Source organism: Diplotaxodon limnothrissa, linkage group LG10, assembly GCF_057381915.1.
Source record: "Diplotaxodon limnothrissa isolate DT_005_m linkage group LG10, D_limnothrissa_male_GT1.1, whole genome shotgun sequence".
In the NCBI taxonomy this organism is placed as follows: domain Eukaryota; kingdom Metazoa; phylum Chordata; class Actinopteri; order Cichliformes; family Cichlidae; genus Diplotaxodon; species Diplotaxodon limnothrissa.
The window spans coordinates 13,435,007-13,504,872 of NC_140605.1; the positions used below are offsets into that span (position 1 = coordinate 13,435,007).

At 40.1% G+C, this 69,866-nt stretch overlaps 8 protein-coding genes across 11 annotated transcripts in view; 3 read left to right on the forward strand and 5 right to left on the reverse strand.

Moving 5' to 3' along the window:
- Positions 1-3,483: 3,483 nt before the first annotated feature.
- nectin3b (nectin cell adhesion molecule 3b) lies at positions 3,484-15,833 on the reverse strand. Its single transcript, XM_085363569.1, has 6 exons — positions 15,755-15,833; positions 9,103-9,450; positions 8,014-8,313; positions 6,876-6,993; positions 6,448-6,599; positions 3,484-4,151 (listed from the first exon to the last, which is right to left on the reverse strand). The coding sequence occupies exons 1-6, from the start codon at positions 15,831-15,833 to the stop codon at positions 3,484-3,486; spliced, it is 1,665 nt and encodes a 554-aa protein (XP_085219695.1).
- A 5,387-nt stretch (positions 15,834-21,220) lies between these two features.
- LOC146623984 (odorant receptor 131-2-like) lies at positions 21,221-22,150 on the reverse strand. The gene has a single exon (XM_085364872.1). It carries the CDS (start codon positions 22,148-22,150, stop codon positions 21,221-21,223), a length of 930 nt encoding a protein of 309 aa, XP_085220998.1.
- A 3,459-nt stretch (positions 22,151-25,609) lies between these two features.
- On the reverse strand, positions 25,610-30,042 carry ppme1 (protein phosphatase methylesterase 1). Its single transcript, XM_085363571.1, has 14 exons — positions 29,601-30,042; positions 29,021-29,116; positions 28,726-28,816; positions 28,505-28,562; positions 28,340-28,391; positions 27,862-28,016; positions 27,202-27,292; positions 26,900-26,965; positions 26,680-26,806; positions 26,454-26,583; positions 26,306-26,350; positions 26,155-26,219; positions 25,950-26,017; positions 25,610-25,701 (listed from the first exon to the last, which is right to left on the reverse strand). The coding sequence occupies exons 1-14, from the start codon at positions 29,684-29,686 to the stop codon at positions 25,698-25,700; spliced, it is 1,134 nt and encodes a 377-aa protein (XP_085219697.1). The 5' UTR covers positions 29,687-30,042; the 3' UTR covers positions 25,610-25,697.
- A 7,057-nt stretch (positions 30,043-37,099) lies between these two features.
- Positions 37,100-39,803, forward strand: LOC146623986 (dicarboxylate carrier UCP2-like). 2 transcript variants are annotated; one of them, XM_085364413.1, is made up of 8 exons: positions 37,101-37,267; positions 37,448-37,579; positions 37,857-37,995; positions 38,082-38,289; positions 38,367-38,564; positions 38,651-38,752; positions 38,845-39,025; positions 39,120-39,802. In XM_085364413.1, the coding sequence occupies exons 3-8, from the start codon at positions 37,870-37,872 to the stop codon at positions 39,232-39,234; spliced, it is 930 nt and encodes a 309-aa protein (XP_085220539.1). In that variant the 5' UTR covers positions 37,101-37,267; positions 37,448-37,579; positions 37,857-37,869; the 3' UTR covers positions 39,235-39,802. The 2 variants fall into 2 exon arrangements, with proteins under 2 accessions (XP_085220540.1, XP_085220539.1); XM_085364414.1 differs by lacking the exon at positions 37,448-37,579 and having other exon boundaries at positions 37,100-37,267; positions 39,120-39,803.
- Positions 39,804-41,321: 1,518 nt separating this feature from the next.
- LOC146623987 (dicarboxylate carrier UCP2-like) lies at positions 41,322-42,683 on the forward strand. Its single transcript, XM_085363572.1, has 6 exons — positions 41,322-41,447; positions 41,523-41,739; positions 41,834-42,031; positions 42,116-42,217; positions 42,297-42,477; positions 42,569-42,683. Exons 1-6 carry the CDS (start codon positions 41,322-41,324, stop codon positions 42,681-42,683), a joined length of 939 nt encoding a protein of 312 aa, XP_085219698.1.
- A 225-nt stretch (positions 42,684-42,908) lies between these two features.
- On the reverse strand, positions 42,909-47,584 carry dnajb13 (DnaJ heat shock protein family (Hsp40) member B13). Its single transcript, XM_085363573.1, has 8 exons — positions 47,517-47,584; positions 47,327-47,430; positions 45,017-45,178; positions 44,773-44,921; positions 44,464-44,577; positions 43,564-43,677; positions 43,409-43,485; positions 42,909-43,068 (listed from the first exon to the last, which is right to left on the reverse strand). The coding sequence occupies exons 1-8, from the start codon at positions 47,582-47,584 to the stop codon at positions 42,909-42,911; spliced, it is 948 nt and encodes a 315-aa protein (XP_085219699.1).
- A 1,000-nt stretch (positions 47,585-48,584) lies between these two features.
- On the reverse strand, positions 48,585-58,005 carry rab6a (RAB6A, member RAS oncogene family). Of its 2 annotated transcripts, none has more exons than XM_085364415.1 (8): positions 57,668-58,005; positions 55,304-55,362; positions 55,135-55,188; positions 54,455-54,560; positions 54,110-54,221; positions 52,174-52,267; positions 51,415-51,481; positions 48,585-50,032 (listed from the first exon to the last, which is right to left on the reverse strand). In XM_085364415.1, the coding sequence occupies exons 1-8, from the start codon at positions 57,735-57,737 to the stop codon at positions 49,968-49,970; spliced, it is 627 nt and encodes a 208-aa protein (XP_085220541.1). In that variant the 5' UTR covers positions 57,738-58,005; the 3' UTR covers positions 48,585-49,967. The 2 variants fall into 2 exon arrangements, with proteins under 2 accessions (XP_085220541.1, XP_085220542.1); XM_085364416.1 differs by lacking the exon at positions 52,174-52,267 and adding an exon at positions 53,792-53,885.
- A 4,723-nt stretch (positions 58,006-62,728) lies between these two features.
- Positions 62,729-69,866, forward strand: part of LOC146623990 (gap junction delta-2 protein-like) — a 14,576-nt gene continuing 7,438 nt past the window's right edge. The window contains exons 1-2 of one of the 2 annotated variants that reach the window (XM_085364417.1): positions 62,729-62,799; positions 64,455-64,511. In XM_085364417.1, coding sequence (XP_085220543.1) covers positions 62,729-62,799; positions 64,455-64,511 — 128 coding nt within the window. The remainder of the gene's footprint in view (positions 62,800-64,454; positions 64,512-69,866) is intronic. The other variant, XM_085364418.1, reaches the window with a different exon arrangement.

Below are 69,866 nucleotides of genomic sequence, written 5' to 3' on the forward strand. Positions count from 1 at the left end.
TGAGTAATAGGAAGCTCAAAAACCTCCAGAGAATAAAAGAAAGAAAAAGAATTCACAGGTGCTAAGGTGCTTTATTGAACTAAAGTATCTCAAAGAGATTGACAAAATAATGTTTGACTGCTTTTGATGACATAAATATTTTCCCTCGTTCAAGAAATGTACATTTTCTGTATATACAAAAAACAACCCACAAAAAAAAGAAAAACCCCCTGAAAAACCAAACCAAACAACATGACTGCAAGGTGCTTTTCATTGACAATTTGAGACTGAAGGTAATTATACATTTCTCTGAATAAAAAAAAACACAAAAAAAACAGTGGCTATACAGAAACCAAAACCCCTGACAGAACAGTACAGAGGATGCAAGTCATTTTACATCCAGATGTATTCAAGCTTTGTTTTTTTTTTTTGTTTCTTAATGCCTTTAGGTTCGGAAACATACTGCGTTTCACTGCCACAAAAGGGCAGAAAGAGTGAATTTGGCACTACGAATTCCTCCTAAAATACAGAATGCAATGAAAATCAAAACCCAGAGGTGACACATCAGGTCATTACATACGCAGGTAAACGATAAACACATTTCTGCTAGATATCTAAGGCACTAGGTGTGTATTTCTCAACAGAAAGTGAAGGGCATTTCTCAAGGTAAGGATATTGATGACTGATCTCTATACAAAATGTCACAGTAAAACTGTACTTCATTAATCCAAGTGCAGGGCTTCAAACTGACGAGCCAAGCAAAAAAAGTCTATCGATCAGAGGAATTTCCGTTTTAGTGCATAGGAGCAAACACAACAAGGGTTTAGGCTACCGTGCTTCCTGTTAGTTTCTGCATTTATGTGAAAGTGACCAGAAGGGCAGACTGAATAGGTGTCAGCAGCGGACCAATACATGTAATTATTCAGTCAAAATGAGGCTACAGGGCTAACAAATGACCAACTGTACATTTCCGTGACACCTCCATTAAAGAGTCATCCAATTTACAAAGACTCACATTCTCAATTACAACCTAGCTGTGCAGACCCCCCCCCTATAAATGCTTTTTCATTTCAACTACTTTCTACCAAGGAAATTAGTGCAAATTAAAACCTTTTGCGAAAAGAAAACATGCTCAGTTTTCAGAAGTGTGAACATGATTCAACCTTCAGGAAGTCATAGAAATGTGCACCTTCAGTCTATAAATTACTTCTACTGTACAGCATTCAAAAACAACATGAAACAGTCAGGGGCCAGAGTCTCAGACTGATAGTTACAGTGGCGCATTATCAAATCTCATGACGACAACTGCAGCCGATCCACTGCACAAAATTCACACCCTGACAGAATTTGTGAAGGTTCATTATAACCTAACTAGCTTCGATTTTGACAACTGTTACTCTAATGTTAAAGCATCTTCCTCCCCCCCCCCCCCTATTTCGGGCTACAAAACCCCCGTTTACAACAGTGATGCATTAGTCATTTAAGTAAGCTAATTATCAGTTGTTATCTAGTCGGTAATACGAATGTGAGACACTGTCATCGTCATATATATACACAAGTTAAACAAAGATTTGGCATCTGGCAGAAAATACTGTATAAGTAACCATACTACTAAAGTTGGCAAGTATTCACATCTAGTGTATATGAAAGAAAAGTCAGATCTCTTCCATGCAGTCTGGTGAACATGTGCCAAAATACTCTAATTTTTACGTTTCTACAAAAACCTAAGTTTACCTTTAAATCCATTATAGCTTTGTTTGATTCCTGAACTACTGGGGCTGCAGAGCCCAATGACACTAACACGTACAATGCTTTCTCCGCAGTTTAATCACAGTTCTTGGTATGGCATGTGATTTTTGAGAGTCCTGATTGGCAATAAAAGGTGACTGGTTCTAAATGAATAAAACATGTTTTTGGGGAAAAGAAAAATCATAGGGTGTGTCATTATCATTTAATAGCTACTCAAAGGATAACTGTGTTAAAGATTTAATGATGATGGCAACAAAATATTGTCTCCAACTCCTGTGCTGTGGAGTTTAGTCAAAAGTGCTGATAATCACAGGTGAAAGTGACAACACAGCCATTACAAAAACTACATAACACTTTTAAAAAAAAATTTTTTTGAGTACCAAATGTTTAAATCGTAAATGAAATGGTGAATATCTGAGCATGCGGCCGCACACTCCAAACAATACATGTCACAGATCTGTGACACAGTCATGTCTTGTTTCTATAGATTACTCACAGTAGACAAACAGTCCAACGTGGTTGAGTGTGGTAGTGTGTACTGGCTGCATGGTTTCTCTGTGCTACAAAATACTAAGAGGCCAGCTTACGGTGGCTCCCATACAGTAGCCTCTTTAAACAATGCCCCTGCTGATGGCGCTCTTGAAATTCCAAGAGTCCTGGTTTAGTGCCAGGCTTAAACTTCTCAAAGAGATCCATTATCATCCGATAGACAACATGATAATGTGGTTAACTAAAGGGAATGTTTAACCTGAAACTCTTCCCAAAAACCAGCAGCTTACATAAGTTCTAATAAAAATGATAAACTAGAGAAATATTTTTCCAGGCTTCAAGGCTTGACCGATATGACAAACCCAGTGTGCTGGCACAGCAGACTGTGCCCCATTCATGTAGCCCTCCTGCCTGCTCTCTCATCACTGGGATAAAAGACGAGCTGAGGACAAGCAGGAGAAACGCTCACAAGGTTTACACAAAATGTGCCAAAACCTTACTGGTCAACTCCTCAAGCTCAGTTCTTCCATTGCGATTTACCTAAGATTTTAGTACAAAACAAAAAAGGTCTGATGACTCAGCAATCCATTACAAAATCCTGCAAAAACAGCAGTTCAATAAATCTTATGACCAAGAGTGTGTTTAGGTAATTAGTCAAAATGGAATTCAGATTTCTCAGGAAGACAAATCCTGTTTTAAATAAACTGATGTACGGCGGCTCAGCTGTGTCTTACTGAAGAAAAATGACCATCTGAATTTTATGGATTTACCTGCAATAACTACATGACATCATCTAATTGCACTAAGAGGCCAGAGTTCATTTAAACAAATGAGTACAAGCAACATGAACACAAAAGGCAGAGTTTGTGAAAAAAAACTCTTCTCTCAGACAATCGTGCGTGATCTTAAAGCCACCGGGGCTTCTGCTCAGTAACACACTAGTTATACTCAATCAGCTGTAGCAGTCCATGTTGTAAGGCTGAGACAACACATACATCGGCTCTTTTGTTAGTCCGCACACGCACCGTCCACAGGCTGCCCACACTCAAAACAGAAATGTATACATTACATCTCAAGTGTCATCCAGGACGCTTGAAAAGAAAAAAAAAAAAAAAAAAACAAACAAAAAAAAACATGTTAACTACAAAACACACAGAGATGCTGTGTGTGCATACAGAAGAAAATAATGTGTTTTCCCCTAATTTGATAAACAAAACTTTCCAACTCATGTTGCATTTTTTCGTTCCTGCAGAACTAGGTACCTTGTCAAACATACCACTCCCTGCGTGAAATGACTGAGCCATCTTTATGAGATACATAATCACCGTCGGGCCCGCTATCGTAGCAGTCGTCTGACATGTAGGGGGAGCCGTTTCCCTGTAGTTTGGGTGAATGAGGGTATCTGACACATCTGGCCTGCTGTGGACTAGAATACTGTGTGTGTTCATGATGGTGATTCTGTTGATGACTGTGGCGCCTGCTCTCCCTCATTGCCCTAGTGTACCCATTAACAGGATACTCTTCTCCGTTATAGTCACTATGGTGGCGGCGGTCCCGCTCCTGCTTCAGCTGGCGGTCGCCCCACTCCTCTCGATCATGGTCCCGATGCTGAGATCTGCTGCCAGCTTTGGTAGGATGGAGTTCGTGCTGAGTGGGAGCTTTCTGGAGATCATTTGGGCCCAGGTACTGCTTGGTGTAGTAGTTCCCATGAAAGGTCTGCTGCTTCCGTAGGTAACACACACCAACCAGAGACAGCAGCAGCAAGAGGAATAAGGCCCCTCCCACGGCCCCACCCACTATGGAACCAAGATTACTTTCGGGAAGGGCTTCAAGTGTGGGGGAGCTCAGAAGGACGTGGCCCTTATCATCCACAAAAGTGGAGGAGAAGCCAGTTAGGACAGGAGTGGTAATGGTGGAAGGCATGGTGGGAGGATCTAATGGAAGGAAGGAGGGTGAGGGGGGGATAAAGAGTGAAAGACAGAAGCAGAATGTCAATGCCAACTACATTTTGCTAAGAAGGAAGAGGTTGACTAAAACATCTAAAACTATAGCAGAATCAGGTTTGCATATTCCCACTGTTACAGATTAGTAAGTAAATATAAAATTGTATCACAGAGAACAATGGCCTCACCTATTAGATGATGGATTAATGAGAAAAGTTGGATCTAAAAACCTGTCCTAATCACTATATCCTCACTATGTGTATTGTTAAGCATACTCTGATTTTCAGTAATGTCTTTTCAGATGCTCTTAACAATAAAAGCATACTCTCTGCCAACATGGACAGCCGAATTCTCATTCTTACTATGCTTATTTGAAAAATGAGTGCATTGTAGAGTAAATTCTGCATGATTGAGTTTGCTTTGTTTCTTTGACCGCAGAAAAACAGGAATGCACACAGATGTCCAGCAATGTCACCACCACACTGCACTGTGTTTCTATGTGGTGTAGTATGCTGTGCTTACATACTCCATTCCACTTGAAATGGAGTTTATTGGGATTGAGTTTACTGTACCTAAGAGTTAGTTTGTATGTACCCAAAAATCATAGCACTAGATCTCTGTAAAGTTCAACGAGACACCACAACATAACAGCTATTCTCTTGTGATCAAAAAAGGAAAAAAGCAGGTGACAGCGATAGCAGACCTGACATGGCTCAAACTGTTACTTAAAATCTTTAAGTTAATGTGCATTCTTTTACTTTGGGCAAATCAGGCCATGCCATGTGTTCAACACTTTGTTTTTCATAGGCTACAACTTTGGGTATTTTTGCTAAATTAAAAAACCCATTGAAAACACTTTTATGGATTTATCTCTATCATAAATCAAAGTCTTTAGAAACTGTCTAAAAGAATCAGGTCATGTTTTCAGCTACTTCTGTATTAATTTAAACTAAAAAATAAAATAAAATATGACAACAGGCTTTGTCCCTGTTGTCCCCTCAATCAATTTGTAACTTCAAAGTATTTACACATGCTGATGGCAGCTCAGCACATTTTCTACATGCAGAGAGAAACAAGTGACTTGACTACATGATAAGAAACACCAAACAGTACCAGTGATGTCCTTAAAATTCTGCAGTCTGTAGGGGTTATCAATGGTATAAGCAGATTATTTTGGGTATATGTTTTAAATGATCAAGAACATACATTTAAGACCCCACTTTTCAAGTATAAACTTTCACTATTCCACGAATAGAACACCAACCTTAAAATGTAATGGATTAGTGGTTTTTATCCACAAACAGACAAGCCAAAGGCTATAATTATAAGAAGCTAGAGTAATGGAAAAAATCTGAGTCTAAAAGCTTTAATGGTGCTGCAAAATTGCTCTGCCACTTTAACCCTGGTGCCAGGCCAGATGTGAGGCAAAGATTCACATCTGAAAGAGCAAACACATGAACCCGGAGGTCTGTGGTCTCCAAGTATGTGAAATGTACAACTCCATGAAGAGTGAACTGATGAGTACACCCACAACACGACACACACACACACACGCACGCACGCATGCACAATGGAGGGTACACCAACATGCATAAGCTTGTGAACACCCGTACAGGTCTCTCAAAGGAAAATGAAATATGAATGATAAATAATAAATAATAAATAGGAGTTGAAAAGAACTAGTTAATGTTTTATGAATCTGGGACATCATCTCACAGTGAGGCTGCAGGCTTTTGCCTCTCACTGCATGACACATGCAGGAATAAAAGAAACACAGAAAGGAGGCGAGAGAGTGATGAAAAAGGAAATCACATCATAATCAGAACTTCATTCAGAAAGAGAGCTTCCACTGGCAAGACAGATTTTGTGAAACCAAAGGAACATGCTCATCATTCACAACAGAGAGACACGACGCACTCAGATGCCAAGCCAGCAGGACAGAGCAGAGGCAGCGCACTGTGGTCTGAAGAGGCCAAAATTATTTGCAGCTGTTTGGCCCAGGAACTCTCTTTTGAACATCTGGAGGCGTAATGTTAATCAAGCCTAATAAGCATGCAATTAAGACCAAATGTATTAATATCAGTATGAACACAGTGTACCATGGGTGATTACTTGATAAACTGTCAGTATGTACAGAACGAGCGAGAGTGATAGTGTCACATTTCAGTTTGAAGGACAACGACACAGGCACCGATACCCTCTATGACGTGCAAACATGCACAATGCTTCCTAAGGGAAGAGAAGGCACTAGGAGTCAGCTTTGTTCCGGTGTGTATACTCTGCTCACCTTGTATGAGAATACGCACATCCCGACTGCGGAGGTTGATGTCATTGGCAACCTCACACCTGTAAACGCCAGAGTCATTCCGCTGGAGGGGACGCAGGAAAAGCAAAGTGCTGTTTATCATTTCCACCCCTTCAGGCATCTCTCTGTCCAACCTGTGACACACAAGAGACAGAAACCTTAAGACACGCAGAGGGACACACAATTGATTGGGACATTTCATGAGGAAAGCATAATAAATTATCATTTGAAAATTATTTCAAGGATGTGAAAACCTTCATTTTACTGTTTATTTTATATCAAATGTAAAGCTCTCTTACTAAAATATCAGAGTATAATACAACCTAGCTCGATCAGCAATTGGCCCGCTGGGTCAATTTCAATCCCAGACAAACCGTAAACGTTACACACAGACATACGGATACTCATACCTGATCCATCTGAAGTGATGAGCTGGCGGGTTAGCGTTGGCTTTGCACGTCATTTGAACATTTTCCCGGCCTACGTACCAGTCTCCATCATACCCAACGACGGAGATATCAGGAGCAACTGAAGAGAGAGAAAAGCAATTATGTGACATGACCACAAAATGGCCAGACACAGTAAATGGCCTTAGAGAACAGTGCTCCAAGTACAACCATTTTCCTGGTTTGTCTGAAGCATTATAGAGAGTCTGAGGTCAGTAATGGGCTAAAGACATAAGCTTGCAAATATGCACTAAGATGCTAGATAATCTATAAACATAATCTGCAGAGAGAAGCAAACATTCATGAGTGCTTGTATATTGCAACGTTTTTCACAATCCTAAAAGAACCATCAACACTACACAACTGCAACCATGAAACAGTGTCCCCCCCATTTTTACCGGTTTACCGTTTTCATTTGCACATTCATTATGAAAATAATGTAACTGAAATATTGTGTTGACATTGCACAAATATATTCATTAAGGTGCTCACAAGGTTTCTGAGAAGTCATCTGCACCACCCTGGCTCTTCTGCTGGTATGCATTTGTTTCACACAAATATACTATTACAAAGTAAAAGATTTTGTTACATGCAAAAATTGTTGCCACATTTTTTCCACTGTTGCATTCAGTGAATGAGCAGAAAATCCTTTATAGTTACCATATGTCACAAAGCAGTAAATCAGAGCAAAGAAAAAAAAAAAGTATCTGTCAAACAAAGACTTTGGAGGTGGTCACTTTACTCTTTTCCTAAGTTGGTAGCACATGTTACGTAGCGAAATAGCTGTACTACGCTGAGTACATTTACTGTGGCATCTATGGGATTTGACTGGAAGAGAACACTTTCTAGACAACGAATATTAAAACATAATCAGCTTTTTGGAGTTTGTGTTTTTTTTTTTTTTTAATTTAGTGAAGCTGTGACACCACAAGTGCAATGGGTAACTGGTTTAATGATTATCGCAATCTTACAGCACAAAATCTTCTCTTACTAACTTACTAACTCTGGCAGGAACAGAATTATTAAACACATTCTTCACATATTTATTATTCTTTCAGTTTTTAATTTGTTAGCCCACACCAATCACTCACAAGGCACTTACACTGCACATTGAGCTGGTAGGGGATCCTGAAGTCATTCTGCAGAGCTGGGTGGCGGACCACGCAAGTGAGTGTGTTGCCCTGAACATGACGTGTAGGCTGCCAGATGTAACGCACTTGTGTGTTGGTAGTACCATTGGGTTCATCAAATAGCTGCACCTCTGACTGGCCAAAAAGGTTGGACTCCCAGGACACTTCAGCAGGTGGTCTGGCTCGCTCAGCGATGCAAGTAGCGACCACAGTTTCATTGCCACCATCAATCAGTGCAGTTGAACCAGCAGACACGTAAACCTTCGGCTCCACTGTTATTAACAAGAGTGAAAACAGAATCAACAGAGACAACAGTAAAGACTTTGAGGTTGCTTTACTGAGTTTCAAATGTTTACAGTACACTGATATTTTTCCTGCTTAATTAATTGCATTTTATTCCTTTTTGTCCAAGTTAATGTTAGCAGCTAGACCTGTGATCTGTTCTGTGAAAACAAAGAACACTCTAGGCATTGAGAACGCAGAGTAACTAATTAAATGACTCTCAAAAGACCGCAATTCTGCAATGTGTGATATATTGGAGGACGATCTATGATGATCCTGTGGATTTCTGTTTTACGTTTGTTGGCTTCTATTCACTTCACTATAATAATGGCAACAGCAAACATACATAAAGTACTATTCTGTTAAATAATATCACAAGACATGACAATTTGTTTTATAAATGCAACACAAAACTAGAAACACAAGATTTAACCTGCACATAAAAGCTTTCTATGCAAGCATCAGGAGTAGATGCTGACTAAATTCGTTTTTTCTGTCTTTTTCTGGACCTTTTCAGTGTATTCAATGCATGATTGCACATTTTGTAGAGTACAGCATTTGTTCACGCACGAGGGAGGACACATTACCTACATTGAACATTTGAACACAAAAGAGCATAAATATTAAAGATCAAAAAACAAACTTTCCTCCCAAAAAGATTTGGACAGAAACATAAAAACTGAATAATTGATCTAATTATTTTATCTCTACCAAAAACCGCCTAAAGGAAAGCCAGTGTTTTCTCAAGAAAAGTATATCAAATGAAGACACACACTTACCAAGTACACTGACTGTGGTGGATGCTTGAGTATTTCCCAGAGGAAATGTGGCTACCTTACAGGTATAGATCCCGACATCAGCAAAGCCCACGTTTTCCAGTACGATGGTGGCATCATGGGAGGAGGGTGAGCGGAAATACAAACGATGGATGAATTCTGGAGGGATGGAGGTGCCAAACTCCGGGTTGTACACAGCCACTGTGACAGAGCCTGAAGGCAGACGGCGCTCCCAGGAACTCTGAGTAAGAGTAAGGTTTGTGCCAACCTCCACCCTGCATTCTAATGTCACATTCTTCCCCAGCACGGCACTCACTCTTTTAGGCACCACCACCTGGCTGCACCACACACCTGCCAAAGAGACACACAAAATAACACTGATATACAAATCACCTTGTTAATTTGTAAACAAGGGTTTAAGGACACCTGCTGAAGTGTCCTGGGAGTCCAACCTTTTTGGCCAGTCAGAGGTGCAGCTATTTGATGAACCCAATGGTACTAGCTATTAATAACTATTTTTGTGTTGTTTTTGAATTCTTAACTGGCGAAACTTCAAGCAACTAAAGACGGAAAAACAAATGAGTACAGAATCCAGAGCCATTGTGCTCAAACTATGTGGGAATTCAAAAATACTATCATACCTCCATTGAGAAGAGGGTATTTCTGGTGTTACTTCTGGCTTTACTAGTTAAAAAAAAAAATCAATTTAATATCTATACAGAACTATCTGACATCTGTGGGTATCAGACTAGAATCCAAACTTGATCCTACCACAGCAGACACTCGGATCTTCAACAAATAATACAGTTTACTGTGTGATTCAGTGTTCCCATTGATGAGTTTGTTTTGTCTCTACAGTGTTCCTCCTCCTGACCTGAATTCAGGACTTCAAAGCAGGCTGCCTGTATGCGTTTTGTCCAAATATAACTAACCCATGCACTCTGTCACCTGCGCTTGTCAGAAATGTGGCATGTCTTGAAAGCAGGAGCTCAGTGTTGTGCAAGGTCAAAGAAATATGAAGACAACAGACTGCGACCGGGCAGGGAGAGAAGGAGGAAATGGAAAGGAAAAAAAAAGGAAACGGTGAAGGGAAGAGATATGCTAACATGATGACATCATCGATGAGAGAAGAGAAAGCTGAGCGTGAGGAAAAGCAAGAGAGAAGTCATATAAAACACAGGGGAAGGAAATGCACCATCAGGATTCCTGTACAAAAAAGAGGAATTACTGGTTTAAAAATAAAAAATAAATAAACACAACACTGCAGGACTGCCAATGCCTTCAACTACGCTAATTGCAACAAGCTGCCAGCAGGAAGACATCATCATAAATCAAAACCTGCTTGGCAACAGACTTCAAATATTCTATTGTTGTTTTGCCAAAAAATAGCTCCGTCTCTGACCAATCTCCCTCAAAAAGGCCATGTCCGCAAATACTGGCACAGCCCAAGGAATTTTTCCTACCCCTACAATATGAGAAGCAAATATCTGTTTTCTAATGTTACCGTCACTGGAGCCCTTTGAGTTGTGTAACAACACTGTACTTATTTATCAGTTTTTCTAGTTTTCACTAAAATTTAAGATTCATTTAATTACAAGTTAATCATTAGGACTTCCAGATGACAGACGACTCTTGTAATCAAAGTTAAGTTGCTTATAATGTGACTTTGTCATTATGACATAGAATAATCTACCTTACAAACTGCAGTATAGATTGTTGTGCCCTTAGCGTTTCTTTGTTTGCACTTTTGGCTGAAAACATAGATATGTAGCTATATTCGAGAAACAGGATGACATGTAAAGTAGGGGAACTGACAGGCAATTTAAGAACTTTAATATGCTATGAACACTTTAAACTAGGAAGTGTGTCATCAATGAGAGTTTCGCTTTGGAAACAAAATGGAAAATGAATTTGCTTACACTTTTCCTTGTCATCAGAAATATCCTGATATAATTTAGGGCCTATGTCACTGACCCTCGGTTGCAATCAGGTCCACGTGTTGGTTCTTCAGGCGCTAAAATAATGGGTTCTGAAACCTTCTGGCGAGCACTGCTCTGTAGCAACATTTGTGTAACGGCTCGTTTGTCTCCCTGTGTTTATTTCCCTCAAAGTCCAAAATTTTCCAAACAGCGCTCCTTCTGTTTTATTTATCAATCAAAACCATTTGGAGAGACTCTGTTTGCCATCTGTTTAACATACTGCTAGTTGACTGGAGAGAATGGAACAAGTCACTTGAAAAGAATCGCACCAAGAGTCAGTGAGAGGGCAGCATGGTGTGTGTGTGTGTCTGTGTATGTAATAGACCAAGAAAACCTGCTGGAACTGGTGCATCAATACTCAGGATAAATATAATGGAAAAATACTGGTGACTGCCAGCGCTACCCCTCAGTCTCCTATGTTATCAGTCTCAAAGTCCTACGTTTTTCTCAAGTTATCACATCCACAAGATTTCACTGAGATTTAAAATTGTCCAAGATCTTTAATAGATGCACTTACTGTATCAATTTGAAAATCCTACATGACTTTGTTCTTGAGTTAATGTATTCACAAGAATTTCAGAAATCTTGACCGTTAACCTTGAGATCGATGTCACTGAGGTTTAAACTCATCTGAGATTTTTATTAGAAAGACCTATGGCATCAATTTGAAAATTCTACGTCGCCACATTCGAGTTATTGCATTCACAAACTTGGGTGACGACAATACCCCATCAGCCTTTTATGGCTGACGGATACAAAATGACATTATCTCATCGAAGCTCAAACATTTGTGAATTATTTATCTACTCGTATTAAGAAACTAACAACATTTTCATATTGCTTTCAAATATTACTATGATTTAATCATTACCATTAAGCTCATTACATGGAGGTTTGCTGCCATCTGAAGCCAGTTTTCTGTCAAACAATGCTACACTACTCTGGAGAGAGTAAAATGATTTATTAAAAGCGTGACTGTAAGCTATGTCTATTCCTTTCTACAAGCATACTGAGCTTATTCACAAATGGAAGGCACCACATGTTTATGCAAATAAGAAAAAATTACAAATACAAGATGGATAAGGATGACTGCAAACCAACCATCAGCAGTCGAGCTACTCTAAAACAGGCGTATGCCCTATTTCGCCTAACACACAGTTAACAACTTCCTCAAGGGAGGAAAAGCTGTTCAGAACATAAAAGAATACCCCACAGCAAATGTTTGCTATTCGTTCAGATGCTCAAATTAATTAGAAAGTTCCCCCAAACAGAGCATCTTCGAAACAAGGGAAAGCCATTTAATTTGACACGAGATGCATGTCACCACAACAAGGTTTAGAAATAAATATCAATATTGATTAATACATTGTGTGAAATGCCAGACTGTAACTACAGTACAGCACACTGTAAACAAACCTTTTCCTGGAGTTAAAAGAAAGCTCGTTGTACAAGCTTTTGAATGACTTGACTAAATTGCATGAGTGAAGGCATAATGAAGGAAGAAAGCAGCACTTTTCCTGCACTGAATGTGTAATGGAGAGGTATAGCGACTGCATTAAATTTTTATTCGTGACATGACGATAACCTTACATAAGCGTGCCCTCGTTTTCTCCAACTCGGAGTAAAAAAAGAAAAAAAAAAGTGAAGAGAAAGTCTATCAAATCTTATGTGAAGTCTATCTTCACATAATAGCGATTCCTTCCCTCTCCCTTTGATGCTCTCAGACAGCCAAAAGAAAGTGGTTTTTTTTGATCTTGCAATCCTTAAATCCTCAGAAAGAGCAGAATCTTCAGACACTTTCAGTTTGCTTTGCAAATTCAACACAGTCTCTCATTGACACAGAGCAGAAAACAGATTATAGATATCCTGGCATCAAGGACACACTGCTCCCGTGGGACATTCTGCTACTCATTCTCACTTTATTGGGCATTACATGTGTGGCAGCAATATCTTGGTACAGGACACCATGTCTTGTTAAAAGTGGAAATCACAATATAATAGGTGATGGTTATAGAACTGAAGATGGAAATCCAGTTTTGTAGAGAGGGACATGAGTGCATTAAACACCTGTTTAATAAGCTGATCTTAACCCATAGTCACATCAACTTCTTACTTCAAATGACTCCGTCTTAAAATGGCTGTCCATCAGTGGTGAATCAGCAGGAGCTATTCAAGTTCAACACTGAGCTAATCTTTGTGTGCATGTTGCAGTGTTTTTCTTTTAACTCCAGGAGAACGTTTGGAGAATGTCTTGTAAAGTTACATTTTTATGTTGCCTGTACAAATCCAACACCACAATTGAAAATAAAACAATGAATGAATATTGAATGTTTCATATTAAACTGAAACCTTGAATATTAAACTTGAAAATGCTGCCATAAACACCATATTCAAACACATACACATAATAATGGCAGTTGCCTAATAATTATGAGAAGCACTTTGCTCACCCTAAAAAAAATAAATAAAAGATAAATAAACAAAGCACAGATAAACCTATTGTGTGTGCCATTTGAAGTCAAAATTTCTGAATTTCCAGTTAGAATTTTATTTTTGATATACATTTTTTGTGCTTTGAGCCTTTATTGTGATAGGCCAGTGAAGAGAAGGCAGGAAAGAAACACCCAGCAGAAGATGGGCAGTACATAATCTCAAGGTTGACTTTGAACCCGGGTTTCTGCATTTGCCTTATGGCATCAACCCACTGGGTATGGCTAGTGATGCATGAATGGCTCTATGTTGCCGTTTTCCCTTGCTTTTTACTACAGGAACATGTTCAACTCTGGAGTGGTGTCACTCCCATCTCTGATATCCAAGTCAAATGGGACACATCATTAGTCATGGTGAAAACTGTGCAGAGCATTGCTGCAACTGATGGCTACAGCCGCAGTTCCCACACAATAAAAGTAACTGTTTCAGAATCACAACATGTTGATGACAGCACATTGTTACAAGTTTAAAATTTATGTGACCACTCTGTGATATGCCCACATGCCTCTCTCTGAGGTGCTAAGCTAAGTTTGAGGCCTCCTGTTTGTTCTGGAAGCTTTGCAGAATAGTTGGCATGATGATTTTGGCTGTTGAACCCGATTATCTGAAGCTCAAGCACAAATTATCTTGATTGTGGGGTCCTACCTCGGAATGTGCCTTCAGAGGTGTGACTAGCCCACAGTAAAGGCAAAGAGTCTGTTTTACTGAAATCAGTATATGCCCAATCCATATTCCAGTCACAAAAACATTATTTTTCTACAAAACTACAAGAGAAAGCCTGATTTCCATACATGACTCTTGGTGTATTTTTTCAAACACATAGCACCAGACCTGTTGCTGAACTTGTACTTAACACTTCTGCTCCACATGTTGTTATGACATCTATGATAGGTCTGGTTACTTTTTATTTTTATTCATCATATTTTATGTTTATTTCCCTTTAAGGCCTAAACATTATTAGCCATAAATGTATATGCATCTATTTTGCATTCAACAAAGACAAGGTCAACCTTCTCATTGAAATGTACCGCAGTCTTAGAGTGAGTCAGTAAACTCATGTCAGGTCTTTAGAGAGTTATGGAGCTTCACTGTGTTTTGGTGTAGTGTAGGAGACCAGAGCTTTCTTTGGTCTGCTTGCAAAACTACAAGAGAGTCCCTCTGCTATCAAAACAGGGATATGGTTCTGGTGTGTCCACACAGGTAGCCTACAGTGGCATGTGTACCTGCTTTTTTGTTCCCCCCTCTAAGCAGTGTATACATCTACTTTGTTGATGCGTTTAGTCAGTCTCATGGCCCTTTAGATATGGAAAGATTGCTGAGTGAAGTAAAGTGCTTGCTCTGATTCACTCTAGCTCGGGATACCTGGCTGCAGCTCATCATTATTCTTGGGCATGACAAAGATTTAATTATAGATGTTCAACTGGAAAAAAAAAGTATATTTTGTTCAGATAGTTTTAGCATCATACTTGATTAAAGCAGTTTAGAGGCAGGGTTAGAGCTACACTGTCATATTCGTGCTTTTGAGTCAACACTTAGCACAAAGTTGGCGTGCTTCAGGGTGGAGTCAGGAAACTCCCCACTCCCTGATTAAACCATAATGAGCTCAGGCTCCTCTGCAGGCACTTGGTGGCTGACCCTCATCCCGACCTGATGATGAGGGGGGCGGGGGGAGTGCTGCGCTAGCATTGTCCTCTCTGGTGACACGACTTGAAGTTCCTCAACATTTCTGCACGAGCAGCTGGCGTGACATACTTCACTGCATCATGTTACTTTAACAGAAACTGTTTCGGGAGCTAATATGGCTGCCACTGAGTCTGCAGTGACCTAAGTGTAGGCTGTGTAGCGGACGGTATATCTGACTGACTATCACCGCTCGCGCTCCTCGGCGGTTTCTCCGGACTGTTTCTATGGCAGCCCGGGTTCGCACCAGCATCCGCTGTGGTGGCGCTGGCTAGCTACTACTCCCGAGGCGTCGGAGTGAACTTGTAACCAAGTTTGGGGCTTTAAATGCCACCGGCTAAACTTGCTAGACTTGCGGCTTCAAATAAGCACGCGGCGGCAGCTAGTTTTGCCGACTGAAATTTATCCGTGATGCGCGAGACACTCACGCAGGCTCCTCACAAAACTTCTCTGTAACGTTGGTAGGACCCCCCAAAAATCACCACACACACAAAATCAGCACTCACCTGTAATACTGAACAAAAGGAGGAATAATGCAACCTTCCTCTGCTGTCTGAAGTAACTCCTTTGAGAAGACGGTAACATTTTCAAAAGCCGTGGAGCCTTCTACCACAGGACCAAAGCGTAGGATGCATGCCAATCTAACAGTATGTGCGGAACAGTGGAACCTCCTCAGCAACAACTCCGAACTGCATGCGGACTGTACCATCTATGATCGTGGAGCGGGGAGACTGGGGGCTCACCTGACAATTGATGTAAATGGTAATTTGTCGAGGTTCGACAGCAACCTCCCCCTAAAGGAATACTCCATTAGTATACACATTACGTCATCTCTGTTGATAACCCGACATATTATATTGATTCATCAAATCACTTCCCCCCCTTATGTGTCTTCTCACAGAATAAATAAATAAATAAATAAATCCACATCCTTTACGGCTGCCAAAAATATGAATTCGGTCTACTTTCTTTGTTTCTCAATAGGCACCAGGATTTACAATTAAATGATATCATATTTTAGTTAAAAAATAAATTGGTGGAAGGCTTGGCCTTTTAGTAATTAAACTTATTTTACATGCAACGTCTTCTACTCTAATTCTTTAACATCGAAATGTAGAAAAAGCATTTTTTATTTGACATATGTGGTCTAACCATTGACTCCAGACATTCACCACCATTTTGAATTTGAGCAACACATTCAACCAATCCTATCAAAATTGGATTACATTTCATACCATTCAACCCTTTAAAAATTCTTATTAGTATTATTTGATATGATTGACAATACTTTCACAAGGCAGCTTCCTCCTCCCATCTGTTTTTTCTCTGAAAAAATTCGGTTGAAAATGTGATTAAAACATCATAATTCATGTATTAGACCTCCCCCTAAATATATTTGTCGTAATAATGATGATGGAGTACTTTTTAAAAAGGGCATCATATCACAGTGCTGACATCCTGTTCATCAGGGAGTTCACAAAATGTCAGACAAATATGTGGAAACTTAAATCTCAGCATAGGATTGGAAATCAGCATGCATGGAGTTCAGACTGGCATGGTGAATATACACCTCTGATTTACAAACTGTTACTGGCTCCTTTAAACATATGTAACTCCTCCCAGGTCAAATCATATGATAAAAACATGCCAGACATACAATTCACTGTAATGCTGTTTCACTGTGTTTGGAAGTGTAGAGAGACATTAAAATATTTTAGAAAACAGTAGGTGATGTGAGAAGAGTATTTCAGATCCAGCTAATTTGTTTTTACTTGGTTTGTTTCCAAAAGGAAATAATCATAATAGAAATGAACAAAAACAAATCATTGTCAGTTTACTGAGTGCTAAAAAGATAAGAGCTTTGCTTTGTTAGAACCAAAACAACAGAATAAAATTAACCAAACAAAAATATTTAAAAAGGTTTGGGAACATTCTCGACTTTGTAAATAACTTGGACTTTATCTCAACCATGCAGTATTTGAACCGGTGTTCTTTTTTTTCCCCATGTTTTATTTTTCCATGTTTTATTTTAGAGGAGTTTGCTTTTTCATGTCTGTCATTGCTTGTGCTTACAGTCAATTTAGAATCACCAGTTAACCTAACCCCATGCATGTCTTTGAACTGTGGGAGGAACCCTGAGTGCTCAGAGAGAACCCACAGATGCACAGGGGAAACACACGAACTCCTTAGAGAAAGGTCCCAGGCTGAATTTGACCTTCTTGTGGTGCTAACCGCTGCACTAGCATGCTGCCCAGCTTTTTTTGTTGTTGTTGTTGTTAAAGAAAATTAAAGATATTATCCAAAAAACATCAACCCCGATAACTCTGAGCAGTCCTCTGTTTTCCTTTTGAACTGTTATGTAAAAGGTGCTGGTGGCAAAGGCATTCATGCTTGTAATTCACTGGTTATTGGGCGGCACAGGTGTAATTAATAGCATTAATAATGCCCCAGTTACATTTAGCGTGGGTTTTCCATGGCACATTGCATGAGCAAGTCATTATGGCCCTTCTGGGACACTTACATCTAACTGAATCATTGATAATGTTATTACTTCCACCTCTATTTTTTCTGCAATGACAAATCAAAAGGTCTGCAGTAAAAACAAAGGTCAAGGCTGTTTAACCTGCTCGTGGCCCCCACGTAAAGAAATGAAATTCATGAAACTGGCATGATTTGGCATGCCACCGGGCAATGTATCTGTGGCGTTCAGGAGTTTGTAGTGAAGCCCTTCCAAATCTGCCTTACTATCACTGCATTGCTAAAATGAAAGAAACAACTCATCTCCCAATGCGTGTTCTGTTTTTATCAGCAGATGAGAAGAAGATGGCTATTAAGCACTTGTTAACATTTTCTCTTCCCAAGGCTATCCCTGGGTGTGTCACTTCCATGATTCTGTGGCTCAGGGTGCTCCTCATGGTTCAGTCAGTCAACAAGTTAATCTTTGAAGAGTTAATGTGGGTGGGAATTGTGGGGGCAGCACCCCCACCCCTTCTTGCTGACAGAAAGCTAACCAGGTCAGTGCTTTAATTCGAGTCACAGGGGATACAATTACTCCCCCACCATGACATTCATCTGCAGCTCTATAGTGCGAACGGCTGCGCACGTCCGTGTGCACGCGAGCATTATAGCACGTCTCTTTGGCTCTCTACTGAAGTGAGTAAAAATGCATTGAATATTCCCATTGTTTCTAAATTCATTCAGAAAATATTGCCTTGAGTGCAGTGCATCAACTTGAAAGCTATATGTTGTCATGTGTTCTGAGAAACTGAGATGAGGGAGAGTGAAGAGTGTGCTAAAAGACTCTGTAATTCGATTTTGACTCTTCTTCTATAGCATCACTTGTACATTAGAAAGTCCCCCCTGACTTTTCCACAACCCTTCACAAGAAGCGGTAAACCTTTCCATCCATTATAATATTCGACAATGGTATACCTTTTTTATTTTTCTTTGTAAATTATATGCTCTGTGTGTTTCATTCATTTCATTTTCTTTCATCAGCGGTTTATTAAGACAACTGAATTTCCATTTTATCCTAATTGCTTACAAATGCTTCTACAATTTGTCAAATCAGGATACACAAATAAATATGTGGCAAGCACAGGGATTTAGGAGAAGGAATTCCGCTTTGCACTGTAATATGCAAACAAAAAATCAGTCCCCCATATGTGTGAGCAACAGCAAAGCAATGGTTTTTCTCCCACGTCTTATCTTTAATTAACAAACACAAAGATAAGCTTTCTGTCTGTCTGTGCCATCTCTTCTTTATCTTTAGCTCTCCTCTGGATGCGCTTCCTGTGAACAGCAGAAAGGGAGATCCATAACTTGTATCATCAAAAGTAATATTGGAACTCCAAAGAAAGCTGCCATTAATAATAAAAATAAAAAAGCCCACAGAATCCACTTTCTTGGGTTAGCCTGTGAATGGTTTCATGCTCATGATAAGAACCTTTCCCTCCCGCTCTCTCTCTAAACTGAAGCCGCTCTCTGTCACCAGGTACTTTCTCGCTCTGGAATGTTTTTCAGCCGTTCAAGTGCTCTTTCATGAAGGCCAGAGAGGTATTGAGAGGGCTTCAAGTTTGCAGCGGAGTAAAGATCGGTTAAATTAGTCCACCTCCTGCTCAGATGCTTCTTTTATTCTGTGGGTCAGTACTTACCTCCCTGTTTACCCACATAAATTGTTCCCTCTCCCTGCGCTCTGTCTAAGCTCTTTCTCCTACACAAGTGTCTGTGTGCATTGTGAGAAAGAGGGAAAAGGAATTTTATCAGTCAGATCAGATATTCTAAATGCCGTACTGATGGAATAAGTTAGACTAAATCATAGAAGAGTTCATGATCCGGCTGCTTACATACCACACAGACTGAAATGAAAGGGCTGCAGCTGGAGCCACAGCTTCTGCAACCACTTACAAAGCAAAGGTGACATCTGCTGGCTAAAACAATGAACTTTTTACATGCAGATTTAGACTTACTTTTACTGCAGTTTTTTCTATTGTAGATTTAATGAAATTGAACCTGATCATCATGAAATATGTTACAGATAATTATATTATTAAATAGTTACTTTATAGTGACTCTATAATGTTTTATTCAAGGTTAAATAACATGCGTTTCATCTTTCCGGTTTAACTAACACACCCCCAGCAAAAGGTAAAGACTTGATAAAAAAAGCCACTAACAATTGTAGACTTGAAATATTATTATTATCATCTTTAAATCTTAAAATCAGTTTGTCTGTTTGTGTGAAAAAAAATCAAAAGGCAGAGAGATCTATTATGAGGTTACATCATTTAAAAAAAAAAATCAAATTGAAAAAAAAGTCTATGTATCTCTTTTAGTATTTAATATTTTCTTATATAAGTAAAGCGATTCCACAGACAAACACTTTCCTTCTTTTTACACCAGCAGTTATTCTTGCCCGACCTTGAATGCAAAGTATTTCCACAAAGGATAAGATGACGTACGCAGATGAGTTTGAAATGCTTTTGTTTTTCATAATTAAGGGAAAGAAAGACTTGAATAAAAGTATGAACATCTCTTTTTCTTTTTTTTTTGTTTGTTTTTCCCTTTATGACACATGTTAATGCATAATCACACATGAGCAACACAGTCAAAAAGTAAATGATATTATTATTTCTTGTATAGATTTTATATTTCATGACATGTAATATAGAGATAGTTAATTGCACTGTTTGAATCAACATGTTTGTACCATAACTTTGCTTTAGTTTTACTCACCCCCAACCCATAAGTATAAATTAACTTACAAATAAGTCTCTTTTTTTTGCACATTTGTCATTATTACTATTAAATAATAAAAGTCATCCCTAAAATTGATAATCAAATTACCTGATAAGCAACATATAACGATAAAAAAGAGACTGAAAGGCTGCTGCACTTCATGTCTTTGAAATGACTAAGCAAAGCCGACCCTGCAGAACTTTAATAGTGCAATAAAAAGAACTGATCTTAGAAAGGATATGAGTACAGATATGTCCTCAAATTCTGTTATGGATAAATACTCAAAACTAAGTGGCACTTCAAATGTGCATAAAAATATTCAGTATCTCCAATTCTGTAACATAAATACGCAAAAATAACTCTCACTGGATAACATTTCTAAAACCTTGTGATTCTTGTGAAATCAGCCACATTTAGAGTGTGTCCATGCAGCAACTACACCAGAATCAGATGTAATTTTAACATATTTTTTTGTTCTTTATTATAACAGGAGATTAGACAATAAAGCTAGTAGAAGACAGATATTGTAATGAATAAATACAATCTACCCTGCAGAGCTTAAGTTCATATACAAGGATAAATATTCAAAACTATGTTGAACTTTCAATATCTGTAATTCTGTAACATAAACAAAAAAAAACCATCTTTGTCTCTGGCTAGATCAAATTTTTATAAAAACATATCATAGGCTGTAACCCCTAAACCACACAGTTAGAACACAGTTAGCGCTGAAATCAGGACAAAGGTGATGGTTTAACACTGGCTCTAAAGCCAAATGTAAAATAGTATTTGAAGACACGGCAGAGAGTTTGATCTCTGAGGCCGTATATGAGTGGGCTCAAGCACTTTGGGAAAATGATGAGACCCACAAAGAGGACGTACTGAGCATGAATAGCCATATCAGGAGGCACTTTCAACATCATGCTGGGGTTTATCATATTGAACAGGGTGGAGGTGAGATACAGCCACAGCTGAAGCAGATGTAGCAGCACTGTCTTGGGTGCCTTATTGGTATGACGCCCTCTAGATGAGGCTGACTTCACAGTGATCATGATTGCAGTGTATGTATAGATAATAATCATACTCACAAACACAAAATAGAGAATGGTGAAGGCCATGTTTAAAGTCACATAAACTTCTAGGCGAAAAACACTGTTTCTGATGCAGAACGACTGCATAGGGAAGATCGTCTTCTCCATCCTGACAAACAGGAAAAGTTGTATGAATGAGTCTAAGGACGCCACTATCCACATAACGGCAATGGCTTTACCCGTCGACCTCGGCGTGGCAAAGCTGGGGTGCCTCAGCGGAAAACAAACTGCAACATATCTCTCCAAAGACATCACGGCAAGGTTGAGAGGAGACATTTTAACAGTGACGGCCGCAAGCAGTGAGACAAAAACACAAACATAGTTGATCATTCTGACCATCATCACGGCAAAGATGTAAAGCAGCATAGTCAGCAGCAGCTGCACAGAGTCACACATGAGCAAATGACCAAACAGGATGTACCGGGAGGACTCTAGTAACAGAGGCTTCTTCAACAGGGCAAACATCATGATGGCATTTACATACAGGAAGAAGAAACACGGCAACATAGACAGCGCAGCTTTGACTGAAGTCTGAAACGGCAACGACTGGAACTCGGCCGTTGTGGCATTCATGACTGCAGTTTCGCACCGTGTCTGCAAAGGCATGAAAAACACAAACACGGACTGATTTTTAATATTATAAACAATTCCGAAAAGTGTAGATTGTGCAAGATGATTCTGTCAAATATCACAAAAAAAAAAAAAACAGCATCAAAGTGAGAATTATGTGCCAAACGTAGATGGATAATATGAAGTTATATGCTTTGTAGACATATTACTTACATGTCACCTGTATGGTTTGACTTCATTTGGCAAACACGTTTCGGTGAACAAATGTGAGGAAAGAAGAGCAGCCTGTCATGTCCTTTTTATAGGTGAGCCATGTCCTGACATCACCATCTGTATCAGCGTCACAACCACTCAATACTCTGCATTAGCTGTGGAGTGAAAGTTTGGCCAAGTTGTCTAACTGATGTTATCTTTCCATCTACTTTTTACTCCACTTACCATTAAAGGATATCACACAGTTTGTTCTACATTCTGTGACCTTCACTTGTTTTGTATATATTTCTCCTGTTTTGTTATTTATTCCTGCTGTCTTACCATTTACATGTTATTCATGCACAGTTGGTGTGGAACACCCATAATTTTATTGTACATGTACAATGACAATAAAGGGCTCTTCTCTTCTCGTGACATTTTCCTGTTTAGGGAACTGTGCAGGAATTAGATATCCATTTTAACATATTTTGTTTTCTTGAAATTTTATAATTATCATTCAAAAAGAGCATGGGAGAAGACATGCAGCAAATTACCTGGGGTGATTATACCCAGACCTCTGTTGTTGCGCTACAGCACACAAGCTGCCTGCTCAACCCAGTGAGCTGCACCAACACTCCAGAAGCAGATATTCTTTTAATAGGCAGTTTAATGTGAGTCATTAAAGAGATCAGTGATGCTGTTTGAGTTTGATCTGTGAATAGTTGATGACACAAATAAGCCTGAAAAGGGAATCACATGACAAACATATATTTAATATGCCGTTTGTGGCAGCAGATATGAATTTTAAAAACATTTCTTTTTTCTTTTGGGTCTAACGCTGCTGGAGGCTTGTTGTTTTTAGTTCTTTTTGCTGACAGCACTAATATCACCTTACTCTTGTTTTTCATAATAAGATGATTCACCTAGACGATAATAAAACCCAACTGGATCTTTTCAGTCAGATTGTAAGAGAAAACAGTAACTCCGGGCATTTCTTCATGGATCCTTGATTAATGTACATTATGCTTTCAAAACCAACAGAGAACAGAAGTGCAGTGTGACACAGATTGTAATTTTCTTTTCTTCTTTTCTAAAACAAAGCAAATAAAAAATGAAACATAATTTGCTGCGCCCATAAACTTTGCCCCAAGCAGCCATTATTTCAGTCAAATGAGTCACCAGAGAAGCTAAGGCAAAGAACAAACAAACAAACAAAAAAAACTACAGTTTTCTTATTTATTTTTGTGGCCCAGTCCCACTGATACCTGCTCTATTTTGTGCAGAGGAAAACTGTCTTGAAAGCTGGGCCTTAGGTACAGCTCCAGAGGACAATGTTATATCATGAGTGCCCATTACATTAAATCTAGTGAGCTTGCTGGGCTCAGTTCTGCACTGTTTGTTGAAGGCAAGCAATATAAAGGCATTTCAGATTTGTTTATAGCAGGGATCCTAAAGATTTGATCACGCAGTGCCAATTCAGTGAGCTAATGTATTATTTATTTGCTATTATTTGTAATGTCTGTTCAAAGGAGTCGTCAATTACGCCTTACGTATGTAGAATTGAACTCAAAGTAGAAATGTCATTACACTACATAGTGACCTTTTTTTTACTCACATCAGGTCTGTTTTATCCTCTGAGGATCATGAATTGTGTCATATTGCGAGATTAGGTATTAAACACCCTGGCCCATCAATACATTGGACAGATATTCACTATAAGGTAATATCATGTAATATAGTGGAGTTTTATTGATAGAAGGGACCAATTTGTTGACCCCGTTTTAGTATTTCAGCACCACTGCATCATGGACAGCTCCTGCATTTTCATGAGGCTGGAGTTGTGTAACTAACGCTGACAGCGAAGTTGTTTTTTGCTGTATTTTTTTCTTCTTTTCTAAAAAAATAAATAAATAAATCAATAATAAAAAAAACAAAAACATAATTTGCCGGGCCCATAAACTTTGCCCCTGTTGGGAGCGGTGCACGTCAGCTCTGTTTACAGACTCGGATCACAAAATAATCTCAGAGGCTTCAGCTCTTTGGAGGACAGTCATTATGGCTCATTAATAATTCAGGTGTTTATACTGCACATCTCTGCAACATATTTCTCACTCTGATAATTCACTGTGGGACAATTAAAAACCTTTTGTTATTCCACGGAGTGTATGAAGGACATGAGGAAAAAGATGTCACCTTTTTCATAAAGTTTAGAAATTGCAGCCAACCTTGGATTTCTAATCTGCAGAATCTCAGACTTGTTTGCATATCTGTGATGATTTTGTAAAAGAAATGTTTAATACAATTTCATACTGCCACTGATCCGGCTAATTACATACATGAGCTACACATGCTTCACAAAAAATAATGATGGGAATGAATGCCATGGTAATATCATGAATGATTGTACAGCATAAATCTCGTATCCACACTGGCTCAAATGTGCACATTTTCTCTGCTAATATTTGGTTGAACCCCTGTTGGCTAGTTGGACCTCAACTACATGCTTTTGGTAGCCATCAACAAACTTCTGGCGTAATTCTGGCTGAATATTTTTACCACTCTTTTTGACAGAAATCATGTAAATTTTTGGGTTTCTTGGCACAGACCAACTTTTAAATGCAGTGGACATATTTTCAGTAGTGTCGAGGATACTCACTGTTAGCGTGCTTTATACATTCCAAAACCGATTTTAACATCATTTTCCTGCTGGAACACCCAACTGTGTCCAAGATTCAATAATCTAGGTGTTGTAAACAATGTGTTGAAACATTGCTGGACAAGAGCTGAATGTGCCATTCAGGCTTTTACAAACTGGGGCACCTGGTCAACTTAATTCACCTACTGGATAAAAAAGAAAAAAAAAGGGACTAACAACCAGAACTCACTCAGAACAGCAGAACGTTCTAGTAGTTATTCTAGTGCGAACAGCATAGAAACGATAGAAAACTAGAATTAAGTACAACATGCATATTAACACGCACATATTAAAAGACTGGGTGACACTACTGGCTGTATCCATCTTTAATCACTGTTTAAATTCAAACATTAAACACACATTAATAATGATGCAATCACTCAAAATAAAACAGGAGAACATTACAAATCAGAAATTTAAAAAAAAATATATAAACAAAAAGGAAACATACAAGCAAATCTGATGATTTAAAATAAAAATAAGGCAAAGCAGAAAGGCAAAAATATCAACATGACAAAAGCATAATAATAATAATAATAATAATAATAATAATAATAATAATAATAATAGCAGCTATATTTTCCTTAATTGGACAATGATGTTGATAAATCTTGAGACACTTCTTCTACGGCTGCTGGCTATATGTAGACGCAAAACTGGAAATTAGCTGCAGAAAAAGATAAGAAAAATGGAATCAAGTAAGATTAGGTGAATTCTTCATGTGTCTCTACCATTACCATTTATTCCAGCCTCCCTGACAGGAACAAGCAAGGATAAATTCCTTATCAACCAATTTAAAAATCTAGATTTTTATTGTTAAAGCAGAACTGAAACGATTATCATATTATTCTACATATAATTAATGCATCTCTTGGAAATTTAACAACCTCATTCCTTAGTAGTGAGCTCACTTACCACAGGTATCCCTCCTTAAACTCAGTGAATTTGTGCCGAACCATAAATGTTGCTAGTGCATCTGCTACCTAGCAACAGATGTCAGAGGAGCAAGTTAAAACATTGAAAACAGACATAACAACACGCAGCACGCATACATAAATATATAACGTTATGGGCCTCTGACATGAGTACAGTGCCAGTAAATTCGGGTAAGAACGCTCACTTTCTCAGGTGCATCCTCGTGAACAGCGTGACCGCACTGAGGGAGGACCTGCATCTGAAACTTTCCTGCAAACAAATAATATTTTTTTAAATGCGTTTATTCTTACAGAAAATTGCAAAAAAAAAAGGGAGAAACAATCTGTGCACTTTACCCTGCATCTGTCCAATGGTAAGATCTTTGTCAAGCCTGTCTATTCCTGTACAACGAGATAAGTCAGGCGTGAAACTGTGCAGTCAGTGTGTGTGTCCTATTTAAACTACTAGATATTTGAGAAAAAAAAAAAAAAGAATAAATCAAACCTGCGAGAAGGAGCAGTTTTGGCACAGGGGTGGTGAGAAAGAGGGCAGACAGACCCTTGAACCAACCCTCCCAATATTTTTCTGTCTTGGAAAGCTCTACTCTCCAGGTGAAGATGCTCTCCTTTTTCGTCTGTGTGAAAGAATTCAAATACTCTTTTATAGCTTTCAATCTCTTTCCAAAACACTTACAGATGACAAGAGAAAACTAAGAAGCAAGAGACCAAACCTCCTGGTCATCCTCCTTTGCTCTTTTCTTGCTGGATTCTTCTTCTGCTTCCTCATCTTCCTCTTCTTCTATAATACCTTCACCAATGCTATTAGACACCCCTGAACTGCTGCTGGATTCCTCACATCTGTAAAAGTCACAAGAGAGGAAATTGAAATGGTCAGTTAAAGCCACAAACCCACACGGAAAAAACTGCAGAGAAGAGAGAGCCCAGACACACTTTTTCACTTGGCCTCCCATGGACACCCGGGCTGACTCGATGTTTCGGATCTGGCCGCTCTTCACACTGAAAGGAAAAAGGTGAAGAACACCTTTAGGCACTTGTATACAACAATTAAGAATTGAAGCTCTTCAAGGTAAGGAACTGCAACGAACAAATAAATAAATAAATAAGTTATTTCAGTGTGCTTTGGACAAATAACACTTGGCACAATTTGCAAACTAAAAGACAGAATATATATGTATGATGTAATCTAATCAAACAAAAAGATGCAGCAGTGTGGCTCACTGTTTAACATTTACCTCCACTCAATCGCATTTTCCAGAGATCTAAATGTTTTTGGCCGACTTCTGAGGAAATTCTGCATACTGTTCAAAGCATCCATTGCTGTCCCTGAGTGTTAACACAAACAAAATTATTTAACAAACCCACAATTAGTGCTTATGGCATTTATTAACAATATTCAGCATAATAACTTACATTTTACATCATTAAAAAAAACTAAACAACTAACAAAAAAAAAAAAGAAGAAAGAAATGGCAAATGCTCTCATAAAAATCAATGAGAGCATCCTGTACTGGAAAAGACCCAATCATGTGATCTGCTCATGTTGTTGCATAGACTCGTGCACACAGTTAAGTGTTTAAGTATACTCATTGTTTTTCTTTGTTCCCAGTATTGAGAACATTGATTAGCATAATATTTGTTCAAGTGCTCTTAGTAGAACAAGCCAGTCACTGATCAAATTTGGACTGTTAATGAAGTTGTACTGACATGTGACTTTGCCCATTCAGAATAGAAGAACAACTTGTGGATCATTTAAGCCATTTTCAGTCTCCTCAGTCATTTAGGTAAGGGCCTCAAAGTAACTGCCCAAATAAGTGACCTGAGGCGTTACCAAAGCAACTCGCAGGATTTGTCTTTAACGACTTTGGAAATATGCACTTATCTGTGGAGCTTACCCTCTACGACGTCAATGACGCACAGACCAAGCAGGGATGGTATATGATTGGCAGTGGCAGTGTGAACTGCAATGGCCCCTCCCATGCTGTGTCCAATAAGCATGATTGGAGGTGGGTTGTCTCCATAAAGTGCCTCCACCACTTTGCCAATATCCCTTTGGGGAAGAAAAAAAAAAAAAGAAGCAAGAATATAACCTGTCAGCCTGTTTTTCAGTTATGATTGAAACTCTAATCAGGAAGCTTGTAACTACTTTTTACATTTTACACCGCAATCAATAATCCAAATGTGAGCCACAGGAAGTCACCACACTCTTCCCACGTTTAATGAGCGGTGAAATCAAAACTTTCTTAATTAAACTCATGCCTGCTGGATCATCACCACCTTCTGTGGCGTCCCATATGTTCCTGTGATGTAAACCCAAGAAGCAGATGTTTAAAAACCATTCCCACAAAAAACTGTGTTCTCTTAAAGACTTACTTCGCCATCGTATCTGCAGAGAGATCTTCAGGATTTTTCACTTTAGTGTCACCTGCAGGTGATGACAGAGATTTAACTCATTTGATCCATGTACGCTGAGGCAAAGAATGCCATAATCCTCTAACCACGTGCAAAAATAAAAACTTGCTGTGTCCTGCAACCTACCATGAGCTCGGAGGTCCATAGCTACCACCCTGCAATTAATCCTGCTGTATATGATGGCCTGCAAGAACATAGATAAAAATCATTTCAATTAAATAGATCACAGACGATATGTTGACATTAAAAAAAAAAAAGCTTTATAAATATTCTGCCCAACATTGCTGTTAACTTTAATGTAGACTGCTAACAGATCATAAAGGGTCTGTAATAGTTATGAAGCTCACAGTGAACACCGCCCAGGATAGTGCAGAGTGGCCTCCTCCGTGAAGCAGGAGCAGCACAGGACCATGGGAGCCACTGCAGTAAATTCTGAAAATGTTCACAGTGGTCAAAGAAATACTAATTGAAAGAATAATGAAGTAAGCAGATGCTCGTCCAACAATAATGCACATTAATCTTCTGCATATACTCTAGTCATATAGCACAATGATATCAGGAGTTAAATCTGAAGACTTGGACCCAAAGTGTGTGTCATTCATGCTCAATTTCCTCTTACAAACTGGAACAGCAGTCAAGGATATATCTTTGCCGTTTTCATTTTCCACCACTATGTCTTCCATGGTTTCAAAATACTGACTCCAGGGCAGAGGAGAGAAATCTCTCTTACGCCCAGGTCTGTAAATAAAAAGAGCAAAAGTAAATAAGTAACCGAATCCATGTATGATGTGACTCAACACTGCAACAGGACTGTTAAACTTTGTAGAAGCAATTGAAAGACAAAAAACCCTCCAGACTAAAAATAACTCTCCCCTTCTTTTCACATCATCAAACATTGCAATAATAACAAAATAGAAAAATAAACAAAAAGACAAAATATAATAAAAAACAAAACAGAATTTTCAGACTGAAAGGATATCCTTTTAAATTTTAAATGCTAACACGCAAAAGCGCCAGGCTAAATCAATCAGTGGTGTATAACACTGATTATCTGGTAGCAGATGCAGCTAACCTAGCCGGGCTAAAGCAATCAGTTACGCAGTGCAATTCAGTGAGTCTAAATATACGATTACACTCCCTGGCTTTGGGAATAAAAAAAACACAACCGGCGTGATAGTGCACACAACTAAACAAATAAATACTAAGATCCTAGCTAACTCACCCCATTTTCATTTTGGAGCCAGACTGAAAACCACCTGCCATGGGAGGTCTGGAGGCTAACAGGTTCAAATGCAACTGTTTCTCCATGTTGTCAAAAGTGAGGCCGGTCTTTGTCAGGAACTCTTTGATGTGACCTTCTCTCGCTTTCGCAGCATATGATTTTCTTCGACACCTACACCGATGTTAGCCAGACATTGGTTAAACTGCGTTTGCCTGGCAAGCTAACGGCTAGCGTTCTTCTTCTTCGGCAGCTGAAATGACGGTCTCTTTTTCTCAGATGATTGACGCAGATTATTTCACAGCATCGTCGCCATCTACTGGCTACAAATTCAACTGCAATTCAAAAGCGGCTTACACTTCATAGCTCTCAGCAGTTCGGAGTACCGTGAATGAAAGTCAGACTCTTTACACTAAAAACTGAGACTGATTATTATGAATATCAAGTGTAAACCGAGTAACGTATAGTAGCGTGATAGCTAGCGCTGTCAGTTTAAAGCAAAAAAGGAGGTGGGTTTAAGTCCATCTGCCCCCTTTGCAGACTGCATTACCTGGCCTCAACGTACCGCGGCCTCAACTTAAAGATACGCATGTTTGAGAAACAAGTGATTTTTAACTAGCTGTAGGTTTGAGTTGTTGTCTGCCCTGGGACGGACTTGTGCGGGTTGTATCTTCCTCTCTTGCCCTGTGACAGCGCGAAAAGCCTTAATCCCCCCGTTGTGATCCCTAACTGGATAAATGGATGAAAACGGAGTAATGGGCAAAAAATGTAGATATTTTTATTCCACCCATATTTTTGGTCAGCTAAATTCAGGTAATCCTATTTATTTATTTATTTTATAATACTAAAGCTGTTTTTCATTAACAATGGGATTATGTTAACAGAACTTAAACATGCTGTTTTATGTTATCCTAACTTAATATTCTTACCCTATTTATATGTGATTTTAAATAATAAATAAACAGTGTAGAACTGTTATTTCACTTTAGTTACTTAGTGAGCAGTAATGTAAAGGAGTAATGTAATTAGCTGCCTTCTCAAATTCAACGACACAGTTACAGCTGCTGATTCTCTAACTGGATTGTTACAAATAACATTGACTTGCATTAAACTTTTGTTGCAAGCAGCGATTCACTCTTAATAAACATCGCTGGGCCTGTATTGTTACATTAAGCAGAGGTTAACTTTAGTCATCAAGCCCAGCAACCCACTGCATCTGTGGTGTCACAGACATAGCATCAAATCTTTTCACAGCTTTGCTATAGTAACATTAAAGGAAAATGAACTGTAAACATGAATGAACCAACAGCTATAAGTATGGTATACATGATCCTCTATTCTTTCTTCCAAGAACCAAACTTTCAGCGTGTTCTGAAAGCACAACTTTGTATACAGCTCTGCATTTAAAAGCAGCACTTGAAAAACTCTGCTGTGTCACAGTCTGCTGCTTTACATAGGTCGAATGTTCAGGTCAATTCAGTTTTATCTATATAGCGCTAAATCGCAACAACAGTTGCCTCAAGGCGCTTGTTGTGATCTGGACCCAAATGCAGATGCGTGAAGGCAGAGTAAATTCAACAAAAAGCGAGAATTCAGAAAAAAACAAAAACAACAACACTCCTATATTTATATATATGTGTGTGTGTGTTTTAGGTCAGTCGTGTATATCTATCTATCTATCTATCTATCTATCTATCTATCTATCTATCTATCTATCTATCTATCTATCTATCTATCTATCTATCTATCTATCTATCTATCTATCTATCTATCTATCTATATATATATATAAAAACACCCAGCACGCCCCTGCGGGCGGTTTATCCTTCAAGCTCGGGTCCTCTACCAGAGGCCTGGGAGCTTGAGGGTCCTGCGCAGTATCTTAGCTGTTCCCAGGACTGCGCTCTTCTGGACAGAGATCTCCGATGTTGTTCCTGGGATCTGCTGGAGCCACTCGCCTAGCTTGGGAGTCACCGCACCTAGTGCTCCGATTACCACGGGGACCACCGTTACCTTCACCCTCCACATCCTCTCGAGCTCTTCTCTGAGCCCTTGGTATTTCTCCAGCTTCTCGTGTTCCTTCTTCATAGGATGAGGGACCTATGGATATATATATATATATATATATATATATATATATATATATATATATATATATATATATATATATATATATATATATATATATTTTAGCTTACTATATAATTCCTGAACACAGACTGGAAGCAGTGCCCATCCAAGAATGTGACCCACTATGTCCACACATTTAAAGTGCAAAAGTAAACACACACAAAAACTGTTAAGAGGAAATTTAAGTTGTTAAAGTGTGAAACCTTCCAGACGCTGAAGTCAAGCGACATAGTGAGAGACACCAGAGAGAAAGAATCGCAGTTATGTAAAATGAACATGTTATGACCAGTGTTGGGACTAACGCGTTATTAAGTAACGCGTTACAGTAACTACGTTATTATTGTGGTAACGAGCACGGTAACTAGTTATTATGCCAAAATCAGGAACGCGTTACTCGTTACTGGGATTTAGATAGGCTCGTTACTCGTTACTTCGTGTGGTGGCTATCGCGGAGCTTCCACAGATTCAGTAACATTAGCAAGTGGTGGAAGCCAGCAGGTGGATGAAGGAAAAGGGAGGCAGAAGGAAAAGAGACCCGAGGCGGCCGCCGGTCCAAGTGTGAACTGAACTTCAGGTAAGAAGTTATGACCTGCAGTCTCTCGGGTCAGATATAAACCAAGTTTAGGTGGAGTTTATTTGTTGTGCTGACTTTTTCCGTACTGCGTGCTAGCTAGCATGACGGAGTTTCTATACAGCTGGGTGGTGCTATGAAGTTAATGATGTTGAACTTTATTTTGTTCATAAGTTATTAGAGTTGCAACCGTCCCGTCTGGTATTCAGAGAAAATATTACGCGTTTCTTATTGAGGTGAAAAGGAACAGTTTGTCCCGTAATTCAGCTACAATGAAAAAGGCACAAAGCTGGAGTTATTCTGTGTTTACGCTGCACAGCTGCCTCTTCTTCTTTCATTCTCTCCCCCTCCCTCTCCCGTTTCTACTTCAATCATGAAAACTGATCAGTGATCAGCTGATCGGCTCTCTTGTTTGTTTATCGCTCACTTTGCGCCGAAAGAGGAAACCAGCGGATGTCGCGCTAAACAACAGCAGCACTTTTAAGCTTGATCAGCTGTTGTTAGAATTTATTTAATATTAATTTCTAGTATCAGCTGATGTTTGCTGGAGCCACAGCTGCAAAAAAGCTGCTGGTCATGATATGGTTTGGTTATCTGGTGAGAGGGAAACATGAAGATGAAACCAGGAGATGTCCTTACTGAATCATCAGAGCTGTGATGGAGAAACAGGTTTACCTTTTAGGTGACATGAATGAGTTGAAGGGAAGTTATGAACTGTTTCTGAGAGACAAATAACCCCAGGATCCTTTTTTAGGTAGCTGACAGCTGGTAACTGTGCAGGGGCGGGTCTAGCAAAGTGTTGCCAGGGGGCATGTAGGGCATTAACAGGGAAAGGGGGGCACAAAGAAATACTTTTCTTTCTTATTCTCATTTAAAATGTCTAGCTTTTAAAAAATAATTATCTGAATCTTACAACAAACGATTGATAGATTGATGCATATATACCATCAAAACAGTGTACATCACTGTCACAGCAGTGTTTGTTTTCATTCAAAGGCTTTATGATTTTTCCTATAATGGTGGGCCGGTCTCTAGTCAAAATACCCGGGACGATTTTCTGTCCCAGTCCAGCCCTGTATGCAGCTCATCTGCAGTCTGGTGTTACCTACATCTTCCTATTCAGAAGGCAGAATTTCCGAGGTCTGAGTACAATCGAAAGCACCACGACTGCAGTTTTTGTGTTGGATGTAAAAGACGCACATGACGCTGTGACGTAGGCTAGAATCATGGCAGCAGTCAATGACGGTCCAGGCGTGGGATTTCTCTCGTGGAAATATGCACATTATCTTTTCCTTTCTATTGGTAGGTGGCACAGTGCACTTGTGGCAAGTAAGCAAGCTAGAAGACTGGCAAAGTTATGGAAGAAACACATTAACAAGAGAATTCTGAGTCAAACCAAAGTTACTTTCCCTAGTAACTAGTTACTTTGAAAGTAACGAGTAACTTGAAGTAACTGAGTTACTTTTGAGAGAAGTAACTAGTAATGTAACTAAGTTACTATTTTAAAGTAACTTACCCAACACTGGTTATGACAGCCAGTTCTCCACAGTTGTAGACGAGAGGACGGGAACAGGTGCTGGTGAGTCACATGTAATTTTAGGAGGACTCAGCTGATTATCATCCTAATCAGTCAGCACTGACGCACATTTGAAGTAGGGAAAAGGTCTAAACACTGAGGAGTATCTGCATAAAGAGCCTTTCCAGTAGATATCTTTTAAATACTAAGTTGAATTTGTGATATTGTTAAAAAAAAAAGCTCTCTGGAATACAATATTAGGCAATTTTCCAGACTATTCAAGCATTTTTCATCATGTGCTTTACATGAACTCTTCCTTCCGTATCTTCTCAACAGTGCTTATATTACATTATAATCCCTGTGTTTGCTTTCTAACCCATCAACTCCTTAACAACATGTGTGATCTGATCTTTGCTCACTGATCGAACCTAGTATTAGAAAATATCATCTAGCCAGTGAGAGCCAGAATAAGCACTAAGTTTTAAGAAAAATGCAAGCCAAAGCAAAATCCGAACAGTCTGCAAACCCCTGAGTCATCTCTGCTATGCGGGGCCTTTTGCTGTCTTAGTGGAATATCTGTTTTGTGTACGGTGAAAAACTGTAAGTCAGCATAAATGATAAAAGCTGTTGATGAAGTTGGAAAAACATTATAAACTTGAGGTAACTACAGATATTAAAAATAAGCAGTTTTAGTGTCCCTTTATTCTTTTCCTATTTAATTATCCAGTGAAGCAGAACCAGGACAATCCAAGTCTGAGTTGATTTTGTGAATGAAGCAAAGATGCTGAGCCATAAACCTGTGCCCTACTAACCTTTAAGTGATGACCTTATTTATAGAGTACTAATTTAAAGTTCACAGTATTCAGAGCACAGGGGTGATCAGGTCTGGGGGCTCAGTGTCTTTTTAAGGGGAGGTCACTGCAGACTGGTTGAAGCCAGCCCACTGACTTGTTTACTGGCCCGAGCGTGTGCTTAAATGTTTCTCACAGAGTGTTCCCAGGAAACTGTTTTTAGAGAGCAGGTGGTGAAACCACCTCCACCATCTCCTTAACCTTTTCATGGAATACAGTATAAATGGATTATTACCTCTCAAATGTCCTGTAATGTCGTTTGACATCACAGGACCCAGTCTGAATATGTTTGCTAAACGTAAATATGTTCTCACTTTACTAATCTCCTACGAATGCCTTGTTTAATATAGAACCTTTATAGCTGTAAATATGAGGAGTGGAAAATATGCAGGTGTATGGCTTTACTTTGACCCTGTTTACCAAAACTGCTTCAGAGTTTCTGAGTAAGTCGTCACACTGAAGATGAATTATGACACTGTTTTATGTGTACAGGGTAATATTGCTATAAAGCAGCAGTTTATGGGAAAGAAAGATGTTTACAATAATGTGCAAAAGTCTTGAGCTATGGAAATATAGTGTATAAATATAAGAAATACAAGGCAAAGACTGAATTTATACAATTCTAATAAGGTTGAAAGTCAATATCTGGTATGACTACTTTTATTTTTCAACACAGCCGGGCTTTTCTGCATTTATAATTTCAGCAATTTTGATAGGATTTCCAACACCACTGCCTGAAATGAAGCCCCAAACCATGAAAGAGCATCCACCGAGTTTTACAAGTGGCTGTAGATACTCACTGTTGTACGTCCTTCTTGATCTCCTCCCTACACATACTGACAATGATGTGAACCAAACAATTCCAAATTCAGATTCAGATTTTCAGTCCAGTTCTTGTGTAATTTGGATTACCTCAGCCTACCTGTTTTCCTTCCTTGAGAATGATTTCTTGTCAGCCATCCTCCCACTGAGACCATTTCTGATGAGGTTTTAGTGAAGAACAGGTGGATGATGAAGGGTCAAGTCCCCTGTTTTTTCATTTTAAAAAAAATCATACAGTTCTTTTCTGGTTTCTGTATTTAAGGACAACCTTCACACCGTGGGACAAGTTATTATTTTTTTTAAAACACAGTTTTCTGTCTGTCAAACTGTGTTATCTTTGGCATATTTTGTGGATTCAACAAAATAAATGAGAAGAAATTTTTTTGTGACAGGCTTAGCAAAGATCCTAATGATGCAATTCAAAACTGGCTCTTGGCTAAGTTGTCTTAGGTGTTAATTGCTTTAGCTGGGTGTGTTTTCTAATTCATTAACAGGTCAGTGTTAAGTGGCTTAACAAATAAAAAACATTCTTCTAAAAATGGTTAAAAGACTTGAATGAATATAAGCAAAAAAAGCAGCCTGGAGAACTATGGCTCAGTAGCACCAGGTCTTATCTTAAAGAGTTATCTTATCTTATCTGGCTCCTTGGAAGCAAAATATAAAGAAACGAGGGAGGTTCAAGACTTTTGCACAGTACTAGTATGGTTACAAAATTTAGTAGTGTCGTCTTGGGAACAGAACAACTTCCTGACACATGTTGCAGCAGGTGAATCCTTTGATATTTGGAATATGAGGCTGTGCTTTCTGACTTGATTAAAACTTGGCGACCTGTGACCCAGAATGCAATGGAAACTCATATGTAAGGAGGCATGCACTCACAGAGAGCCAACACCCACCTACAAAGAGTGCACCTCCTCCCCCTGACACTTTCCATTTGGCAGCTGCTCCTCTTGTTGGAAGCAGCTTGTGTCCCTGTTACAAATCAACCCAAATGATTGCATTCAGATTCTCTCTGCACCCAACCACACTGACCCATGGTATGGATTGGCTACGAAGTATGGCGGTCTCCTTACTTGAATAATTTCATAACTTTTTATCGCTTGCTGGGATGGAGAGGTGGGGGATTCCTAAAGCTTCTAAACTTCTAGAGCTAATTCTGTTCCCTGGGCACAAACAGTAAGAAATAATGCGGTGGAAATATTACCCAGCCAGACAAAAATCCCAGGCAAACATCTCATGAATCCAGACAAGCCTTCCAGTCTGATTGGCTGCATGTAACCAACCAATAGAAAAATACCCTGTGATGTCAGCAGAGTAATGTGAGCTGGTATCTGGGGAAGAAAAGCTGAAATTTCACACAAATATCAAACTCTGGATTCCAAACCTGAAACAATGTTTTTAAAAAAATCCATGAAACTTTCAGCAGTAACTTCTTTACTGTGTAAACGGACTCCAGATAGACCTGAATGTTTACGTGTACTCAGAGATTTCATGCCAGGCTGCCATGATGACGGCATCAGGAAGAGTTCAACAAGAGCTCAGATATCTGGCTCAGGCTCACAGACTGATAAACATGATATTCTCATGACAGGTGTACAACGTGTTTGGCTACAGCGCATGTAGTTACGTGGAAAAGCTTCCTATAAATTTGGGGAGGCTTCTTCCATACTGGAACAGTAGGCACACAGGAGACGAGAAAACGTATAGGATTAACTATCAAAGAGGACTGTATACATTTTTCCTGTTAATTGGATTATAATTTACTTGGAAAACTATTAAGGTAAAAAAACAAACAACAACCTTGCATATCAACATAGCTGTGATTTTTTTTAACTCTGTAAATTTTTATTGGCAGTTAATTGAAAATATCAGTTATATTTGCTTCAAGCTGTGGGTCGCTTTCAGCTAAAACTGAGTGAATGATGATTTGCTGAGTTGTGCTATATGGTTGTTTTTGCAGCAAGTGGTGGTATGCTCACTGGCTCATTTCGAGGAGAGTTTATGGCCCGAGGCATTTCCACAACAGAAGCACCTTGAAAGACTAGCTTGTTTCTTGAGAAAACCTGAAACTTGTCATAATCCTTACTCACAGGTTTGTATGACTTTCAGCATGAACAGCATGAAAATATTTCCAGCACATCCAGCGCACTAAATACACCCAGGTTTGTCACAGTTAGTCATTTTAAACAGATCAAACAAAAGTCGTGTAATATAAGAAAATATCAGCAGTTATGCATGTAGTCTATTTTTACTTTACACGCTTATATCCCATATTTGGTTGTCCAGGCAGCGATGTTCTTTGGTGCTTTGTGTTACACAACCAAAGGTCTTTGGATCGTAAGAGCATATCTTTCCATTCATGTCCTCAGCTGAGGCGCAGCAATGGTTGGCATGAAACCCAAAGATGTGATGCCCTCTGCGGCAGTTAAGTTCTTCGGAGCAGGCACGGCAGCCTGCATTGCCGACCTTGTCACCTTTCCACTGGATACCGCCAAAGTCAGACTGCAGGTTAGACAAACAGTGTTAACCCGATGCCTTTAACCTTATGATAGATGTCATATTAAATCCTCTTTTATTTGCATCATGTCGTGCAGCTTCAGGGAGAGTCTCAGATAGCCGAAGGAGTTGGTGCACTGAAGTATCGGGGCGTGTTTGGCACCATCACCACCATGGTGCGCACAGAGGGGGCCAGGAGTCTGTACAATGGACTGGTGGCAGGCCTGCAGAGACAGATGAGCTTCGCTTCTGTCCGTATCGGCCTTTACGACTCCATGAAGCAATTCTACACCCGAGGCACCGAGAGTGAGTATCAGTGAGCGAGCAACAAGTCTGCTTCTATTGCACTGTTTCTTCGTGACCAACATACGTATGGCACACAGGTGCAGGGATCGTTACTCGGCTCATGGCGGGCTGCACCACCGGGGCAATGGCTGTGGCTTTTGCACAGCCAACAGATGTGGTAAAGGTGCGTTTTCAAGCCCAGGTCCGACTGGCTGACGGCGAGAGGAGATACAACGGCACAATAGATGCCTACAAGACGATTGCCCGAGATGAGGGTGTACGTGGCCTGTGGAGAGGTACCTGCTTTACATTCAAGTCATTCATCTTTATATGAAAATGCCCTCGGCTGTTCTGACAGTTACGATCCTCTTTTGTGTTCCAGGATGCATGCCAAACATCACTCGTAACGCCATCGTAAACTGCGCAGAGCTGGTGACCTACGACATGATCAAAGAACTCATCCTGAAGTACAACCTAATGACAGGTGAGGCCATGAATGAAAGATACAGACAAACATCCCTCAAACGTCTGTCTAATTAACGTGAAAGTTGTGACTAAACTTCTGTCCTCCCACAGACAACCTGCCGTGCCACTTCACGGCCGCCTTCAGCGCAGGCTTCTGCACCACAGTTGTGGCTTCTCCTGTGGATGTAGTTAAAACACGTTTCATGAACTCAGGACACGGCCAGTACAGCAGCGCTCTCAACTGTGCCTTCACAATGCTAAGAAACGAAGGATCCACGGCTTTCTATAAAGGGTAAACACACTCTAACATGACCACGAGGCAAGCAGAGATGCTACAAAAGTCCTTTTGAATAATTCTTCACTTGTCTTTTTTTCCTCTTCTTTAGGTTCATGCCTTCTTTCCTGCGACTCGGCTCCTGGAACATTGTGATGTTTGTCACCTATGAGCAAATTAAAAAAGGCATGAGCAGGACACAGCAGTACTGGGAGTCTCCGTTCTGACCGCAACTAGTCAGACTTGTTTTTTTCAACTCAGGACCGCAAAACACAACAGCCTAACGCACACCACAGTGCAGGGGTGACTACTGACGACTCTTGGTTGGAGACCTGAAAATACAGGAGCATGAAAACACAAGAGTTGACATTAGAAAGAGTTTGAGCAGGAAGACTTCAGGGGCATTGTTGCAATATTTAAAATAATTTAAAGGGTAGACCTTACAGAGGCTTCACGCATTTTAATGGTCAGAAATTCCATTACAAGAAGCTCCTTCTGGTGTAAACTTCTATGTTTAAATGAAATAATCATGTGAATAATGTTAGGCTGTAAAGTTAGTTTTTACTTCCTTTAGGCTTTCCATGAAAGCAGAAGACAGTTTATGTCCAACATTACATACCTTAAAATGACCACAATATGTCTTTCTGGATTGTTTACACTGTTTACCTTTTGTAGTTGTAGTTTAATGTATTTGCCACTAGATGTGAAAAGTATGTATGATTTGTTGCTGGTCGATGAGTCATGTGTATTTTGTGAAATAAAGTACTTTAATTAGTGAAAAATTGTAATTTCGCCCATCCTTTTGTATGCTATTGAATGCCAGTGTTGCTTTGTAACTTTATTCTGAATGTCACTTCACATCCCGACTCCCACTCCTAACCTGTTAGATATACAACACTCCTCACAGGGAGAAATTGGGAATGTGGATTTCCTAAAATCTTCTGGAAAAGCCTCAGAATTTTAGGTAAGCAAATGCTGCTGATCTCTTAAAAATATACCTCCTTTTTTAAAATCGAGCATTTATTAGTGCTTCCACTTAATAATAATACTCCTGAAATGTGCCTCCGGAGTTCAGCCACATTTACAGAGATGTACCTACACATGGTAATACGGACCATATGCATGTCTTCTTCATCAGTATCATGTTGGCCTTCTGCTTCTGTTACGTCCCAGAGTTCATATGTTACTATATAATTCTTTTCACTCATGGATTTTTTTGCATGTATGTATTTCTGATGGGTTGCTTATTTGTTTAACATGGAAGTGACCTTGTTTCTTAATATATTTCTATGCCTGTGAGGCCCTTTGAACATGATATGTGCTACTGGGCGATACAAATAAAAATGAATTGTTACAACAAACAAATCATGAAACAGGCTGTCATAAAACACCTCCCAGCATTTCTTTTGGCACAGAACCACCAGTTTAAACCTAAAATATGTTTTTTTTTTCATTTATGAATTACATTTCCAACTCCATAATTCTTAGAGTGCTGTATCATTTCCATAGGTCTCTGAAAAAGATCTTACCAGGTACGATATCTGTGCAGTTTCTTTGCACAGGCCATCACTCTGAAGAACACTTGGATCACTGACATATTATCTCACACATAGTACAGATATGGGGGTATGGATAAGTTACTATATAATTGATGGACAACTGGTTGATGTATAAAATATATATACTGGGAATCGACAGTATAAATATACTGTTTATATAGTAACCAGTTATCCATCACCTCTTTTTTCCATAATTTGTCCCAGGATAATCATCAGGAAAAATAAACTGCACTTATTATTGAGATCATCTAAGCTAACAATAGCACAAATGAGCATTTAAACCTTTTAGGATAAATGTGAAAAAAAAAATCACTTCACATTTTATATTTTTATGACAGTTCATGATGAATCTCTGTGATCCAAACACCTGGTTCAGCTGCTGCAGTCCCATAACTGGGTCAGTCAGATATGGAAAGATAGCGCCACCATACCACTACATATGGAGGACTGCTTTTGCTGAATAGAGGTGTTAAATGAGCTTATGGCACACACCAGCTGGAGGCATTACTAGCATAGTGAGTAAAAGAAGCCAGGATCAAGCGTGTAAAGCAGATCCATAAAATAAGCAACACTTGTCTTCCTGATGGGATGTAACTCTCATGTGTCAAATTTACAGATGCAGTTTTAAATAAAAAACATTTGTCTCTGAATGCAGTGTGTTTGTGAAATTTGTTTCTGTCAGATTTTGCAGGAACATCTTGTCGTGTTCACGTTCACAAATACAACGCTTGTGTTTTTGAAAAACACTGTGGAAAATGGTTGGATTCAGGCCTGCAGATGTGCCACCTTCGGCAGCTGTAAAGTTTGTGGGAGCAGGAACTGCAGCCTGCATCGCTGACCTGCTCACCTTTCCCTTAGACACAGCCAAAGTGCGACTGCAGGTATTAAAGTATTCTTGTGTAACAAACACAAAGCCAATTCTTGTAACCTTAGTAGCCTGAACTTTCATTGCACAGATCCAAGGAGAGACCAGAGGCTCTGCTGCTACAGGGAGCGGCTCTACGGTGAAGTATCGAGGGGTGTTCGGCACCATCGCCACCATGGTGCGTACTGAGGGTCCTCTGAGTCTTTACAGTGGGCTGGTGGCAGGACTCCAGAGGCAGATGAGCTTTGCGTCTGTCCGAATTGGTCTCTACGACTCTGTTAAACAGTTCTACACTAAAGGCTCTGACCGTGAGCATCTGTGATTGGATTCTGACAGTTGTTTATTTGGTTGAGGGGAAATTTTGACCAGTCTCAACTGACATCTCTCTCTTCCCTGGTTTAGATGTGGGCATTGGGAGTCGGCTGCTGGCTGGATCTACCACAGGTGCCTTGGCGGTTGCCATTGCTCAGCCCACAGACGTGGTGAAAGTTCGCTTCCAGGCACAGGCCAGATGTCTTGGCCGTGCCAGGCGCTACTGTAGCACAGTGGATGCTTACAAGACAATTGCCAAGGAGGAAGGCATTTGTGGTCTGTGGAAAGGTAGCTCAAGCTTCCAAAATGCGTGTTTTTAAAAGGCTGCTGCTTCATTTCTTATGATGCATCTTTGTTTTCGATGTCACACAGGCACAGCTCCAAACATTGCACGTAACGCTATTGTTAACTGCACAGAACTGGTGACCTATGACTTCATCAAGGATATGCTCCTTAGGTCCACGCAGCTGACAGGTAAAACACAGTGGCTTCACAGCAACATCACGCATGTGTATGATATAGCACTCAGCCCTGGGTTCTGTGCACTCCACAGATAATCTGCCCTGCCATTTTGCATCAGCCTTTGGTGCGGGGTTGTGCACAACAGTGATCGCCTCCCCTGTTGATGTGGTCAAGACAAGATACATGAACTCTGCTCTTGGCCAGTACAGCAGCGTTCTCAACTGTGCTGCTGCCATGATGACCAATGAAGGCCCGCGTGCTTTTTACAAAGGGTAACCCAGTGATTCCACATTCATTTGACAACTCTTAATGTGAATGAAACGAAACCAAAAATGTTTTTGCCTCCATTTCCATTTTCTTAAGGTTTATCCCGTCTTTCTTACGCCTGGGGTCCTGGAACGTGGTCATGTTTGTGACGTACGAGCAGCTGAAACGAGCAATGATGGCAGCGAATCACAGCTGCAAAGCTTATCTGTAATCTCTACTGTCTCTCGATGGGCTCGTGTTCGACCACACTCACATTGTCTTTCATTTTTGTTATCTTCCAGCGTGTTTACAGAAATATTCTGACAGAGTGCAAAGTGCAAATAAAAACAGAAAGACACGATTTGCAAATGTATCAGTATTGCTCTCTCCTGACAGACATGTAGCCACATGAACAGTCCAATCAATCATTCTGATTACACATGTATTTGGAATGTGATTAATCTTTAAAAGACAGAGCTTGCTTGATCAGATACTTCCTCTCAGTAGAAAGCGTCTCGGGGAACTTAAGGTCAAAAGTAATTATGAGGTTTCCTCTCTGGGAAGGATTCTTGGACAGCGGCATTCCTTCTCCGGACAAGACTTTTTGGTATCTAGGGCTGATATGACATGACAAACAAATCAGAGAGCGGAAACTTAATGCAGTAATGCACAAAATAAAAACACAATAATCATTAAGTGTTATAGCAGATGGTTATGCTGGACATTTCTTCCTGTTATAAGGGAGTTTTTCATTCCCACTGTCGCCAAGTATTTGCTCATAGGTGATCATATAATTGTTGGAGTTTTCTCTGCTTTTTTTCTTTTGGGGGGGGGTTGTATTTCCTTACAATACGAAGCACTTTGACGCGACTGTTTTTGCACTCTGGCACTACATAAATGTAAAAACAACCAGACTGGGAAAAACTGTTTTTCAAGACAGTGACTGAAAGCACTTACTGGACAATGTCATTGATAAGAACAGAGAGCAGCCTGCCATCTAGTGTCTGCATGTCCACAGAGAAGCCAGTTAAAGCCTGCGAACAAGGGAATCAGCTTACAGCTTCAAAGAAACCTTTTTGCATGGCCAATAATCAATCCATGACATGACTCACCATCTCCAGAGTAATCTTTGCTTTGTAGATGAGGTCATTGTTATGTCTCACAAACAGAGGATGAGTCTTCTGTCGCACAATAAACACAATATCTGCGGGAATGCTGTTTGGTCCCTGAAGGTAAAACAGCAAAACAAAATAAAAAGATTACCATGCAGCAGTCTTTACAGACAGTTCTTTATACATTCCCTCCCTGGGTAAAGGAAAGAATATACACAAACAAGGCAGTGGTACAGTCAGTACACATCATCATAATAAAAAAACAGAGTAATAAGAAGAATAGCTTTGAGCTCATAATTTCTTTTGGCTAAAATTGCCCAGAGTACAATAAGCAAAATGCCTTTTGCTTATTGTAATTGGGTGTTAAAACCGAACATGCTTACTTTTGGTAGTAAGCGTGTTCCATTTCAGTGAACCTATAAAAGATCTGCAGGAACAACGTACTTGTGTGCAGTCTATGCAAAGTGCCAATTTTAGGAGAACCTTCACAAGTAGTTAGTCATCAGTTATACTTGCAATAGCAGAAAAAGGAGTACAATAAATTATAATTTGTTAAAAATTCCCCTCTCCTTTGTCGCATTCAGCCTTTTTAATGCTTACCTCTACTATCTTTTCACTAATTGCTGCACTGCAGTAATGTATATACCACAATAACAATGGCAACCTGCTAAATTTCCCTTTAAAGCTAACTGCACACTGAAGCCTAGGATTGATTACAGCAAAAAATACATTTCTGGGTTATAGCAGCCATATAGCTCGGAAATGGCATCGGAGCCACGAACCCAACTCAGGCTGTAGGAAATATTTATGTATAAAAGGATAAAAATAATACACTATACCAACTCATGAGCTCACTTTCAAACCCCCCATTTTAAAATGATGTGTAGGCTGGTTAATTACCTGATCTCCCTCTTTGAGGAAAGTAATTCTTGTGCCTTCGTTCCATCCAGGCTTGACATCTATACTCAGAATCTTGTCTTTGATACTGGATGTGCATCCATCGTCATTCATGACCTGTAAAATAAATAAAGCATCGCACAATATATGAGGCAAAATCAGTGCTGTAGTATGTCTTTGTGATGGCGTTTTTTATTTTATTTTTTAATGCTGTTGTTTAGTTAGCTCTAAACCCCATGAGGAGCTTGCAGTCTTATAGATGAGTGAATCCAACAAAAGCCACGGGAGGGAGAAAATATAAACATGTCTTACTCTGCGAGATATCTTGATCTTTTTTGTGCATCCATGGAAGAGATCGTCCAGGCACAAATGAAGGTCTCTCTCTATTGGGGAATCTTGCGTTTTCGCCACTTGTGGCTGCAGGCCACCGAACTGAAGCGGCACATCATTTGTGTAGAAGTCTAGTAAAAAAAAAGAAAAAAAAAGAAGGGGGATTAAAGGATTAAAATCGAAAACGCACATTCACTGTCGGGCTTTGATTATGTTTTTTTCTCACCTGCAAATGGGTTGTCACCCCCAAAAAACTGTTTGAATGTCTGGTCAGGATTCCCATGGTAGACGTATTTTGATGACCAAGTTCCATTGCTGGCAAACTCAAGTGGAATACCACCTCTCAGGCCCTCCTCTCCAAACTTGTCGTAAGTTGCCTTTTTTCGAGCTTTCACACAGAAAATTGGCTTTGATTCACACACATATGGTACATTCTGCATACAATAAATACAGCCTTTCCTCAGACCAAAATACACTTCACTGTATATAAGCCTGTATTACTATTTTAATATTAACTGGTATTTAAAAAAAGCTTTCTATTTCTGATCCTTATAACAGTTTCCTGCTAAATGTTTTTTTTAAACAAAAAGCTTTAAATACAAATCTGCAGTTATTTCCACTTCTCCTTTTACAAAAATGTTAGTATTGCTTATAATATAACCAATTTTAAACTGAGTTGTAGCTGTGCGTTCATCTATTGCATTGTTTGAAACCGTGAGTGGGAGGGTAGATACAATACATTACGATACTTTGCGTGGTGATATTGTATCGATAGAGAGTCACCAAATATCAATATTTTATAAAGAAATACAAATACTCAGGGAGTACTATGAACAGTAGGACTCATCTTATATTGAGATGATTTTATGTATCTCATTGTCTTTTATCCTGTCTTCCTTCTCTCACCCCAACTGGTCGCAGCAGATGGCCCCGCCCCTCCCTGAGCCTGGTTCTGCCGGAGGTTTCTTCCTTTTAAAAGGGAGTTTTTCCTTCCCACTGTCGCCAAAATGCTTGCTCATAGGGGGTCATGTTATTGTTGGGTTTTTCTCTGTATGTATTATTGTAGGTCTACCTTACAATATAAAGCGCCTTGAGGCGACTGTTGTTGTGATTTGGCCCTGTATAAATTCAATTGAATTGAATTGAATGTAAAATCAGCTCCACTGACAAACCACCCAGGACTGGACACACTTAGCTTGACAAAGTTACATGCTAATTAAGAGCGAGCTTATGGCTCATAAGTAAAAACAGGACAGCAACCTCCTTGCAGCTACAAAATATTTTTTTAAGAATCAGTGACTGCCTGCTCATAGAATTGAATTTTTTCACATTCTGCAACTGACGAAACAGTTGCCCAGAACGTGAGGGTCTCGAACACAAATGGTCAATTTTGATTGGATGGCAGTTGCAGAGGTCACCTGAGAGGAGGCAACTTTTCAGCAAACAATCTCAGTCTGACTTAGACTGACTGCAATCACTCTCTGAGAGAATGTCAAATAACTGACTCAACCGGCTCCCAGGTGGCTATATTCTGGTTTTATTTACATAGAACAGGAAGGTTGCTGGTTGCAACCGAATGCAAAATCACTTATCGCGGGAATGTTGTACACCTTCCTTTGATAATTCAATTGATTTGTGCTGCTTAAAAAAAGAATAATAATAGATCATCACAGTATATCAGTTAAACTTCAGAGATATCAGTCTGTTCAGTTGGGAAACATGAACCCGTCTGAATCCGTTTCGCTTACTTTGGTTCAAATGAAAGTAACGCTGGAGAGGCATCAACGAGACAACCCCACCCAAAAACCTGACTGTTTTTGCTGTTTGTCAGTGAGACATACATGCAGCCCATGCAGGTTGCACAGGTAGTCGAGCTCAGTTCTCTTCACACAGGAGAGACACACACAAGCAGTGAGGACATGTGACACACATGAAAGGGTCTTGAGACACTGGTGAATGTTAGGCTGTCTGCCTGATCCTTCCGCATGACAGATTTGGAGGGTTCCACAGACCTCCACGTGCTGTTAGGTAGGTGATAAAAGAGTTTGCCAAGAAACAGACACATCTGTTGCCTTCTTGAGGTAATTTTCGAGAGCACTGAAATGTTCCTCCTGTCCCTTTTTATACAAAGGAACAGACATGGGTACTGATGCTGTGGTGATGCCCCTAACTGCCCAGCTCTTAGCAGCTCCACACTCTTGACACTGCTGACAGATACACCTTCTTACATCGGCTCTTCCTGATTTGCAGTCCTTGAGCAGCTGTGCACTGACTATCTTTGCAACGTGAATAGGCTGCAGGTACCATGTCATTCCACCAGAATTGAAAAGTAAAGTCACAAAAAGCAAAGCTAGAATGAACTGAATCACGAGGGATAAGGAACGACCACTTTCATTTGCACCAAAGCAGCTGAAATGGATTCAGTACGATTAACTGACTTTTCCTTAGACTGTGATCATCGAGTGTCCCCTTATTGTTTTTATCCGTGCGGTTTCCAAAATAAAACACACTTCAGTCTCGATATTCTTCCACTTACGGTCGCTTAAAACATCATAGGCTTCACCCAACTGGGTAAATTTCTGGGAGCTTCCAGGCTCTCTGTTTCTTTTCGGATGAAACTTCAGTGCAAGGCGTCGATATCTAAGAAAGAGAAAGAAATAACTGAGGAATAACAGAACAAGCCTCATTATTAAGCATGTGAGTTTCATATGTATTAAATGACTTACGCCTTTTTGATGTCTGCATCTGTTGCGTTTCTATTTATTTCCAAAGTCTCGTAGTAATCATTACTCATTGTGAAACTAAGTATTTAAAACCACATTTAAACATCAAAGAAATATCCAGCTAAAACACAGAGTGCGGGTGCGTGAATTGGTTTCCACGGAAACGGCTGCTGGGAGACTCTCGCGAGAATTGCAAACACTCGCGGACATTAATTTAAAATAAACTATTGAATGAAAGAACAAGAAACAGACTGCAGTCCAGAGAAGACTGCTCGTCTTCAAATAAATAAGAAGAAATTTAGAAGTAATAAACGTTGACGGGAGTTGCTACTTCGCAGTGAAGTAATTATTACTGACCTCTTTCGAAAGCTTTTATAGTGTGTCATTATTTAATGTCTCCGCGTAGTAGTTATTGTCTGCTTTGTAATATAGCCTAGAATCATATGCAGATGACCACGATATTAATGAATAGCTGTGCAACAATCTGATAATCACTCAATGCTAGATCCCAACTAGGTCAGGTAGATAGGGTCACTTGACATTTTGCATAGCGGATTGCTGGCATGTGTATACTCATTGTTTGTTAAATAAAGTTTAAAAAAAAAAGAAAAAAAGATTGCTGGCATGTCTCGTGTTTGGGGGCCACCACTGCATTATTTCTTCTGTGGACTTGCAGAACAAACAGTAGGTAATGAGTCAGGCCAGTTACTGTAGCTTCAGCATACCGTGATCTTGTCTATTTGTAAATTTTTGAAGCACCTTGGTTATTTTGTACCTCGACAGTCATTTTGAGATTTTATGTAAATTAACTGTAATATTATTGGACATCAAACCTGTATGTATAAAATCAAAAAGTTAAATGTGATTTGAACACTGAATGTCTCTGACTATAATCACTTTTTCAGTACACAGCTAAACATCTACATTTCTGTAACTTTCATTATCTTGTAGTAATTGCTGCCAGAAATTATACAGAAACAGATCCAACATCTCAGCACTTAAAAAATAAAAATATTGAACTGATTTATCCAAAACACATGTCAGAAACACAGATCAATACCAGCAGCGTTGACAAGTTTACTTTTATTCTTTCATTTGAATCCATTCCAGAAACGTTAAGGACTACAACGCTATACAAACTGAACTCTCGCCTGTAGTTTTACACAAAAATTGCACAATATTTTCAGTATGATCAAAGTGCCACTTCGAGGCAGCACGTGAAACAGCAGTTGCTCGCTGCTGAGTGTCAAAGGTGGTCCAGTTTGGATGCATATTTTATTAGCGACTCATACCCAAAGTGAAGATATTAACAGCCATACAAAAGAAACAGGAATCTGATAGAAATAAATATTACAAGTCATTGTGGATTAAATACATATGTAGAATCATCACTAACAAGAAATCAATGCCAAAAAATAAAAACAAGGAAGTGTTGATAAAACGGCATACCAAACCTAATTAGATAAATCCAAAGCCAAGGAAGCCCTCTACAATTCAACTCCAAAAGGCATATATCTCCACATCTAATGTCTATTGTCGGATTTATGAGAAAATCTACAAACACTATCTAAGAAAGTTTTAGTCTATGTCAGCTAGTCTTTAGGGAAAAAAATCTATCCAAATAAAAAGTAATAGAAAATGGAAGCCAAGGTAAAAATAATCCATCTCAATAGACGTGTGGGCAGAGGAGGAAGGACGGTAATGTGTTTGATGCAGTCATGTTATGCATTTGTGCTGGTTTCCATGGTGTGTAGGTGTGAGACTGCGTGACTGTGCAGGTCGTGTTGGGAGAACTGTAACCCAAGTTTAAAATAAGCTCCTAGCTCACACTTCATGGGTGTGTAGTACACATGTCTACACCCAGCACTCCAAATAATGATTTACTTTGAAGCAATCCTACAACCTTTTCCTCATTTTATCCCAAAATGTTAAAAACAAAATAGTTTGAAGAAAACACCTAAATTAACTTCGGCCAATCAAATACAAAAGCGCTTATTGTGTTAACTGAAAAATGCACACAACACATTCACATTGTGCTTATTAAGCTTAAAGCAATATTTACTTATTTTTTCTTTTTTTAAGGATTCTCACTCTTAGACAAATACATTGATTTGATGACTTTGACACACATCGTCTTTCAGTTTGGTTCAAAATCATCTTTGCCCACAAACTATTCTCATCTTTCTTGTACTACCATCTCTGCTGAAATGACAGAAGGCTTAGTTCAAGCATAAATATGCAATGTTTCAATATGTTTCAATGCATGTGTGTTACAGTGCAAATATTCAATTTAAGTACAACTGAAGTGACTTTCAGAGCAGCCCGATGGGCTACCAGACTTCCATGATGGCGAGGATAACGGATGTAGTGTTCTCTTTCAGGCTGGGGGACAGTGGAGGGTGTAGTGAAGGATATGGGCGCAGAAAAACTGAATGTATTACGTAGATAGAAACATTAGCAGGAACAGCCTCCTTCACTGGTAGGTTGCTCTGGTGGTTTCTCCAGCTTAATGTCAATCACTGAAAGGTTTAGGAGTTAAGAAACAACATTGAAAAGGAACTCTGAAATGCATTGGCATTGATTAAACAAATAAATTAATTAATAGCTCTAGATTTCTGCTCAAGGAAAGACAGTCACACTTTTTTGGCACAATGGTCCAAAATGTCCCATTGGTGTTCAATTAGCCTGAGATGACCGTGATTGTAAATGCCAGAACGTTTTACATTATTTTCATGATCATTAAAGTAGTCAGTGACCACATGTGCTGTACAGGTAGAGGCCATTTTCACACTACAGCAGTGGTATTGCCCAATTCACATGTATTGGTTTATGACACATTCACAATAAATTACAAAGGGACTCTCCTATAATGGAGCACTTGTTGATGGTGGGAAGGAAGAAATAGCTTAACAGAAAGAGATCTCTGGCAAAACCAGGCACCAAAAGGGTTGAGGTTTTTAAGTTTTAAAATAAAGTTCTTAGTTTCAAAAATGAACTTGTTAATTTTTAAAGACCCTCCCCCAACTAAATATTTTTCTATTTGCTGAGTCATTAAGCAAGACAATTTAAAACTAATACTGTTAACATATACTGCATTCTCTCTCTGCATGAGACAGAATGCAAAGCTGGTCTTCCACCAGAAAAGCTTCTAGTTGTTGGGCTGCTGGGGAGTTAAGAGTGCTATCCACCCACTGTACTGTGTATATGGCGTGCCAAAGTTGGAAAGTCTTTCAGCTCTACATGAACTTCTGTGGGTGTTAGCTGAAGTTTTTACCTTTTAATGGCAGGAATAAATGATCATCGTTCAGATATTTTACAAGATCAGATGCTTCAACTCAATGTGACGACTCATACTGGTCTCCATTTAACTGAGGTCAGTATTTCACCACTTATTGCTAGACAGAATATTAAAGTAATCTTAAATATTCTTATGGACACATGATGGCTTATGCTATAGTTACATGGCAAACTTATCAAAGCTGAAGTCAGTAAAAATCATAACAACATCTTTATAACTCAGTCTGAGTTCAGACTTAGGCACGTTTCTAGGAGCATGACTGACTAATGTGAATTCACTGTCTGCTCTGATCTGTATCAGGACAAACTTCAAAACCTTTCAAGTCTGTTTCATACCCTCCAAAAATAGACCATCAGTGCAGAGTGTCTTTGATATTATACTCATTAAAACAGGCATCCAGCTGAATCTCAATAGGTGTCCTCACTGGTAAAACAAATCTAGAACGACATGTGGGTTAAGCAACAATAGTGAGATGTCACAATTCTGCACTTGATTCTCCCTGTGGCCGTGCTTATCCATATGACAGACATAAGAGGGCAAAGAGACCTCTGACTCTGCTCTGTCATGTCAGATGCAGACACTGACATGTACACAAAAGGATACTGTCCTCTCTACTCTTGTCCTGTGTGGTGTCCATGCCAGGGAGGGCAGCTGCCACACGACGGAAAAGCTAGAGGGAAAGAGAACCACATGTATTCTTTCAGACAAGGAATATAGCGAGGGCATGATAAAAAATACAAAATGAAATTGGCACAGCATGTTGTGTATAATCCTAATATTAACTGATCAAGCATAAGGTCCACTTGAAACTCACACAGAGAAAGACACCCAAGAGAGATTTATCAAATTTGATCTCAGTTTAGCAGCTTGTGTCTCTGACACTGTAAACCAATTTCTGTGCTGCATCGGTGATTTGAAAAGAGGATGGAGCTGAGCTTTAGTGACATCTTCCATTGACAAAGCTTGGAGGATTTTAAGCGATGAATGGATCCATTCATAAAATTCAAGAGAAATGTATGATGATGCTCAGCATCCCCTGCCCCCACCAAAGAGCGTCGTGGAAGCAGACTTATGACATGCAGAGTTCACAGCAGCAGTAACACTATTGCTGTGGTGATCAGTGCTGTGCAGGTTGTTGATTTGCAAACTCTGGTCCCCATCTCTAAGACTTTGTGATAAAAGGTTGGCCAATACAAATCATTACGGGGGGGAGAGAGCTTGAAAAACAACCAGTTCTCTTCACTAGTGACCAGTGGAAACTGATGTTTAAAGCACACCTTTTGCACACATGCGTGTGAAATAGAAGCCAATCAGAAGAGAGGACTATGAGAACACATACACATGTAGGTGCACACGCTCTACCTGTTTGACATTGTAGCCTGTCTTTGCACTTGTTTCAATAAACAGAACATTCATCTCTTTCGCTCTCTGTTCTCCCTCCTCTGTGGTTATCTGTCTGTGATGAGCCACCGCGAACAACACACAAACACCCACCAGGACACGCACATACCCCCACAAACATCAACACAGAGACAGGGGAAAAGAAACACAGACACTGTGATTATGTTGAAGAGCATTAACAAGCCGTGCCCTTCCTGCTGCGGCTGCCACCACTGCCCAGCACCAAAGGTTTCCCAGTAAACTTCCTGGAAAAACAGGAAGAGAAGTGAAACTTCCAACATCTCAACCATAAATGTTATATTTTCTGTGTTTGACTGAAAAAAAAACAGGGTTTTGGAGATCCAAGGCATTGCTAGGCCAAGACGAGTAAAAAGTTTGTAAATAAGCTTTTAGAGGAGCTTGCAGGTAACAGGGAAAAGCCATACACGAGACTGACACCCACACACTCTCATCACCTTTAGCAAGAAAGTGATGAATACTTGTTTTATTTAAAGAAATACGCACAAACAAGAGCAATTTAGACTAAGAAGCCCTTTTCAGACATGCACTCAATTCTGTTAATTAGATGGCATCTAAACGCAGAGGTTACAAACGCACATCACTTCTCCACCTTTGAGTTGCTCAGCTCACTAAAAGACATGATTGTTGTGGATAATCCCCTAAACTATAATAATGTGAGGGGAGGAAAAAATAAAGTTTTGGCATGAGACATCAGCTTTCAGCTTTTGTCCATGGTCTCACTGCCAGAAATACTGCAGAAGCCACAAAGCCACTCCTTTGATACATATGTTAAACAGGCTTTTTTATTCCACACGGGACAAAGTCCAGCATCTACACTGGTCCATAAAAATCACAACCTACAGTGTAGATTTAGTGGTTCACTTAGTGGTCACTTATAAGCTTGGGGCAACCGTGGCTCAGGGGGTTGAGAAGCTAATCTGTAACCAGAAGGTCGCCGGTTCGATCCCCTGCTCTCTGTCCTGGTCGTTGTGTCCTTGGGCAAGACACTTTACCCTACCGCCTACTGGTGTTGGCCAGAGGGGCCGATGGCACGACATGGCAGCCTCACTTCTGTCAGTCTGCCCCAGGACAGCTGTGGCTACAACTGTAGCTTGCCTCCACCAGTGTGTGAATGTGAGAGTGAATGAATAGTGTGCCTAGAAAAAGCGCTATATAAATGCAATCCATTATAATTATTATAAAATTGACCTAAGTGTTTATGGTTGCAATTGCATATATACAGAATGTGGCGTAATAACCCCCCAGAATAATTTGGGACACTATATCCTACTTACTATAGTGTGAAATTTGGCGCATAGCACACAATAAAATCATGATTACTGTAGCTTGTTCTGTCAGAGTGGGGATGTTTGAAAGAAGCGTTGATGAGTATTAATGTAAAAGAAAAGCTCCATGTCCAAATACCAGATCAAAAATTTTATGCAATCCATGTCTGAAAAGGGGCAACTTCAGGAACCTAGCCTGACTTTTATTTTCAGTGGGAGACCTTTGGAGGTGAAACTCAGGAGGCAGCATCTACAGCAGGGCGTCAGAGCACGGCTCACACACACACTCTTACCTGCTTTACGTTGTAGCCCGCTTTCGCACTAGTCTCAATAAACATTACATTTAGTTCTTTGGCTTTCCGCTCACCCTCTTCAATAGATACTTGCCTGTGGTAGATAAAACGGTTAAAAGACTCACAGCAAGAGACAATACAAATTCAAAAAAAGGCTTAAAAACAAACAAAAAAAAACCCAAAACAGGACACTTTCAGGTATAATGCATGAAAGAAAAAAAATCAGTGAGGCCACCAGTAACAATCAATAACTTCACTTCTATGCTCTTCATGGAGTGCCTACTTTAACAAAGGCAGAAGGAGGGAAACACAGATTACCTTTTATCTGCAAGGTCTGTCTTGTTTCCCACCAACATAATGATGACGTCACTTCCTCTTTCTGTTCTCACGTCATCAATCCATTTTGTGGTTTGCTGGAAAGAGTTGACATCTGGAAGACAGATGGAGATAAAAGGCCTCAGGTGAGAAAACACAGTGGTTAGTGACAGCAAGGCAATAAGCAAAGAGAGTTACAAGCTGAAAAATGTGCAACTTTTTTTTTTTAAATTAAAAAGAAAAATATGCTTCGGTCATACTAGTGTATTTAAATGGAATCAATGCATTCCTCAGCATCAACGATGTGAATAACCTAGGGCACTCCCAGTGGACAGGTGAGCCACATACTTGTAATGTCGTAAACTACGACTGCAGCTGCAGAGTCTCTGATGTAACTTGGGATGAGGCTACGAAATCGCTCTTGCCCCGCTGTGTCCCACAGCTGCAACCTAATCTGTGGGGCAGGAAGGGAACGGGGATGGAAAAAAAAAAAAAAAAACAAAACAAGAAAAAAAAAAAAAAGAACAAGATGAAAATGAAACAAGAAAAACAAATAGACAAATGGGGTAAGTTTATGGGACAAAAAAAATTAATAAAAGGAAATAAAGTTGGACTAATGGGAAAAGATAAAAAGAGAGAAAGGTGAGCACGTAGTTCATGCAGGCAGTGAATAAGCACCAGAGAGAGCTAGCTTCCTGGGCCTTTGGGAGGGAAGAAAGAAGTAATCACCCTTCACTTGTCATCAGCCCTCCTCACTGGATCAAGTAAGGTGTTTAATTTCAAAACGGTGATGAGAAAGTAGATGAAAGGGTAGGAAGGAGAGGAAGAAAACTCGTGTTGAGGGAGGTATGAACAGAGAAAAGAAGGATTGTCCAGGGGGATACAACACTCCTGATCACAGTAGCAACGTACAAATGCTGTCTCTGTGTGTGTTAGAAAGAGCATAATTCAGTGGCTAAAGAAAAGCAACTGGACAAGAAGAAGAAGAACAAAAACGGAGGTACTGGTTGTGCCAAAAATAAACTTACTGTTCTGTCTTCAAGATACATAGTTTTCGACAGGAAATCAATTCCTATTGTGGCCTGAAAAAAAAAAAGAATCAACCAAATATTCACAGTCATTTCCAATGAGTATTGCTGTTGATATTAGGCATCATCAATGATTATTAAAGTTAAAAGTGGAGGTGTTAAGTCTCACTTGGTAGGTGTTGTCGAAGCTGTCGTACATGAACCTGGTGATCAATGAAGTCTTTCCCACTGCACAAACACAAACAAGAAACTCTTAAAGAGTGCAATGACCACACGATCACTTTGATTTTGGAGAAGAATTAGGTACACCTTTTCCCCCGGAAAAAAGAACTGCATTTATAACTGAATCTATTCTACATTTTCCCCCAATTAGAACAAAATTTAAAAACTGAAAATGCTTTTTACACTTTCTGAGCACCCAAAGTCTTCAAACAGATTATTTTATCTGAACAACTGTCTAAAACCTAAACACATCTAATTTACAATAACATAAAGCTAGCCAGCCGCTTTTAACTGGTTCACTAATAATTTCAGCTGTAATCAAAATAATTATTTCGGGGCTAAATAAAAGCTACGCAGATCTCTGAAAGCTTGCAGAAATGAAATGTGTTTAAAGTTATTCAACCCAAAGCAGCTGCTGTGGCCCTTTTCCACAGATGATGACCACTAATAACAGAGTAAACCAAGCAGCTTCATGTCACACAACTCCCACTGCCCTCTTGTCCACTAAGCGTGTAGTGCACAGCTGTTCAAAGTAATTCAGGAGTCAGAGGGTTGAGCAAGGCACAGAGAGAAAAAGGGCTGTAAGCAAAGTTTGCCATTTATGTCTGAACTCCCCCCACCCGTGTATCCAGGGTGCTGATTTGATCCACAATGGAGGGTTTGTGTCCATATGTAATATAAAACCCTGTAATGTTGTTTAACACACAAAACTACGCTTTACAAACTTTGCAGCTGTAAAATGCTTCAATTTTTTTCTAATCTCATAGAAAAACCATTTATGAACACCTTTAACACATCAGGGACAGTCACACAGTAGCTCTGAGTACTCGCACAGTGCTGCCAGTTCTCAGACTGTTTTTGCTGAGCTCGAGTTACATTATCAGTTACAATGTCCATCAAGGGATGGTGACAGGGCTACAGACAACACTACTGTTTACAAGGCTTAAAGGAGCCACAGCTTATCACACACTGTCCGATAAACGCAGTGTGTCTGTCCCATCTTGGTGGGACTTACAGGTCATATTACAGCAAAAATATTTATTACAGTTTTGTCAATAATGTCATCAAGTTTTGGCTTCCTTAATTCTTTCCTAGTTTCATTTATTACAGCAGCTTCTGAACTCACATCTTTTCCAAAGAGATCTGTATTATTTTATATGCAGTCTATGGCACAGTGCGACTGAAAGACAAGTTTTATATTTTGGGAAAAAGGTGTGCAGGGCCTCTTTCTACATTTGCATTTTTTAATATTCTTGGGTATTTTTTATAATAAATATTTGTCCAATGTAATGGTTCTGACATTTCTTGTAAGTAATTTCGTCAGTTTAGATGTTTATTATGCATTTAGCTTCCTTTTTTTTATGAGTGATTGGGTTTGCTATTCTTCTCACATCACAGCAGGAGAAGCCATGACTTCTTTGTTTCTTTCTTGCTGGAAAAGAATGAATAAATAATGCAAAATCTCATCTTGACAATAGCCCCTTTTTTGTCTTCCCTATTGTCCTTTGGTGGCTATCTGAGTTCACGTTTGATCCAAGTTTCTCTTTACCGAGAATTCCAACTTCATACTGTTTTAATAAAGCAACATGAAACAGCTAGTTCAAATATGTTGCAAGTAGATTCCAAAGAAAGAGACAACGCTGGACCAATAACCCAAATTCTACTTTAAACCCTAAAATCTGTGGACACCGCGGACGACACAACGAACAGCCACACAGCTTTACCTAAGACATGAAAAACAGCCAACACGAACCCTCTGTGTGGACACTGAAGGAGTGTAAATTAGTAGGGAGATCGCAGGAATGTTGCATGGCAAGATCGGCCAATTTGGAAGTTGCTCCAGGGTCGAAATTATGAATTTATGATCACTCTAGTATTATGAACATCTTCTAAACACAGCAGGGTATGCCTGAAGTTCACCTATCCTTCAATAACGAAGAGATACCAAAAAATAATGCTGGTGCTTCATAATTTAACATCCTGTTAAATGACACTTGGTAATTTCCGATGCCTCCGTTAATGATGTGTTATCACAGCCCGTCACACAACTGAAGTAAGAGTCCATTTTTACAGACATGATTCATTTTGAAGGAAATGAATCACCTTTTTAGTCGGGCCAAGGCGAAGAAACTGTTCGTAACAAGTTACTGTGTCGTAATACCATCACTGCCAAGTGTTAACGATACGTGGCTAACGTTAGCTAGCTGGTTGACGTTAATCACCCACCAAACTCTGGTGTTAGCTAAATGTCCAACAGAGCAAAAATGTAAATCCTACATCCCACAACACTGAAAATTACCAACAGACTTACCGCTCTGTTCACCAAGAAAGACCAGTTTAAATTTTCTTAAAGGGTTTCCGAAGTCTCCGGCCGAAGACATGACTGAATCAAACCTTGACGTTACTTTTCGGGAGCTTCCTAGCTAGTTAGCTAATGCTAACTAACCAGTTGTTGTCAGTTATCAAATATCCAGAGGCAGCGAAAATGAACAGCCCTACTCGTGGCTGACTTGAGCAAATTTTGTGCTCAAAGCGTATTCCTTCAAAGTCCAAGTCAATATTAAGCACCTCACTAACTACTGCGGCCAAGTTAGCGTTACTCTTCTACTCTGTCAATTACACCCAACCCAACGAGCCACCTCGGGCCGCTCTTCTTCAGAGACAACTTTATGGATAGATGTGTCTTCTTGGCATGTTCATGTGCTGCCCTCTGCTGGTGGAGCAAAAAAACCCCACAATGAAAAACCAGACTGCTCCTTTGGCAGAGCAACGCACTAACACATTTGATTCAGTAGATTTTATTTTTATTTTATTTCACAAAGTTGGAAGCATTATGAGAGGAAAAAAACTACCGTGCTAAGGACAGAGAAGAACAGAAGGAAAAGGCACGGTGTGTTTTTTAAAGCCCACTAGAGGGGGCACTTTCATCACAGGTAAGATTTCACTACTAAGCAACTTTAATGGGAATCCCAGTAATGTTTAAAGAATTAGACGGTGACTTTTACCGATGGTTAAATTAAATGGAAAGATTTTTTTAACATCCATCCATCCATTCATTCGCTTATCCTGTTCAGGGTTGCGGGGGTAGGAGGTGGGAGTGGGGGCTATCCCAGCTGTCTCAGGGCAAGAGGCCGGGTACACCCTGGACAGGTCGCCAGTCTGTCGCAACCTATCCCCACTAACTGCATGTCTTTGAACTGTGGGAGGGGTCGCACTCATGATGAAATCCCTCAGAAGCAGAAGATTAAGAAAGAAAACAGGCACTAATACATGAATATTTCTATTAAAAACAGTCCCCAGTAGTGAGTAAAATTTCTTTCTTTGTTACTCAGAGTTTTTAGGTAAACTTTATTTCATTTTTTTTCCAATGTAGAATAAACGTTGTTTAAAGAAACGGTGTAACACTCCTATATAGCATTCGACAGTGTTAATCAGTCCTGTTGGTGCTGAAAGAATAGCATTCTTTTTGTTCAGCCTATTTTTAAACCTCACTGCAATGTGCACATGTTCAGCCTTATATTCGCTCTATTAATGCCAGGTTTTGCTGGCAACCATGTAGCATCAAGCCAACTGGCATTATGAGTCCTTGTGAAGGAAATTAAATCACAGTTGAGGGTAGCAGTTTGTAGCTGTCAAAGTGGATGTCTGACTTGTTAGTTCTATTATGTCAGACACTTTTTAAAAATTGGTATCAGGCTGTGATGTTTACAGGACCCTGTGTAGCTTTTATTGGATTAATCATGACCTTCAGCTCATCAGACAGCTGCTGTCCTGAAGGATGAAGCTCAGAGGCAACATACAAGGTGGTTTACTTACTCCACCCAAGGACAGAAAAGATAAGATAAGATAAGATAAGATAAGACTTTATTGATCCCACGGCAGGGAAATTTGTGCGTTACCTCAGCTCAGGCACAGATAGCAGAAGAAAAATCAAAAAATCAAAATAAAATACAAACAAATACAAAATAAGTAAAATAATACACTATACACAACGGTAGCATACACAGCATGTGATTATGGATAGAGGGGTGTATGAATGACTGCCTGTCTACCTGTTTAATTCTGTTAGTGTTTTAATAAATTCTATAAATGATCCACTCTCACATACAGCATGTATGAACAGTACACCTCTGCTTTTTTACCTGCAGTCATTTAAATACCAAATCAAGATACTTATAATCTCCCACTGACTGATAACCACTTTTGGTCTCAATATTTTGTCATTCCAGCATCCTTGTTGTTAGGGTAATTTAATTCTTACATAATTCCTATTAAAGATACATGTGCTGTGTAAGGGCATGTATTATTTGTGTGGACATATCCATCCTGATGAGATCAAAGATGAGCTCAAACAGAAAATAAATTAAAATGTCAGAACCCTACAGATGCAAGTGTTTTCTTCAACTATTAATTAACCAGAGGAAACTGACTTCACCCTACTGTTCACTAGCCTGGATTACATTTACATTTTAGGGGTTTTAAGTATAAAAGGCAATGCATTATTAGTGTATGGGTACAGTATGTGAGTTCATGCCTGCTTGAGCCAGCTGTTCTAAGTCACTGAAGAGAAGACACACCTGTGCCCCGCTCTCATTCATGTGCCATGCAGCTCTGAAGTCTCTTTGCAGAGCAGCTGACGGGCTGATGCCAGCCCTTCAGCTGCTCTGGTTGCGACCCACGCCTCATTAAACTTGAGCCATCAACTTGAGCCGGCTGCCTCTCCCCTCCCTCTTTTCTCTCCCCTTAACAGCACTCCTACGCCACATGTCCTTGGTCAGGGAAAGACCCCAAATCTCCCGCCCCTCCCACTGAAGATGCTGAATTAACAAATTCTCCATTGCTCCCGGTCTCCCTCACTCAGTCATTCTCCGTCTCTCACGCATAAGCATACAGAGGGATGCGGCACGTGTGTTTCCACGCGCACAGCAAGACGGATTGCGCTGTAGACCTCTGTAGAGGTTGTGCATTTTGAATGTGCTCACGTCACTGCCTTTTGCTCATTTTTGAAAGATCCATCAGCACCCTGAATTTGAGGAGGTGCTATCAAATTTCCCCCGAAGCTCCTAAAAGTCACCCACCTTATTCTGCAAGAAATGAGCTGTCAGCTTGAAAAGCGTGTAATCCAAAATCAAAGGAGCATGACTAAAAGGAAGCATGGTGCAAAAGAATCGAAGCTGTCACCTCAAGCCATGACTTCATCCTGGTGCGCTGGTCTCATGTCAGGCCACCGCATCATTTACTTCTGCAAAACTCGACTCAGTCTTCTAGATGGGAAAACCTTGCTATGACTCCCATCTTGGGGAAAAAAAGTCTTTATTTTTTTCTTCTTTTTTCTTCTCTTGTTCAGATAAAGAGAGTGTATAGGGGATGTTTGTGCATTAGTGTATGAATCTGACTGTATCCATGTGCGTAATGGATGGAGACCATCAAATTCCCACACCACCTTGATCTAATGTCAATGTCACACCAAAGTACAACACTGTGCTCATCTCTCCCGTGAGGGAGACTGAACGCAAGGGCTCTAATGGAGGAGAGACTGATGAGGAACAGAGAGAAGATGAAAAGGGGAAATCGGAAAAAAGGGGTATGAAGGTTAGGCCAGGGTAAAATAGTTGTGTTGTATTCCCCAATACAGTAAGATAGAGAAAGGGAGGGGATACGTGGGGGATGGGGTGGAGCAGAGCTACAATTCTCCTGTAATCCTCCTCCTGGAATCATGAGGTTAGATGATGGGGGCGGGGGGGGGGGGGGGGGGGGGTGTACCAGGAAGAGAGCATTTGAAGTGAAGGGAAACACACTGGAACAAAGGACTGCAATGAACACAGGGCAGGAGGCACAGTTAGATCACAACTCCGTCTTTTCTGTGCAACATCAGGCAGGAACAGGCACAGCAGTACAGTGGGAGGCATTCTTGCAAGCATAACCGAAGCAGAGATCAGAGTAGCAATCCAAGCACATTTACAAGAGGAGGCAGAGAAGGAGGGAGGGCGAGAAGGAGGGATGAGAGAGAGCAGATCTATGAAAGGAGGAGGAGGGGTGCTGCATGCTCACACAGTGTGACAGAGATAGAGCGATGAACGAGGCTAAGACACACAGAGAGAGAGAGGGAGAGAGGGGAGAGCACAGAGCAGAGATGGGGACCGAACGCTGAGACAGAGGTAGTTGGAAGGACTCAGATCTGCAGAACAAACGTGAGGAAAAGGAGGAAGAGAGTGAAGGTGAAGGAGAGCAGGAGGGAGAGAGGCGGGAGGGAGGGGGGTGCAAGATGATGGAGCCCAGAAATAGGTTTCTCAGGACAGCTTTTCATCCCTGCAAGACATGACTCTTGGTGTTGGACTGTGCTGAATTTAGCCAGGGGGACAACACAGGACAACACAGGACAGCAGGTCTGCAGCACATTGACTGGGTTCAGCCTCACTGGATGCAGCAAAGCAGCTGATTTATTACTGAGGGGATGGGTGGCAGCGTGTTTGAGCGTGTGTCTTGGAGCGCACGTGTGTGTGCATGTGTGTGTATGCAGGTTTTTATGGGTCCTTGTAGCACTCAGAGCTGTGGGAGCGACCATTCCTCCAGTCATGAAATGACATTCAGCAGGCAGGAGCTTTGTGTGCTGGCGTGGATCTGCAGTCCTCAGTAGGAAGTGCGAGAGTGGGGATTCAAAGCTGTCATCGAGTGCAAGTGTGCGTGTGTGTTTACAGTGCCATTTGCTGAGGTGAGCCGAGGAGGATCAGCTATATGTGTTGTGTGTGTGTGTTTAGGTTGGAGTAGCAAGGGTGCAGCAAAGGCAAAGCTTCTACACAATGCAAGGACGATTGCAGGGGAGCACCGATGGCAGTGAGTGCAGCTAAAGTACAAGGAGTGCCCTGGGGGTAAGGTGGAGGACAAAGGCAGGGACAGAAGAAGGAGAGGGGAAGGAGAACAGAGGCAAGTGGAAAACAGAGGGTGATCATGGCTGTCATTCAGTGAGCTATAGCATATGCTGTAGCGCAGAGCGGAGTGGTGCGGCAGGGGGAGGACAAGCATCACTGCACAGGGGAGGGGGAGAAACTACGGGAGAGAGAAGGTGGGGGGAGTGGTGTGTGTGTGGTGGGGAGGCGATCAGCTCAGCACCTCTTCAGCACCTGGAAGAGGAGCAGAGCAGGACAGGCCCAGCAGAAGACATTCATTCATTCACGTGCACAGAGATGAACTGATAAGCGGCTAGGTCAACGTGTAGAGGTCAAAGGGAGCTGAGGTGTGACGGGAGTGGGTGGGTGGTTTGACTGTACTCTCTGCTGGTCCTGAGAGCAAGGCGAAGGAGTTCCCTGGAGGAAAGGGGGGTCAGGTCCCCAAGCCCTGTTTCTTCTGATCGTTCTGCCCCCTCTTCATCGCCATGGGAGAGTGGACGATTTTGGAGAGGCTGCTGGAGGCGGCTGTCCAGCAGCACTCTACTATGATCGGAAGGTAAGACATGGATTTAAGTGGGAAGGTGGTGTTTTCTGGTTTTGTGTCCGCGGTTTTATGTCAACTGATGAGCTGGGATTTTTTTCTTTCTTTCTTTTTTTTTTGCACATTACATGCTGTTTTGTATGGATCTGTGGATGGCATCTGTACAGAGACTACCCTTCTCAAGGCTTGTCCCAGTGCTCTCCTCTGTTCCACTATCCCTCACAGTCCTCCCTGCCTTCCCCGTCCTTTCTTCCTCCCTGCTCTCCTCACTCTTATCCTCCACACCCACTATTAGTTAAGGCATAACCTAATTGCACATAGTCAGCAGCAGGCATTACGGTTAAATCAGAGAGGTTCCTATGTTTTTACTAGCTAATAGCCAAGCTATTGATAGACTATGCTTGATGCTGCTGGCCACAGACCAATATGACAGAAGGAGGAGAGGGGACTAGGAGTGAGAGGAGGGGAGAGCAGAGGTGCGGAAGATGAAAGGATGGTGAGCAAGCAGGTGTGGAGGAAGAATCATGGGGGGAGTTAATGACTCTGAACTCTGAGTGATTTTATTTCCTAAAAAAAACAAAAAAGTTAATCCAATTAGTTTTGACCAGCAGACATTGTTATACTTTGCGTGAGAGTGTTTCGTGGCGGAGAGTTGAACAGACGAGCTTTTAGTTTGATTAGCAGTGGAGACATGCCACGGAGACTTGCTGTAAAATTGGTGTGAAATACGTGCCCCACATGCGTGCCCCACATCATCTCTGTGTGATTAATTGATTGCAAAAGTGGAATTTTCCACCCAGTGAACACAATCCAAATGTCCCACTTGGATGCTCATTTGGCAAAGTGAAGAGTCAACATGCTTCAGCCTGTGAAATCTGGATGTATATGTCGGCCATTTAAAAACTGCTTTGCTTTGGTAAAAACAAAAAGTAACAGTGAAGACTGTGATCGCCCTGCTGTGTTCATTAACTCAAACTCAACAAGGACATGGCCTAAACGTCTTTTTGCTTCAGTGGTCTTTTGTGTGAGTGTGTGTGTTTCTTGCCCCGTGTAAGTTAAAGGACTGCAAAATGGCTCATGTGTTCATTGTCTGTGAATAAGCCAACATCCTCCAGTGGCACTGGAACTGCGTCAAAGTAACAGAGATGATGTGAGCTACACATTTATACCAAAATTTCAGCTGATCGGCAATTTGAAGCTAAGACAGAGATCCTCCTTCCAACCAAATAATTTCAGTCAACTAATTTCTATATTTTAAAAGTGCATTAACCAACGAATTCATCTGGTCCAGTCCTCATATGGAACAATAACCTGGACGCTGACTTGATTTAAAGATGCATTAAGCAATCTCACAGTCTTGTGAGTCCCTCCCATTGATGGCTTGGGAGTACTGTTGTAGCACTGAGAATCAATATCCCACTTGGAAGCCCTACACAGCTTTCAGCTAGTTGTTTTGGTTTCTTTAAGTGGAAAAACCAAAACAATGCTGGTTCGAATGAATGTGGGCAGTCGCTCCCGGTACCGAAGCTAACTGTCCTGTGTAAAAAAACGCAGAAGAAACTGGTAAGCAAAGTTGGAGATTTAGCAAATGAAAAAAAACAAAACAATTATGAGTTGGAAGAGCAAACAAGGGCTAAAACGCCAGTGAATATTGGAATTACATTCAACAGGTGGCCAGATAAAGGAGACCGAAGGGATGTCCGTGTTGCTCTGTTTCTGCTGGATATGTGAGTAGGCAACTGTTTGCTAACATGTTAGCCATAACACCTTGATAAGCTAGATGCTAACTGTTGTGAACTTGTTTTGGAGTCTTTCCGCCCCCTAGTGGTCAAAAATTACTTAATGCAGCTTTAAAATAACAGTTCTGGAAGCTGAATCAGTAAAATCCTGTGAGCACAGGGTACAAAGAATGCTGAAAATTAATCTCTGGATGATTCACGCCACCTACAGATTTTCAGAGGCACAGAAGCAACTCTCAATTTGTCTGCTACCTCTTTCAGAAGTCATAAAGACTATTCTCATGATGCACTTGGTTTTTTCTTATATGCATAGTTTGAGCTATTTGTTGATCATGCACTTCACTGGCTGAACACTAATAAAGGGTATCCTGAATACCAAAGATGTGTTTAGTAAATCGAGTGGTACAGTTTAGAACAGGGCACTTTTTTGTGTGAGATGTGATAGCGTTTACTATATTTATTTTCTATTATGTGTCAAACTGTCCAAAGACACGTGACATTGGATAGTTAAATGATAGTAAAAAAAAAGCGCATCTCCATCATATAGTAGTATGAAATCCACAGTGAAATGCTTTGTAAATGATCCCCGTGTGTTTGGCTTTCCTCAGAGTGTTTGTCCTACAAGGCTCTTTAGTTGACCCTAGAGCATTAGCTGTAACATTATCTGCTTCCCAGTGGCGGGGTTTCCTCCATTTTTCTTCCATCTGCTATGTAAGCCAAGAAACCTTTGTTTTTGAGTCTCTCTGTACATTATTTGTTAGCATTTTTTGTTTTAGGCCCCCGAACAGCTTCTTATTTTCTCTACGCCGCTTTCGATTTTGTCCCTTTAGTTAGCATGTGTGCAGGATATCTGAAGATGTACAGGAAAACTCACAAGTACCTTGGACAGAGAGGCCGTGGACTAGCTTGTAGCAAGTTATTTTTAAGTGGTGATATTGCTTTTCAACTATAGAAAGGAAAAGAAAACATTAGACATTCCTAGGTTATCTCAGCAGTAAGACAAAAAACAACAACAACAAAAAATGCCTTGACTCCTAAACCTAAGCATGTGTCTGCATGGTCAGGAAATCAGTGACACATAATAATTAAAAGACAGGAATCATGTTTCTGGATGTACCAGCAAGTTGGAGAATTGTTCACCACTGGCACAGTTTTGTGCTGTCAAGGTGCCTCCTAGATTGTTAACGCCAAACCCCACACTAAATTATGTGTGGAGTCAAAATTGTTGCACTGACCTCTATGGGTTGAAAGGTTCAAGTCTGTTGCACCACTGACCACAGCCAACAACCATTGTTGGCTGTGGTCCATTGCACTCGTGAACACAACCGTGATGTAGTGTTGCACTGTTGTGCGTCGTGAAGTCCTGCACTTCACAGGGTGTGGCATGCAGCGACTGGTAGATGGCATCACAAGTAGGATGTTCAGCCTGTGTGTCGTTACTTTGACAACGTTTGCATGTGTTCGCTTGCAGTTTTAATGGATGCGGTTCCAAAGCACAGAACAGTGACGTTTCGACATAAAAGGTCTCCCCTGCATCCAAACTTTGGAACATGGTTGCATGTCAGTCATCTTTTTTTGAGTGCCGACACGAGGATGCAAATCCACTGTGAGACACCGACAGCATTTTCAGATGTTTAGACTGTCTTTTTGAGCTACAATTAAGCTGTTTCTTAATTGTAGGTTTAAGCTAACCTATGCCCTGGCATAGGATAGATAATTAGCTCAGGATTACAGAAGAGTGTTTGAAATAGAAACGGACCAACTACACTGTGGCATAGGTTAGCTTAATTATGGTCTTTGATCGAGACAGACAAATTGAGAGTTGCTTCTGTGCCTCTGACTAACCACAGGTGCCTTGCGTATTATGACTCATTCAGTTATTAATGTTGTGTATTGTGAAATCTTCATAAGCTTGACTTCTAACTGCACAATGTACAATGTGTGCATGGATAACCGATGACTGTACTCATGATAACATGGAAATGAAAATCATTGTCAAGGCTGCAGTAATCCACCTCTATCCCAAACCAGTTTTACAGTTATGATAACCCTGAAATCTTTTGCATTAGATAGTATAGTCAGTCTGAGTCTGTTAATTGTAACAAATTAATGACATTTCTGATAAGAATGGAGGTCAGCACACAGACCTGTATATCTATTTTCTGTACCTAATAAAGATTTAACAAAATCTGCACTGAATACGTGATGTTTGTTAGCACTATCCTCTCCAACTTAAACATTCAGGCTCCAAAATTAGGAAAACGAAATTGTTATTTTATTCTTATGCCAATGGCACAGCTCTACTTGTGTACATTTGTGTAAAACATGACACTAGCAGCCTTGATAATGTTTGTGGTTGTTTTCTATGCATATTAACTGACTTCTGGTTACAATTAAAACAATAATTTCATTTTTTGTACATCTACAGCCTTCACAATAAAAATTTTACAGCAGTAATTTACTTTTTGTTTTGTCCTATTCGTAATTCTTGCTGATATACAATCTCATACAAATTAAGTATTTAAGTGGGTGCGATAGACAAATAAATTACATGTCCATATAATACTGCAAACTGAATGTGGAGGCCATGCATCTAACACCTAGGCGCGTCATTTTTCCCAGTCCTTAATCTGTATACAAAAATCACATCATTACAATATATTTTAAAGCACACAACTACAGGCAATAAACTGTTTAATATTCACATACAGTAATACAGTTTGTGTGTGTGTGTGTATGTGTGTGTTTCACATGTGGTGCTCAAACCATTTGCAGATCGCAGGTGTGAATGTTTGTGATGTCTACCGTGACAAAAATGCGTCCGACCGTGTGAAGATCAAGCCTTTGGGTGCGAGATATATAACTTGCCTCTCCTTGACTGCATTGCTGTAGTGAGGTCAGCGCAAAAGATGAGCTGGAAAAAAAAGAGGCAGAGATAATGGAGCACTAGAGTGATCTGAGGAAGATAAAATAATAAAGGTAACCGGATGGATAGAGAGGAGATGATGGGCGCTGTAGAGGCAGAACAAAAAAGCTGCAACGGATGGATGAGGGTGGGGGTGAGACAGAGGGAGGAAGAAAAGTTTTCCCTCTGCAGAGGTTTATCGCTCGGAATCTGTGTCAGAGATCCTTCAACTGAAGTTGCTGGCTGACCCGGCACACAATGTTGACAGCAGTGTTCATGAAGCAGCTCTTTTAAATGTTCAGGTTGATTCTGAGATAAAGTAAATGCAAATGTCACTGTCTATGCTGTTAAAGCCACAAAAGTACATTTCCATAGATTACATTCTGTAAACTGCATTTCAATCAGATTAAGAATTAGTTTACAAAGTGCTGTTTGCTGTTATTCATTTATGCACTTTTAGATTTCTGCATCTATTTACCCTTTATTTGTTTTTTATTCTGTGATGAAGCTCTAAATGATCCATTATTCATCATCTATCACTCCCCACTTAAGCAGTATAAACCATAAAATCTTAATAAATGCTTCGTGCCTCTTGTTGCACGTTGCAACTGATGTCAAGTCATTCATTAAAAATGTATGCAGAGTTGACCAGCCTTTTAATGCAACAAAGTGGTGTATGAAATACACCTTGTTGCTCTGCAGTGCTGTTTATATGGCTGGAAGAACCTGCACTTAGACAGGCAGCCTGGAATGGTTTGACGTGACCGAACATATCTGGGTTCTTGTTTGTTGGCTTTAAAAGCAAGATGCACTCTTTGCCCCGAAGTTGTTCACTCCTGCAGTTTTCATGGTCATGTTCTTTTCCTAAATGGGTCAGGATATCCACAAGAAGGCGGTACCCTACTTTGAGAAGGGCACCCTAGTTCTCCCAAAATAATCAGAGATGCAGGAATGCTCTGCGTGAATTGAGGACATCATCCCTTCTGACAGAATATACTTCATGTATCATTGATAACCATCTTCCTGGATAAGATTTATTCCACCCGAGAAGGTTTTGTTGCAAAGCAAAACAACGGCGTCCATATTGCAGCATTAGAAAGGATTAGTAATCCATCATCGTTCGCCAAGGAGCAGGACTGTCGTTCAAATTAAAGCATTTTCCTGCACATCTATAGTTGTCATTAGTTTATTTGTGCAGCAGTCCCTGATGTTGAATGAAATTGATTGCACGGTTTGCCACTAGCGCTGAGCTCAGCTTTCACTCAGCGCGGGCTATTATTCATTTCAGCAACACATCAGCGGTGTGTGTAAGTTTTATCGGGCATGTAATGTTTCCCCTATGCATAGCCTAAATGTATATTTAATGACTTCCCACATGTAGTGATATTTTCTGATTCGATTCAGACAGGTTTTGTTAAACTTTTATGAATTGTGAGCCTGTTATTAAACACCCAAACTCCCTTAAAGAAAGCATTTTGAAGATGTTGTTTTTTAAGGTAAAAATGTAGTCCAGGAAAAATGTGCACCAGAGACCGAAGTAATGACTAATGTAAATGCTTATTTCTTTTTCTTTAACATAAACAAGGGCTGGTTTAAAAGATGTGAAGTGAGGCATGCATGTATGTGGGCTGCACTGAGATTTTTAAACTATTTGCAGTGTTCTAATTATTCATTGCTTAAAATAAAGACAAACTTTAACTTCCTCTTGGGTAAATCCTGGTGGCAAAGATGTCTAACTAGAAATGTTTGACACCGACAACCTAACAAATCTATGATACTATGATACAATATGTAAAGCTCCAATCTAAAATAAAAAGAATAAATCAGTAAAAAGTAATAAGCAGCCTATTCTACAGGTGGACAGATCAATCCCAATATCGATATTATCTATGCCAACCCTGGTATTGGTATTAGATCTATGCTAGCATGATAGGATCAATGCCTTATTTCTATCCTAAGTTCAGTAGCCCATTGAATTGTGTTATCTATTGTATTCACAGCCTATGGCACGTTTAAACAACAGAAGGTGAAAAGCTGAAAGGCGCGTTTCGTTGTGTTAACTAATTATTGTGGAAATTAAAATTCACAGTTAATTAGTAGTCATTAAAATGTGTTCAGCATTTGTCAAAATGATGATGATTCAACTCATAAATCACGACACCACTGCTCTCCCCTCCATATGCTGTCTTTATAGGTTCAAAGTATCGGTATCAGTATTGGTATCAGCAGTATCAGTCCTGTATTGATCTGGCATCAGCTCGATACCAAAGTTTGCAGTATCATACACCACTAGCCTAATCACAAACTTAGCCATCAGCTAGTGAAGGTTTAAAATATGGACAGAGTTAGGACGTGGGCATGGCTGAGTGGGAGAGACATGAAATAAGCGTTCACCTTGCACAGGTGGACGGTGCTATCATGTTATATTGTGGGAAGTC

Bases quoted from the DNA above. Each gene is read 5' to 3' on its own strand.
- ppme1 (XM_085363571.1), bottom strand. From the start codon at position 29,686: ATGGAGAAACAGTTGCATTTGAACCTGTTAGCCTCCAGACCTCCCATG. The intron at 28,817-29,020 runs ATCCTTGACTGC...CACTGTGAACAT, and splicing joins AATGAAAACGGCAAAGATAT to TTTCAGAATTTACTGCAGTG. The intron at 28,392-28,504 runs GTAGGTTGCAGG...CATCACCTGCAG, and splicing joins TATGGACCTCCGAGCTCATG to GTGACACTAAAGTGAAAAAT.
- LOC146623984 (XM_085364872.1), bottom strand. From the start codon at position 22,150: ATGAATGCCACAACGGCCGAGTTCCAGTCGTTGCCGTTTCAGACTTCA.
- nectin3b (XM_085363569.1), bottom strand. From the start codon at position 15,833: ATGTTACCGTCTTCTCAAAGGAGTTACTTCAGACAGCAGAGGAAGGTT. The intron at 8,314-9,102 runs GTAAGTGTGTGT...TGTTAATAACAG, and splicing joins CACCACAGTCAGTGTACTTG to TGGAGCCGAAGGTTTACGTG. The intron at 6,600-6,875 runs GTATGAGTATCC...TGTGTGTCACAG, and splicing joins CATCACTTCAGATGGATCAG to GTTGGACAGAGAGATGCCTG.
- rab6a (XM_085364415.1), bottom strand. From the start codon at position 57,737: ATGTCTTCGGCCGGAGACTTCGGAAACCCTTTAAGAAAATTTAAACTG. The intron at 55,363-57,667 runs GTAAGTCTGTTG...GTGTTTGTGCAG, and splicing joins CTTTCTTGGTGAACAGAGCG to TGGGAAAGACTTCATTGATC. The intron at 54,561-55,134 runs GTAAGTTTATTT...CCTGCCCCACAG, and splicing joins TGTATCTTGAAGACAGAACA to ATTAGGTTGCAGCTGTGGGA.
- dnajb13 (XM_085363573.1), bottom strand. From the start codon at position 47,584: ATGAGTAATGATTACTACGAGACTTTGGAAATAAATAGAAACGCAACA. The intron at 44,578-44,772 runs GTAAGACATGTT...TTTATTTTACAG, and splicing joins AGATCAAGATATCTCGCAGA to GTCATGAATGACGATGGATG. The intron at 43,678-44,463 runs GTAATTAACCAG...TTTTACCTTCAG, and splicing joins TCCTCAAAGAGGGAGATCAG to GGACCAAACAGCATTCCCGC.
- LOC146623987 (XM_085363572.1), top strand. From the start codon at position 41,322: ATGGTTGGATTCAGGCCTGCAGATGTGCCACCTTCGGCAGCTGTAAAG. The intron at 41,448-41,522 runs GTATTAAAGTAT...TTCATTGCACAG, and splicing joins CAGCCAAAGTGCGACTGCAG to ATCCAAGGAGAGACCAGAGG. The intron at 42,218-42,296 runs GTAAAACACAGT...TGCACTCCACAG, and splicing joins TAGGTCCACGCAGCTGACAG to ATAATCTGCCCTGCCATTTT.
- LOC146623986 (XM_085364414.1), top strand. From the start codon at position 37,870: ATGGTTGGCATGAAACCCAAAGATGTGATGCCCTCTGCGGCAGTTAAG. The intron at 38,565-38,650 runs GTACCTGCTTTA...TTTGTGTTCCAG, and splicing joins TGTACGTGGCCTGTGGAGAG to GATGCATGCCAAACATCACT. The intron at 38,753-38,844 runs GTGAGGCCATGA...GTCCTCCCACAG, and splicing joins GAAGTACAACCTAATGACAG to ACAACCTGCCGTGCCACTTC.